Source organism: Dryas octopetala, chromosome 7, assembly GCF_963921425.1.
Source record: "Dryas octopetala chromosome 7, drDryOcto1.1, whole genome shotgun sequence".
Classification (NCBI taxonomy): domain Eukaryota; kingdom Viridiplantae; phylum Streptophyta; class Magnoliopsida; order Rosales; family Rosaceae; genus Dryas; species Dryas octopetala.
In genome coordinates, this window is record NC_141372.1 from 14194578 (window position 1) to 14266666 (window position 72089).

Here is a 72089-nt window from a genome sequence, read left to right on the forward strand (position 1 = left end):
GTCCAGCTGACGCGAAACATTTTGGTCCCTTCGGGGGGGGTTCTTCCTCTCACCACTCCGGAGAGTGGTGTGTTCGTCCCTGTCGTAGGGGTTCCTCCTCTCATCACTCCGGGGAGTGGTATGCTCTTCTCTGTCGCGGAGGAGTCGCTCATACAGCTGTGTTGTGTCCTTTTGGAGGTCGAGCTGTTCTTGGGCTCGTTGGAGTTGGGCTTCCCACCGTTGGATGTATGCCTCCTGATCAGACTCGGCAATCTTCTTGCCTCGCTTGTCACCCAGTGGGGTGTTGTCGACTTGGTCGAGGATAGGGCCTCCGTCAGACATTGTGGGGGTCGGAAGCTCGGAAGCTCGGAAGCTCGGAAGCTCGGAAGCTAGGAAGCTAGGAAGCTCGGAGGCTCGGAAGCTCGGAAGCTCGGAAGCTCGGAAGCTCGGAAGCTCGGAAGCTCGGAAGCTAGGAAGCTCGGAAGCTAGGAAGCTCGGAAGCTAGGAAGCTCGGAAGCTCGGAAGCTCGGAAGCTCGGAAGCTCGGAAGCTCGGAAGCTCGGAAGCTAGGAAGCTCGGAAGCTCGGAAGCTCGGAAGCTCGGAAGCTCGGAAGCTCGGAAGCTCGGAAGCTCGGAAGCTAGGAAGCTCGGAAGCTAGGAAGCTCGGAAGCTCGGAAGCTCGGAAGCTCGGAAGCTATGAAGCTCGGAAGCTCGGAAGCTCGGAAGCTCGGAAGCTAGGAAGCTCGGAAGCTTGGAAGCTCGGAGGCTCGGAAGCTCGGAAGCTCGGAAGCTAGGAAGCTCGGAAGCTCGGAAGCTAGGAAGCTCGGAAGCTCGGAAGCTTGGAAGCTCAGAGGCTCGGAAGGTTTTTTTTGCACCTCAACTGAGGGTAGAGAATTCAATGGGGAAAAGTTGTAACGTTTCCCACAGACGGCGCCAAACTGTTGATGCTCAAAAATGGTAGAGCAGTCAACGTCGAGTCGAACCACGTAGGCCCGTTGACCCACCACTGAGTGGATGACACGTCGAAGTGGGGCAGGAACGAGTAGCTGGGTCCGACTGGTGAGTAATGAGAGAGAATGATATCCAAAGCACCCTGCGCAAGCACACAAAAGTGAGCGGGAAGGACACCGGTGTGGTGCCGGCCAAAGCTCCTCCGACGCTCAAGTCAGTGTTCAGAGAGATCTGAGAGCAGAGTGAGTGAATAGTATAATAATGATTTCAGTTGTCCTTTCGTGACAAGAAGGTACCTCTTTTATAGTACCTTTGGAAGAGCGTCAACCAATCCGGTGACGACACGTGTCCTTTGTGGTGACTTGCACTGTAGGAGCGCCACGTGGCACCGGTCTCGAGGATCCGAGTTAGTTGACACGGGCCGGGGGCCCGGGAGGCTTGAGCTTGGGAGGCCGGAGCCTAAGAGGCCGGGGCCCAGGGGGCCGGAGCCCATGAGGCCGGAGCCTAGTGGATCACGGGCTAAGAGCCTAGGAAGGGCTTAGTCTTTTGGGTCTAGGCCCAAACGGCATGGTGTTGGGCCTTGTGTGACTTGTCGTTATGCCGAGATGATTAGTCATACGAACAATATGTTTATTATTTTGTTTATTTTTACAACTTTAGAAATTAATTAAAAATAGTTCCGAAGTCAGAAAAATACACAAAACATTTCTACGGACTCGTCTTGACTAGTACTAATTTACTATGGGGTCAAATTACAAATTTTCCCTCCGAGTGTTTCTAAAACATTTGTGGGGGTCAAAGTGTTAAGTCTTAAAATTTTAATATAGTCGGAGGAAAAATTGGTAATTTGATCCCATAGTAAATTAGTACTAGTCAAGACGAGTCTATAAGAATTTTCCATATATTTTTCTGAGTCCGGAGCTATTTTTAATTAATTTTCAAAATTTGTAAAAATAGGACAGAGATAGTGATACACGAAAATTAGTTTCAGGGGGTAAAGTGAGACGAAAAAAACATCAGGGGGTAATGTGAGAATTCGAATTACTTTCATGGGATAAACTAAATAATAAGCCTTGTATTTATGGATATTCATATATGACTTTGTATCTTTTGACAGTGTTGATGGAGTGGCAACTGTAAAGTCGTTTTTGGCTAGAGATTGACAGTTATGACTTTTGTATTTATGGATATTCATATATGACTTTGTATCTTTTGACAGTGCATGTTGATGGAGTGGCAACTGCTGAGAGTTTTGCATGTGGAATTCTTCCACAGTATTATAAAAAGTGGATTGCTAGTTACAAAGAATTCATCAATATAAACCAATTCGATTCTTACTTCAATGGAGGGGACAAAGGGATCATACCCCTCAGGTAATCTCGCCAATATGTACTATTTCACGAATAAATGTATACACTGTTTATATATCACATGAATGGTTAAGATCGATCAAATCCTTATTCCTTGCCAATTCAAAAGAATCAGAGATTTTCCTAAATACTACCCTGAAGAGGGAAATGTGGGTATTGATTGATTCTGTTTTGGATGATGAATCACTGTCATTTGCCAGATGCTTGAAGGTGAGTGAGTTAGCTAGCTGGACTTGGTGGTACAATTGAGCAGTACCTTCCGCATAGAGTAGCTATGCAATTTGGATTTGATCAAGACCTTCCTTGTTTTGTACGTTGCTCCATCACAAGCACCAAGTCATTTTGTTGTACCACTGGTTGGTGCAGCTCTTGGGTGATTATGTGGAGGATGGCTATTTGCCTGCTTAATTGCACAAGAGCTAGCTAAAGTAAATACATAATTATAATAACTACAAAAAAGTTTGGAAGAAAAAAAATAAATGCAAAAGAGGACATTGTTTCCCAAGATAATTAAGAGATATATACATTAAACATACCATATATATTGGTTTATATATAGTCCGATGATCTGGTAAATCATTGATCCGATCGATTGAATTTGAATGTCCACATGCATTCTCTATATGTATATTCATAATTTCAAATGAGACTTTTCTCATGATCATTTTCAAAAAGTCTTCCAAGCAAGATTGCAGCATTGAGAAAATAAGTAGATATGTTAGCAAGCAAAAAAAAAAAAAAAAAAAGGAAAAAATGAGTAGATCAAATGAACCTCACTTTTGACATCTTGCAAATTAATTTGTAATCTAAATTTTTAATATAATTCTTGCATCAATTGGGGACTGTTGATAACTACTATAACATATATCTACCGTAAAATTTTGCTAGTATAGATAATCATATATAAAAGCTATGTTGTGTAAGTATTTGTGAACACATATAAAACATTGTATATAAAAAAACTTAAGGGAAGCCTAGAGAGAAAAAATAGAATTAAGATTGAGTGAGCAAATGAAATAAATAAAACATACTTTGGAACGGAAACATGCATGCCAAGGATTGTCAAAACTTCACAAACACCCAAATAAATCTAATGGGGACCTCAAACCTCTCTTGTTTCAATTGGCTCCTTGTTACTATTTTCTAATGCCTGACCAAGCATACCATCCTAATTAATTTATAGTGAATTCAAAATAGAGTTTCAGAATTATTATGGTAACGTGATAATAATCGTATCCACTATTGAAATATTCCATATCTCATTGATAGATTTGATATAATTAGGTGGATACGATTTCATCATATTAAAAAATTAAGTTCCAGTAAAATTATGAAAATGCAATTACTAATCGTATCCACTATTGAGATATTTCATATCGCAATTATAAATTTTTTATAATTAGGTAGATATGATTTCATCATATTCAAATCGAAAAATTAAGTCAATCACATCAATATTTGAAAATAGGCTTATTTACTATTTTACCCCCTGAAAGTAACTTCTAGTTGTACTTCACCCCCTAAAGGTTTATTTTGTGTCACATTACTCTCTGAAATTAATTCTCGTGTATCACTTTGTTCACTTAATTCCTATTTTTACAAATTTTAGAAATTAATTAAAAATAGAAATTAGGCAAAGTGATACATAAGAATTAGTTTCAGGGGTAATGTGGTACAAAATAAACCTTAGATGATAAAATGAGACTTGAAGTTACTTTTAGGGGCAAACCAATAAATAAGACTTAAAAATATATGTGTTTCACCAACCAACCCAAGTCGATTATTGTGGGCCATTTATGGGGGCTTCTATGTACGTAACTCCAACGTTAAAGTACATTTATCCCCATATTAAGGCCAGGGTTTGATTCTTGACTCCACTCCCCATACCTTTAGGCCTTATTTGTACAAAAAAAATAAATAAATAGTAGATATATTGGATGAAACACCATAGAAGTAATTGTTTTTATATAAAAGCACCAAATTTGTGTTGGAGATGCGGGCTATGCATTTCATTCTATATGCCTTGGAGTTTTATCTATTTCGTTATTTGTTTTATAAAATGCATATTAACATATAATAAAATTTTTATGTGTATAATTATCATATTAAAGTAATTAATTATGCATGTTATTGTGCGACAAAATGCAATTTAATTTCAAAATTAAAATGAACTAGCCTGTCTAATTGTTTAGGAGTTAGACTATTTTGTGCATGAATTTTCTCATTTGAACAATTATCAACCAATACCAATGACTCCAACTTAAATCTGAAAAGGGAAAAAAATGTCATTTACGTAAATCAAAATATATTTTTTTAATTATATAATGGTCAATCATCATATTTTCCTTTGATAAAAAAGATCAAAATATTTTCCTTTATATTTTAATTTGGGAAAATTTTAGTTAAAGGACTTCAACTATATCTCATATCTCTATTTAACACATGAATTTCACTTTGTGTCAATGAAAGACCTTGTTTTTTTTTGTTTTTTTTTTTTTCAGTTTTTATCTCAATTCTGACCCAATGTTGGACCCATTAAACCTCTACCAAATTCAGAAAAAATTATATTGAGATATGCATCTCCTCTTTACAATCATATAAAGATCACCCAAATCGGACCTCTACAACTCCAGATAATCGGCCTCAAACTAGGGTACCCGAAACTATCTAATTTTCCAGATATTTTCTTAGAGGTCCGATTAGAAAATTTTAGAAACCCTACTTTAGGGCCGATTATCTGGAGTTGTAGATGTTTGATTTGAGTGATATTTATATAGTTGTAAAGAAAAGATGCATAGCTTTAAACCCAGTATAAGTTTGTTGAATTTACTAGAGATTTGATTGGTCCAACGTCGGGCCAAAATTGAGATAAAAACTGAAAAAAAACAGGGTCCTTAATTGACACAAAATGAAAGTTTCAATCCTCAATTGACACAAAGTAAATTCATGTCATGAATAGAGATATGGGTATAATTGGAGTATTTTAGCTAAAAAGTCTTTTTACCAAAAAGAGGGCCAAACCCACCATTACACATTTACACCTCCTCCCACTAGTACTATTGACCCTCCGGTCAATTACTGGTGATCCCTTCGCCCAGCCAATTTAAGTCACCCTAAAAAAGGAATATGAAAGTGACATTGGTGGAATTTGAATATACAAGTTTTAAATTCCACATGCCAGCCATTTGCACTAATTTATGTAAATTATTGCAGTTACTTATATATACTTCAAATAAAATTACAATTATTTTTAAGTTTTTTTTGGAAATTTTATTGACTTTGATTCGTGTGCAGTTTGAGTCAAAACGCTTGTGGTCATGAACTATACATAAATAGACCAATTTCAACTCATAATTTTCTTAATGGTCAACTTCAAGCTAAGTCGTTAAAATCACCAAACTCAAATGGTGACTATAAACCCCAAAGAATCTTACACACCCTCAAATAGTTACAAACAATTATAAACCCCAAAGAATACTACTAAACGTTAAACCATTATAAACCCAAATGGTGACTATTTCACAATCATTAATGTCAGTTATTCAAGAAACCCTTACAAACCCCATTGCACTATAGTATAGTATAACTGTATAACTACTATACAAAAATTGTATACAAAATCTATAACAGCTCAAATGGTAGTATGCACTTCTTTGAAGCACAAGGTCAGAGGTTAATCCCAAACCACAAATAAGCTTTTTACTTTTTAATTGTAATTTAATATGGAGAAGGCATGTGGTGCGTGGATAATATTAAAATGAGATGACACATGGCACATGGACAATAAGGAGATGACAAATGACGTGTGGACATGGAGATGAGTGCATGAGATTCGCAGCAGAAAAATTATTAGCAGAAAAATTGATGGAATCAGGGCCTAATTTGATCAGTGGAGTACGTTATCGTCTAGGGTTTATTCTTTAAAACGGTTTAGGTCATTGCTCCGAATGTTGTTCCCCCGGAGTGAAATTAGCTGGTTCTGTAGTTTTAGAATACCACATAACATAATCAATTAACGGAACCAATGTAAGACATAGGCAGTGGTTTGGCAAAATTAAGGTTTGGTGAGCGGTCAGCCCCACATGGCGATAAGGCCGGCCTTGAGCATGGGCTGGGCGACCACCCCTACCCCGCTCCAAGAAGAACCCATATGTAGATAAGACCTTTTATACTGAAAAACAACAGTCATTCCTAAAGATGCATGTAGTGGAGTTAATTGGTTTAGTATTATTAAGTGTTTGTGCCTATCCAAGTTTGAAACACATTGGCCTTAATTTCTATTCTTTTGCAAATCGAGTTTTTACTCATTGTTCTGCAGTCAAATTGAGGCCCAATTGTCTGTGGGTTCGCTGAGGGATACCCAATTCTCTTGGGTGTGCTAGGTTCTTATTGAGGAAGAAGGGAAAATGAGCAATTCCCAAACTCACAGAAAGAAAAAATAAAGAAAACTAAAAGAAATAGATAAACTATAAATGTTGATGCAAAAGTCGATGAGTCAATGCAACAACTTCAAACAGTGGATCAAGTCTTATGTTTGGTCTTCACTGTGGATGATCTTAAGGGTTTTGGATGACCTAACTTGTTGAGAGTTTCAACGGAAGCAACCTACATGAACAATAAGTCACCGGAATTAAGTAGCACCAGTGTGGTACTAGCCAACTGTACTCCGATGGTTAAGTCATGTAAAGGTTTCTTGGTATATTCTCTAAGAATTAGTGTACGTGTTTAGGTTTGTGAACCTCTGCAATGTGTTGAGAGGGTTCAATATATATATATAGGTAAAGAAGAGGCAAAAGAGATATTAATTACCTGCATGTTGATGAAAGGTGGAGATGAAGACATGTCACCAGCTCGAACTGTAACATGCACAACCACCCAGGAAAGTGGCATTTAATGTAGGCATGCTTTTGTGGGAGTTCCTGGAGCCAAATGTCCCATATGAGGCTGGATTGTCAGATGGTGTAAGGTGCTAGGTCATGGGCACTTGAGTGTATTTTAAAAAATATCCTAATGTTCCAAAATGGCAGTTTACTTGGCACGACGTCCATGATAGTTTTGAGCCGAGCCAAGTACGTGTCACTCACCGTAGAGAGCTAACATTGTAACAAAGTGAGGTCTCTATCAATCGGGTCAGGCAAGTACCTCACACAATCAGTCCCATCGAACCGAACTAGTCATGCAAGTTTCCTTGGTATGCATGTAGAATATTCTAGCTCGTGCTCGGCTCGGTGACTATTGTCCTCGATCGAGCACAATTGATTGTAGGGCGAGGCAGGGTGCTAGTGTTGGTGGAAGTGGTGTCGCCATTAGTTAGGTCACGGGTCGTGACATGGATTTGATGTGTTGACCGAGTTAAAAAGTCAACATGCCACATAGACCCTTGTTAGGCCTTGTGTAAGCATATGATTGGTCTGAATCCCCCTGGTGGATTTATCCACAAACAACAAACCAACAAACCAACAAACACAACAAGCAAACTAGCAAACTTAATTTGAAGAAAAAGAAGTGTTTGGAAGGGAAAAAGAAAGAAAATGAAGAAGAAAGAACAAACGTGAAGAAGAAGAAGGAAGTGTCAAGAAAGGGAAATGAAAGAAAAAATTGGGAGATCAGATCATTTTTTATTTTAATATTTTATAATTGATCTTTTAAGTAATTAGTAAGGAATTAAATTTTGGATTTTGAGGGTTAAAAAAATATAGAAATTTTGAAAGAATTTTCAATTTCGTTGAAAATCTAAACTGAAACAATTGAAACTTTTAACAAAATTTCGATAATTTCGTTTCAGTAATATCTTGAAGAGAAAAATGCACCGTTGGTCCACTTACTTTCACATTTTTCCCAAGTTCACGATTTTTTTTTTGTACCATTTATATCCACTTTCTTTTTGACGTTTACTTACTTGGTTCATTCCGTCAAATCTGTTATAAACTCTGTTAAAATGAAGAACAAAATTTTTAATTATATTTCTAATTTAAAAAATATTAAAACTAAAAAAAAATTTAATTAAAAAATTACCCCCTCCCCCAAGTCCCAACCCAGCCCCCGTCCCACCCCATCTCCTCACCCAACCCAGCGTCTCTCCGTCCATTTGGTGATAAAACCCTTGCACAGTCACTGGCCACAGTGAGAAAAGAACTTACAACCCACACCACCCCGTGGGAGATTACATGAGCCTTTTGGTTATAACTCATAACAGTTGCCGTTGAATTTAAATGGTCACAGATCTTTGGGAAACAGTTTTTATTGGAAACCAAATCCTCATTTTTCATCGAATTATTAACTCTTCCTTACCGTCTCTCTCTTTCTCTCTCTGAGGTAGCAGATCTCAGGCCTATGATCAAGAATTTTCTTTTTGACTACTCAATCTTCACCTTCACCAGGTTGAGGAGACTCCACCAAGTTTCTATTTCATTATGTAATTCTTTAATCGTTCTACAGTCTACCACTGTAATCCAATTCAACTTATTCTTCTGATTTTAACAACACCTTTCACGACCCTTTGATCTCCCGGTAATCAAAGTTTTGTTTTGATCTTGTGCAATTTGATAAAATTAAATTTCCACTGCTGTTTTTTCTTTTTTAATTTTTCGATATCTGTATCTATTTCTCATTATAATGTACACTATCAGAACTGAGTTGTTTATTTTGTTAACTTTTTATTAAAATATCTGATTGATACCCTGATATTGGTTTATGGATTTAATGGGTTTTTATTTTTATTTTTATATTTAAATTTTGTATTATTTGTTGGTTAGTATATTTCTACTGTTGTGCACATTAATCTCTTCAAGAAAAATCTGGACATGTATTAATCCGGACATTTATGGTTGGGGGTGTGTTGCAGAAGATCGAAGAAAGAAAGAAGAAGAAAAAAAAAAAGGAAGAGGAAGAGGAAGAAGAAAAAAAAAATGAAAAGTCTATTATGCCCTCCAATTTGACGAAATTTTTTTTAAAATTGACGGAATGGACCAAGTAATTTGAAACCTCAAAAAAATGGAAATTTCGAGAAAATTTTTGAAATTTAATTCCATAGTAATTAGTAAAAAAAATAAGAGATAATTAGGAACTAATCACTACCATTTGGATTCAAGCCTAATGAAATGGAAGCTGGACTTCCGCAAAAAAAAAAAAAATATATATATATATAGTGGAAGTTGGACTTGTAAAACTAAAAGTAAAGAGGCCCACTATGATTAATGAAATGGAGGAAAAAAGCCCAAAATAGAACAATCATGTTTGCATTTACAGCTTAAACTATGGGCTTAAATATTGGTAGAAGGCCCTTTAATGTGCGCCCTGTTTAGGGGCACAGACCTCGTGCCCCCATAACCAGCCAAGTCGGCCTTGGTTGGTTGGTGAAATAGATGGATTTTAAAATATCTAATATAATGAAATCGTATCCACAAAATTTATAAACGAGATATGAAATTATCTTGGTGGATACAATTATTAATTGCATTTCCATAATGTTCCTGGGACTTTCTTTTGAATTCACTATAAATGAATTCGTATGTGTGGTCAAGCATTAGAAATAATCAATTCATGATTCGAAACAAGAGAGTTTTGAGACCACCATTAAATTTTCTTTGGGGTTTGTGAAATTTCTACGATCCCATTCCGTTGTAAGATAATTTCTATAAAGTATATTTATTTATTTTATTTGTTCTCTCTCGAATCTTATTTATTTACTTATTTTTTTTCTAGTTTCATAAGGTTTATGCTTCCTCTAATTTTTATATACAATGTTTTATATATGTCCTCAAGTATATTCTTCCAAATAATGTCAAATATAGGTTTCATGATCATCTTTTGTTGGACTATTAGGGAAATTGTTTTTATGGCAATTATATGTTATTGTAGTTAATTATCAAGAATCCTTCAATTGATGCAAGAATATATTGGAAATGCTTTTTTACAAATCACTCACTCGGACTATACTCCGATTTACAAGTCACCACCTAAATAAAAGATTGTAATAAATTCACCTGAATTAAAAAAAATTGCAATCTACCCACCTTTGTCCAAGTCCGTCAATTTTTCTTTTAAAAATAAGGGTATTTTAGTCATTTTTTATAATTAAATATATAAATAATTAATAATTAAATTTTTTTTAAAAAGGGAAAAATTTACAAACATTACACATACTTTGATGGTTGTTTCATTTCAGGACATTAATTTTGATTTGTGTTAATAAATGATACATACTTTTATTTTGTGTCAATTAAGGACCATATTTTATCTCAACTTTGGCCTGACATTGGACCCATCAAAACTCCACCAATTTAGCAAACTTATACTTGGTTTAAAGATATGCATCTCCATTTTACAACCATATAAAGATCACTCAAATCGGACATCTACAACTCCAGATAATTGACCCAAAAGTCGGGTACCCGAAAATGTCCAATTGGATCTCTGGGAAAAAATTTGGAAAATCGGACAGTTTCGGGTACCCTACTTTGGAGCCGATTATCTGAAGTTGTAGAGATCCGATTTAGGTGATCTTTATTTGGTTGTAAAAAGGAGATGCATATCTTTAAACCCAGTATAATTTTCTGAATTTGGTGAAGTTTTGATGGGTCCAACGTCGGACCAAAGTTGAAATAAAAATTGAAAAAAACATGGTCCTTAATTGACACAAATTGAAAGTATGTGTCCTTCATTAACAAAAATCAAAATTACTATCCTAAAATGAAACAACCATCAAAGTATGTATCCTGTTTGTAAATTTTTCCCAAAAAAAAAAAAATGAAAAAACAATAAAAAAATAAAATAAAAAATAGAAAAAAAGAAAGACCACCACCCCTCTCTCCCCCCAGCACCCAACAACCCACCTCCCTCCCCCCAGCTCCGACCCACCCCTCCCACCCTTCTAGCCCCAACTCCGACCCACTTCATCCCACCCCCTCCCACCCATCCAACTCAATCTTCGAGCCACTCCCTTCCCCCCCCCCCCCCCCGCGCCAATCCGACCCACCCTTCCACCCATCCAACCCCACTTGAGCACCCCCTCCACCCATCCAGCCCCATCTCTGGGATTGGAGATGGAGATGCCGAGAGAGAGAGAGAGAGAGAAATAGAATGGAGGGGGAAGAAGGGGTGATGGCCGGGGGTGGAGGAGGTGGCTGTGGGGTTGGAGGAACGGAGGGAGTTGCACTTTTTTTTTTTTTTTTTTTTTGAAAAAAATTTATTTGTAGGTATACTAAGTAAAGTTTTGGGTATATAAAAAATATTTTAGGGTATGAATAGTATAACTCTTAAACATATCTAATGTGGATTCAAAAAGGCCAAAATATCCCTTGAAATTTATTTGAAAAAACAAAAATACCTTTGGTTTTAATAGAAAAATTGACGGACTTGGATGGAGGTGGGTAGATTGCAAATTTTTTTTTTAATTAAGGTGGCAATTTGTTACAATCTTTTATTTATGTGGTGACTTGCAAATCGGGATATAGTACGGGTGGGTGATTTGTAAAAATGCCTATTGGAAATTTAGATTAAAAACTAACTTGTCGGGATGTTAGAGGTATGGTTCATTTGATCTACTCAATTTCGTTTTTTTCTTTTTTTAATTTTCTGCTAATATATCTACTTATTTTATCATTTCAGTAATCTTGGAACAATGCGCTTCACGGGCAAACGTCCGCACCTAAATAAATTCCATCTTGGAAGGCTTATTGAAAACAATCATGATAAAGTCTTATTTGAAAATATGAGTATATACGTATTGAGAAATATGACATTTAGGTCGTTATCGAATCAATGATATACCATATTATCAAACTATATATAAAACAAATATATGGTAAGTTCAATATATTTCTTAATTATATGAGGAAATAACTGAAGAAATAACGTTTTTTCTTTTGCTTCCAAAATTTTTTATTGTTATTTAATCAGTGTTTTGCAAAACCATTACAAGTAGAGAAAGGCATTGTTCAGAGTTGTATATGGATATTCATAGATAAAAATATTAATTCATATGGAGTGCCGAGAGAGAGTTCAGGATGAAAAGGGAAGAGAGACACATAAAAGATCAAATTGACATTTAGTATTTTCCAGAAAATTCAGGGAATTAGTTTGGGAATTCCAAATTTTCTGGAAAATCAATTTGATAATTTCACACCATATAAAAATAGTAGTAGTTAACACGAGTCCTTAGAAATTTTTCAGGAAATTTTTTTCGTATCTAGAGCTATTTTTGGCAAATTTTCAAAGTGTATATAGGGACTAAATTGATGTTTGATGGCAAAGATGAAGGATGAAATTGATTGAAAATTCACTTTAGGGATTAATTTGATGTTTGAGTGAAAGTATAAGGACTATTGGTGACAAGAATCTTTCTTATTAATTATACCTTTCCAATTACAATATTGCCTCTGTGTACACTATTTCTTTATTCATTTCCTTATTTCAAATCATATTCTTATCCAAAACAAAAGGCTTTTGGCCCTTTTGGGTTTTTTTTTCACGAGAATTTATCAAATCCTATTTGCTTTTTTAAAAAAATAAAAATAAAAATTCCAATGGTTGGGGGTAGGGGTCACTAAAAAGCCCAAGGCTCGAAGCCCACCCGAAGCCCGCCTGGCCCATTGGGCCCAAAGCTCGATTTGGCCCGAAATTTGGGCCGGCCCGGCCCGAAATTTGGGCTGGGCTTGGGCCATCCCCTTGAAGCCCACGGGCCGCCGAAGCCCGGCCCGCTTAGGCCCGCCCGAAGCCCGCACGCTTAGGCCCGGCCCAAAGCCCATTTACACACAATATATTTTCAATAAAAAAAATATAGGATTTTCGCTATGTTGTGAATCGAACATGAAACTTTAGGGAACAAACTTTAACTCTCAACCAACTGAACTGACTAATTTATTTGTCTAATTGGTGAATCATAACATATTTAATAAGTTTTTTGTTTGTATACTCTAATAAATTATTAATATGTTTATTAAGTTATTATATAATACTATAATCATATAATGTTAGTAAATAGTAATAGTGTAAACTGTGTAATACCATAAATAATAAACTTTTAAACTTATATACAACATTACAAATTTACAACTATAGTTATTAAAGTTATTAAAGTTATTATAATAAACTTTTATAATACATCTATAATTAAAGTTATTAAACCACGATTGTTCATTAATTCAACGATCTGAACCGTTCATTTTATATGTTGATAGTCAAAGATTATCCTTACAAAAAATCGGCCAAATAGGAATTCATTTACCCGTTCGCATGTTCGATTATCATTAGAAAAACCACGATCATTCATTAATTCGACTACCGTTACGTCACTCTTACATCTCCGATTGAGCTAATTGTTTGTAAGGATTTTCTTTGAGTGGGGAACTAAAGTTTGAACGGTTTGAATCGTTGAAAACACGATCAATATGTAAGCTTCTATATATAAATACACTTGAAGAGTACAATTCTAATAACTTTCTAGTTGAAACCTTATTGTTTCCATAATTATGAAGACCACAACGGGATTTCAACAATCTGACCCGTTCATTTTCTATGTTCATAGTTAAAGATCATCCTTACAAAAAATCGGCTAAATCAAAATTCATCTACCCATTCGATCATCGTTAGAAAAACCACGATCGTTCATTAATTCGATCACCGTTATGTCACTTTTACATCTCCAATTGAGCTCATTTTTTGCACGAATTATCTTTGAGTAAGGAACTAAAATTTGAATAGTTCGGATCATTAAAAACACAATTGCATCGTTTATTTATAAAAATATGTGATAAAATATATAATAAAACATATGTACATTTATGTTTTACTATAGTTGTAATGTTGTATATAATTTTAAAAGTTTATTATTTATGGTATTAAACTATTACTAACATAATAGTATTATATAATAACTTAATAAGTATATTAATAATTTATTGAAGTAAATAAACGAAAGAGCTATTAAATATGTTATGATTCACAAACTTGACAAATAAACAAGTCAGCTCAGTTGGTTAAGAGTTGAAGCTTGTTACGTGAGATCTCATGCAAATCACAACATAGCCAAAATCCTATATTTTTTTATTAAAGATATATATGTGTTTAAACAGGCTTTGGGCCCATTCTGGGCCTAGCCCGGCCCGGCCCTCCAAGCCAGCAAGCCAGAACCCGATGGGTGTGGGCTTGTTTATTAAAGCCCAAGCTCAGCCCGGTCCGTCCCGAAAGCCCTATTGGGCTCCTATAATTCAAGCTCGAGCCCGGCCCGAACCCGAAAAATTTGGGCAGGGCATGGCCGACCTCTAGTTGGGGGAGCCGAATTTGTAGTGTGAATGTATTTCTAATATTATTTACTGATTTTTGGCATTTGGAAACAAATCAGGGCTTTTCTATTGTGTGACCCATCTTGAAGTAACGGCACGTACATATGTACATGAGATTTCATTTTTATTTTCTTGTTAATTTCCGTAAAGCCAAATTAATGTCCAAGACAGAATTGGAGGATTCGAACTGAGGACCTCCTGCAAACAAGGTTCTGATATCATGTTAAACAGCCAGCCACTATATATTCTTGGTTTCAGGTGAAGAGATTGAATTCTAATTAAAGGATATTAACATGCAGCTGCTGAGCTCATATTTTAAACATCATTAATCTGGTGTGAAAATATCAGTGCTATGTATGTGGTATCAGATCCAATTTTTCATGCTTGAACAAGGCATGAAGAGACAAAGGAAGAGTAATAGAGTGTTAATGTCCTTTATGTCCTTAGTATTATGTTTTTGCTGTTATTTTCATTTAGGACAATCTAGTCATTTTGTATAGAACTTGATGTAAGGCTGTGATGAATCCATATCACCCTTGCTGTAATGTATCAGGTTCTCTAGGTCATCTTTTGTTTTCTTTTAAAGTGATGTAAGATGTATGTATCTGAGTTAGTGAGGTAAGCTTACAGCTGCACTCTCAACCAGATTTCAACCTTTCTTCCATTAATCCAAATCTACTTGTTTTAGCTGCATAATCTTATGTGAATACTCTAAAATTCCAAGTTGGTATCAGAGCTTGGTCGATTTGTGAGTGGGTGTGAGTGAAATCGAACCCATTTTCAGAAAATCTAGATCTGGAGGTTGGGTATTTCTTCAATGGCTAACATGAACAACAAGAGGCTCTCATCTTCGGTCTTCGATGGAGACAACTACGACTACTGGCGAGTCAAGATGAGAACACTCTTTATTTCTCACGAGCTCTAGAAGTATGTTAGTGTAGGCTTCGAAGAACCAGAAGAAGGAAAAATGCAGACAAATGCAAAGAAGAACCAGCTTGAAGACAACATTAAGAAGGATGCTAACGCACTCCATCTGATTCAGATAGGTCTCTCTAGTGAGATTTTTCCTCGAATCTGCAATGAAACCAAAGCCAAAGACACATGGGAATTGCTTGAGAAAGAATACAGAGGTGCAAAAAAGGCAAGAACAGTTAAGCTTCAGTCTTTAAGGAGGGATTTTGAATATGCTAGGATGAGGGATGATGAATTATTTAAGGACTATCTTACTAGACTCACAGACTTGATTAATCAGATGAAGGCATATGGAGAAACCATAACTAATAGGAGAATAGTTGAGAAAATTTTGATAAGTTTGCCTCAGAAATATGATTCAATTGTGAACATTATTGAGGAGACTAAGAATCTCGATACTCTGACCATTCAAGAAGTGAAAGGGTCAATAAAAGCTTTTGATCAGAGACTCGATAGACACGCTGAGTGCTCTGTTGAAAGTGCATTTCAATCTTTAAATATGAGTCCTAGAACTAGTTCATCTCAGTCTCCCAATCTGCAGAATAAAATGAATTCTCCTAAGGCTAGTAGCAACTGGAAACAAAAGGGAAAGAAACCGAATGCATTTGACAAGAAGAACAATCATAACTCTTATGTCAAAGGTGGTAACAATAATCAATCTGGTTCAAGTAATTCTCAAGGGAAATGCAGTATATGTGGGAGGAAAAGTCACACTGAAGACACTTGTTGGTTCAAAGGAAAGCCTAAGTGCTACGGATGTGGTAAATTTGGTCATCTACAAAAGGATTGTAGATTGAAAAACAATCAACAAGCAAACTTTACTGAAGAAGTGCAAAGTGAGGGCAGTTTGTTCTTTGCTTGTCTAGCAGCTACAACAGAGAAGAAGACACTTGATGTATGGTTTTTAGACAGTGGTTGCAGTAATCACACGACGGGAAATCAGAAATTTTTTCTTAACATTGACAGCTCACATGTCTCTTAAGTTAAAATGGGAAATGGTGAGTTAGTAAAGTCATTGGGAAAATGAACTATTGCGGTTGAAACCAAGAAGGGAAGAAAAACCATAAGTGATGTGATGTTGGTACTTGATTTACAGCAAAACCTGCTGAATGTTGGTCAGCTAATGGAGAATGGCTACTTGATTCATTTTGAAGGGAATGTATGTGTTATATATGAGAAGAGTGATAGAAATCAGCCAGTTGCAAAAGTAAAAATGGAAAGAAACAGAAGCTTTCCAATCATCTTCAAGTATCCTAATTCAATTGCCTTAAAGATGGATGTACTTAAATCCTCATGGTTATGGCATAGAAGGATGGGTCATCCACATTTTCTAGGTTTGAATTTTATGGAACAACAAAAGCTAGTGATTGGACTTCCTGTTATTCAAGAAGCATCTGAGCCTTGTGAAGGATGTGCAATTGGTAAACAACACAGAGATTCTTTTCCTAAGAGTCAAGCATGGAGAGCAACACAGCCTCTCGAGCTCATTCACACATATGTGTATGGACCAATGAAAACTGAGACACATGCAGGTAACAAGTTTTTTCTCTTGTTTGTTGATGAGTACTCACGCATGATTTGGCTTTATTTCTTAAGAAGGAAGTCAGAGGTGCTAACTATGTTCAAGAAATTTAAGGCTATGGTAGAGACACAGAGTGGTCTTCAACTTAATAAATTGAGAAGTGACAGGGGAGGTGAGTACACTTCAAGTGAGTTTGACAAATTTTGTGAAGAGATGGGATTTAAAAGAGAACTCATTGCATCCTACACTCCACAACAAAATGGAGTGGCAGAAAGGAAGAACAGGACAATTGTTGAGATGGCTAGAACAATGATGCATGACAAAAATCTGCCCTATGAATCTTGGGGAAAAGCAGTGCACACAGCAGCTTATATACTCAATAGATGTCCCACAAAAGCAGTGAAAGATCTCACACCTATTGAAGCTTGGAGTGGAAGAAAGCCCTCTATAAACACTTTAGGATCTTTGGTTCAATCTGTTATGTTCATGTTCCTAAACAGAAAAGACATAAATTAAAAGAGAAAAGTACAAAGTGTATCTTTGTGGGGTACAATAGCCATACAAAAGGATATAGACTATATGATTTGAAGACCAATAAATTAATCATCAGTAGGGATGTCATATTCAATGAAAATGCAATTTGGGATTGGAAAAACAACTCTGTCAAAGGGTATGAAATTCAGCCTGAAGAGTTTGAAGAAGGAGAAACATAAATTGAAGTTAAACCAGCAACTCCAGTACGAACACCATAAATTGCTAGTCCTCAGTCAACACAGAGTCCTCAGTCTACTCAATCTCAAACTTCAACACTAAGTTCAACTCCAATCAAAATGAGAAACCTTGCCGATGTCTATGCTCATTATAATTTCTGTGTCTTGGAACCAGAATCTTTTGAAGAAGCGGTCAAGGATAATTCATGGAGGAAAGCAATGAAGGAGGAGATTACAGTAATTAAGAAGAACTCAACCTGGGAATTGGTGAATAGACCCAGTGACAAGGAAGTAATTGGGGTCAAGTGGGTGAACAAAGTCAAATTAAAGGTGGATGGGTCAGTGGAAAGAAAGAAAGCCAGATTAGTTGTCAAGGGTTATGCTCAGCAGCCTGACATTGACTTTCACGAGACTTTTGCACCAATAGCAAGACTGGACACTGTCAAAGTCCTAATAGCTTTGGCAGCACAGAAAGGTTGGTTTCTGCATCAACTGGATGTCAAATCGGCCTTCTTAAATGGGCTTTTGAATGAAGATGTATATGTAGAACAGCCACCAGGTTTTGTTGTCAAAGGTGAGGAACTCAAAGTATATAAACTTAAAAAGGCCTTGTATAGACTGAAACAGGCACCAAGGGCTTGGTATGGAGAAATTGACTCTTACTTCTTGCAAAAATGGTTTTTAAAGAAGTAAAAATGAAGCAACTCTATACATCAAAGTTCAAGGTAAAACTGATATTCTCATAGTCTCAATTTATGTGGATGATGTGATTTTTACTGGAAGTTGTGAGAAAGTGATATCTGATTTCAAGACAGAAATGATGAAAAAATATGAGATGAGTGATTTAGGCTTCATGCATCATTTTCTAAGAATAGGTATATTTCAAACGAATGACAGCATCTTTATATGCCAAGAAAAGTATTCCAAGTCAATACTTAGGAAGTTTGGCATGACAGGTTGTAAACCGGTCACTACTCCTTTAGTAGCAAGTGAAAAAATTGAAAAAGATAATGGACGTGATGAAATTGATGCTGCACATTATAGAAGCATTGTGGGCAGCTTGATGTACTTAACTGCAACAAGATCAGACATAATGTTTGCGACTTCCCTGCTGTCCAGATTCATGCAAAAGCCAACTCAAATTCATCTTGGAACAGCCAAGAGAGTTTTGAGGTACATAAGTGGAACTCTAACTTTTGGAATTGAATACAAAAGGGGAACAGAACCTAGGTTGTGTGGTTTCTATGATAGTGATTGGGGTGGCAGTAAAGATGATATGAAGAGTACATCAGCGTATGCATTCACTGTTGGAACAAATGTGTTCACTTGGAGCTCAAAGAAGCAACAAACTGTTGCACAGTCAACGACAGAAGCAGAATATGTAGCAGCAGCCTTGGCTACTTCTCAAGCTATGTGGCTTAGAAGAATTCTTATTGATGTTGGTGAGTTGCAAGGGGAGCCAACTCCTATCAAGTGTGATAGCAAATCTACTATTGCAATGGCCAAGAATCCTGTATTTCACAACAGGACCAAGCACATTGCACTAAAGCACCATTTCATTCGAGATGCAGTTGAAGATGGAGAGATTGACTTGATTTACTGTCAAACAGGGGTCCAGCTTGCAGACATCTTCACCAAGGCTTTGCCAAAGGACAAATTTCAATATCTTCGTGGTCTCTTGGGAGTTAAGCAACATGACATTAAAGGGGAGTAATAGAGTGTTAATGTCCTTTATGTCCTTAGTATTATGTTTTTGCTGTTATTTTCATTTAGGACAATCTAGTCATTTTGTATAGAACTTGATGTAAGGCTGTGATGAATCCACATCACCCTTGCTGTAATGTATCAGGTTCTCTAGGTCATCTTTTGTTTTCTTTTAAGGTGATGTAAGATGTATGTATCTGAGTTAGTGAGGTGAGCTTACAACCGCACTCTCAACCAGATTTCAACCTTTCTCTCATTAATCCAAATCTACTTGTTTTAGCTGCATGATCTTGTGTGAATACTCTAAAATTCCAAGTAAGAGGAAGATGGAGATCGAGACAAAGGAACAACGTCAACGTCAATTGTTAAAAGCTTGGGATGTCAGCCTTCAATCGAAAATCATCAAAATTCTGATAGTGATGATTCTGATGACGTTGACGTTGATTGTTAGGCTGAACGGGTTCATCCAAGTCCTCCTCTGAATCGAAGTCACTCTCATGCGGCTGCTTCTTATCACGTACGTCCTCCTCCTCTGCCTTGTTGTCTATTTTGAGGTGGCTGCCCGTCACGACCCTTAACTAATAACCCTCGACTCTTAGCCAAACTAGCAGTAATCGCATCAATCTTCTATTCTGAGGGTCCAAGTCCGCTCGTGTAATCTTTGGAACTTCAAGTTCTTGATCACCCATGGAATACAAGTCAGAAATAACAAGACAGGGAAAACCTGGCTCTGATACCACTTGACGCATCGATAATAACGAAAAGGGATAACAAACGTTAACCTTAGAACATATATTCTAGAATCCACCACGAAATTGAGAAAACCTCAAGAGTTATTTTATAAAATATGACATAATCACCAAAACAGCCGAAAGTTGGCTTATAGTTTCCAAACCCTAGTTGGCAATAAAATAAAATAGAAATTAAATTAACAAAAATTCGGAAAAACTTTAAATGCACTTTTAAGCTAGTAAACGGCCTTATTTGGCCTAAAAAGCCCATAGGTCATAATAAAGTAGTGAGTTTGACTCGTCTCTTGATTCCCTTCGATTTGATATGCAATAGTGCCATATTCTGAGCCAAACCCTTCGACTAGTACTAGAAATCATTTCTTGGATTTGTGATGATCAAGCTGCTGCATGAACCTCTCCGCCATCTGTTCTACATCACAGGGAAGCAAGACCTCTACGGTCTACATTCTATGTATGAAGTACAAACCAATTGTATGTATGTTATTACGTACATTTCAGACAATACTTAGGTCATGACCAATAATAAATAACACTGCATCCTCACCATCTGAATACCGAACAATGAGCCATTCAAAACAAGAGAGTTCTACTACCACCATGAGATCTCTTTGGGTGTTGTGAAGTTTCTACAATCCCATGACATGTTTAATTTCATTGTAAGATCATTTATAGAAATGTATTTTATGTATTTTATTTGCTCTCTCATATTTTTTTTTCTCTCTAGTTCCATATAAGTTTTATGCTTCCTCGATCTAATTTTCATATACCATATTATATATATAGAAAAAATTTCTCGAACAGACGTCTGAACTTAATTTTTGTGCGAATGTGTATTGGATATATAACTGGATTCTTGTATAGAACTTACACATGAATCTAGTTCTATACAGAAATCAAGTCATTCTATACGCATCCACACATTTTAAACTTGTAGACTATCCTCTCTAGAGAAGGACCGGTGCTTTGTTCCTGTCAATTATAGCTTTTGTGATCATCTTTTGATGAACTATTTAGCCAAATGGTTTTTATGGCCGATAAATGCAAAACCATTACAAGTAAAGAAAGGCACTGTTCAGAATTGTACATGGATATTCATAGCCACGAATATTCATATGTAGTGCAGTGAGAGAGTTTTTCATATGAGAGCCAATTCTCTCTAATTTTTCCTATTGGTTATGAAAGTGATCATGATCTCTTTTATGTACAAAAATGAGCTCTCTTTCTTATTACAATGCATGACTAAACCTGCCCTGTGTCCATCATTTCTATCTCCATATTTCAAGATTTCATATTATTACCCAAAACAAAAGGGTTTTGGCCCTATTGGATATTTTTCATGAGAATTTATCAAATCCTATTAGTTTTTTTTTTCTTTTTTTTTTTTCCTTCTTTTTTTTTTTTTTTAATTGGGGATGGTTGGTGGGAGGCGAATATATTCTTACATGTGGATGTATTTTGTTACATGTTATTTACTGATTTTTGGCTCATTTTGGCATTTGGAAATAAAACTGGTCTTTTCTATTGTGGTGAGTGGTGACCCATCTCGAAGAAACGACAACCATGTCAAATTTTAATTTTAATTTTTTTTTTTCTAGTTTAATTTCCTTAAAGCCAAATTAATGTTGAAGACAGAATTTAGTTATGCTGTACATATTCAAATTAGAGACTTAATTCCTACAAAAAAGACTCATATCATGTTAGACAATACTGTGCTAGTTCTCATTATTTCTAAAGGATATTCACTTGCACTAACAGCTGCGGAGCATTGACCTGGGTGGTAATTGAGTGCTATGTATTTGGCAGCAAATCCAATTTAATTTTCATGCTAGAACAAAGCATGTGAAGATTGACTAGCACTTTATTAGAGTTGTTACTAGTCATGCTCTTGAAACCAGATTTGTATGCTCACAAGACCAATTAATTATCTAATATTTTCACCAGATTTGAGTTCCTAGCTAGGGATCGACGAGCTTTAGTCCAAGAACCTCCATTCATCTTGACAGGGTGTGAAGAGAATTCTAAGGCGTCTACTCATGCTTTGCAACCTAAGTAAATTGCAGCCTAGCTAGTAGTATGAGCTAGCAGAGTTAATGAAAATCTGAGATTTTCCACATCACGAACATCAACAACTAGCAACCTATTGGTATTTAAAGAATTTTTTAAATTTAAATTTGAACATTTTAATTTATTTTGATTTTTTAATTCCTTTTATTTATTTAGGGGTTATGGGAGTTATATTTTCATGTTTAATTTTTAAGGTCCATTGAGTTTAGGTACCAAATTATAATGTTTTTTCATTTCAACTACTAAAACATTTATGTCATTTCACTTTAGGTACTAAATTTCAGTTTAAGTACCAACTTTAAAAAACATGGTATATCAAACTGTGACTGTTTAACAGTCATAACTTTTTTATTGATTTGTTATTTTTTCAATATTTGTAAGACTTAAACTTTAATATTAGTCTTTGGGTTATAGGACTTCATCCCCCAAACCTAAATAAAAAATATAAAACCCTTAAAAATTTGAATTTTTTATAAATTTTAAATAGTCACAACTGTGACTGTTCGACAATTACAATTATAATTGTTCGACAGTCACAATTGTATAACAAACTGATTTGTGACCTAATCCAAAATGTTTTACTCTTGGTTAGTACCTAAACTAAAAAAAATTAGTGTCTTGCTGCTTTATTAAAAAACTATTGATATTTGGTATTTAATCCTAATTTTCTATAATTTTTAATTAGTTTTAAGTTTTAAATTGAGTGCTGCTATTTGCACACCATTTTTTTTCTTTTTGCATACCCCATAAATTTAAATTGTCAAATAACAAAAAACACCTAAAATAAAATTACCCAAAACCCCATTACAACACCCACCCCCGTGAGGAACCAACCGCCGACCAGGAACCACTCGCCGACCACCCCATCCCCATCCCCTCATTTTTCTCTCTCCCCGAAACCCAACCCTAGCCCTCACTCTCTCTACAACTCTCAGTTCGGCACGTTCGCTGGCGAACCAGGTGGCCAGAACCCCGCCAAAAGCTCCCTCTCTCTTCCCCGACTCTCCAACCCAGCCTCCACCGCTAGCTAGTACGCGACTCCATGCGCACACAGCCATCCCGACACCACCACTCCCTCCTCCGGCCACCACCAGTCACCCCACCGGTCTGAAAATACTCCCCATAGGCCGGCCATCACTCCCCAGAACTGCCCTTACCGGCCAACCATTCACACTCGCCGGAAAGCTCAAGCCCAGCCAACCTGCAAATTTTTTTTTTTAAATGGATGTTCGGAGGGGAGAGGGAAGGAGAGAGAGAGAGAGAGGGAAAGAGAGAGATAAAGAGAGAGAGAGAGAGAGAGAGAGAAAGAGAGAGGATAGGAGAGGAGAGGAGAGGAAAGGAGAGGAGAGGGGAGGGGAGGGGAAGGGCTAGGTGGGTCGGGTGGAGTGGGGAGGTGGTCGGTGGCCAGGGGAGGGAGGGGCTGGTTGTGTGTTTTTTTTTTTTTTTTTTTTTTGAAATAGATAAAAATAGGGATATTATGGTAATTAAGAAAGGTGTGTGTATGAGAAAATTTAATTGTGGAAGGAGTGTGAGGGTGTGAAGTAAGAAAAAGTGAAAAAAGGGAGTGCAAAAAGAGAAAAATGGATGTGCAAATAGCAACACTCTTTTAATTTTGTGATTAAGATGTTACATGTGATTTGTGAGCCTATAAAAGGCCATATATTCCTACTTCACATTGAGAATCATCATTAGACATTCTCTACATTTCTATTGTGTCTACTATGTACTTCCATATTGTCCACTACTATTTTTGGGAAACGGTTTTGTGACTTGAAGACTTATATCCAACTGTGGACATGCTATAGCGAACCTTTAGCTTTGTGTATGGGGGTCGTATCTTGGAGTCTTGTAGACTATCAGTACCTGCACGTAGGGAGGTACAAAGGCTTTAGGTCAAAAAGCGCGCCTTTTGACATGCTTCACTATATCAGGCTAAGGAATTAAATTTCGGATTTCGAGAAAATTTCGATGAAAATTTTGAAGATTTTTAAATTTCGACAAAAGTTAGACGGAAATGACGGAAATTATTATCAAAATACGGAAATTTTTAATGAAACTTTATCATATGTTTATTTAACATATTATCTACTAAATTGATAAAAAACATTGAAGAAACCAAATTATATAGTAGGTTTCATGTAATATAAGGTGAATATAATGTGCGCTGGAGCAGATACTGTTAAATAAAATTAGTATAATGAATAAATAAAATTAGTATATTCTTTATACTCTATAATTTAATTATACACTAAAATCTAAACCCTAATACTCTATATACTCTATATACCCTAATATTCTTTATATTCTATAATTTATACATTAAATCCTATATATTCTATATTCTTTAGGATATTAAGTTTTAGGCCCTTTATGATATTTTTAATTATTTTTTATACAAAAATATAATATAATTTAAGATTTAAAATAACTAAATGAAATCCCAAACCTTTTTTTTCTTTCCAATTGCCCAAAGGCCCCAAACCACCCCTCCCTTTTTCTTTTTTCTTTCCTTACTTTTTTTCACCGTGCCTCTCTCTTCAGTCTTTTTTTTTTTTTTTTTCTTTCCTTCCTTTTTTCCTGTGCCTCTAACCTAGTCAAGCTTTGTCTTCACTGAGTGTAACAACCCAAATTTTTGCTTATGGTAATTTTGTTACTTAAATTTTTCAAACTTGTTTTAAGGTTTGTTTAAAGGAATTAGAAATTTCCTTAAGTTTATTTTAACTAACTTAGACCTTTGGTTGTGGTTCTAGAGTTTAGTTGTGTGGAAATGAATTTTAGAAAAGGAAAATTCAAGAATTTGACAATTATTATTTTTTTCAGAATTAAATTATGAGACTAGGATTTTTCATAATTTTTCTGAAAACAATTTGACTATTTTGAGGTCATAGAAAATTAGTACTTATTAATACAAATCCGTAGAATTTTTCGATGAATTATTTGGAGTCTCGAGCTATTTTTGGTGAATTTTCGAAGTTGGAGAAAATAAAAAATAGGAAAATTTCGATAATTTTGATAAATTTCAGTAATTTCGCCGAAATTTTTGAAATTTCGGCGAAAACTTCACGAAAAATTGTTGAATATGTCTTTTGATTTCGGAATCCTAAAAAAACGAAATTTCGCCAAAAATTTCGAAAATTAATACCTTGTACCAAGCTAGCTTTTCTTACTATTTTCTTTATATATTTTTTATTTCTATTTGTTTATTTAATTGTTAAATCTTTAGATATTGTTAGCTTTTCAAATGAGACTTTGTATAATTGTATCTTTTAATTTACATGTGAATAGTTTTATATATTATCTTCTGTTTCTGTTTTTGGCCATGATATTTTCTTCAGTTAGTTTGTCCTTATCCTTGACATTTCATTTTTTTATTGTTCTTACATGTATATTGTGTTATCCATTGTACTGCCATAGTATAAAACTATAGTCCGTAATTTTAAACCCTCTAACTACCTTAAAAGTTTTCCTAAACCTCCACACATCTAGAAACTCTCTTAAAACCCCCTAAAACTTATTATACCTTTTTTACCCCTCTGACGCGCGCTGACGCACACATTGATGCGATCTAACACGCTCTGACGCACGCTGAATTAAGGATATTCCGTCAATTTCGTCAAATTTTTCGTTAAAAACTGATCACATGACCCGCATGTGACCAGTTTGTAGGGGCATTTATGTCTTTTTTGTGCATTTTAAAAATGATTATAAAAATAAAAATAATTAAATAAATAATATTTATTTATTTAAAGTGGCTGGATCTAATCTAGCTAACCCAGCCACCACCATCCTCAAGCCCAGCCACTAATACCACCGACCTCACCCCCAACTACCACCAACCTCACCCTCAGCCACCACCGGTGACTCCCCCTTACACCTCCGGCGCTGCCCCATCTCTCCTTTTTTCTCCTTCTTTCTTTCTTTCTTCTCTCTCTCTTTCTCTCTCTCTCTCTTCTGGGCATGAAAGCCTCTGGACCCAAGGGGTGTTGGCGGCTTCACCAACCTTCATATCGGAGGTCGACGAAGCCGCCGACACCCCTTGGGTCCGGCGGCATTTGTGCCCAATAAATAGAGAGAGAGAGAGAGAAAGAGAGAGAGAGAGAGAGAGAGAGAGAGAGAGAGAGAGAGAGAGAGAGAGAGATGGGACAGCGCTGGTAGAGGGGGGAGTCGCCGGTAGTGGAGGAGGGAATCGCCGGTGGTGGCTGGGGGGTGAGGTCGGTGGTGGCTAGGTTAGATGCAGCCATTTTTTTTTTATAATTTAATTATTTTTAGTTTTATTTTTTATAATTAGTTTAGTTTAGTTTTTTAATAATTATTAGTTTTATTATTTTTTTTGTTGAAATGACAATTTTACCCTTAAAAATTGGTCATGTGCAAAACACATGACCAATTTTTGGCAGAAATTGTAACATAATTGACAGAAATCCTTGATTGAAACACTTGAAAAATAATAGTTTTTAATTGAAGCAAAGTGAAAATAAGATCCTCAACTAAAAATAGTGCTATAGTTGGAGTCCTTTTACTAAAATATTCCTTTGAATAACTAGATAAATATGTTATTGCAATATGTTAACAATTAATATGTTATTAATATTGGATCTATGTAAATTATGAGCATATTTACTAAAAGAAACAGAGATAAATAATACACAAATTATCTTCATATGTTATTAATGTTTACTATTAATAAATTGGGGTACTTTATTACTAATATTATGACTTAATATTAGTACTTTATTACTTATATGATAATTATGACTTAATGTATTTTTTATTAATATTCAATTATTAATATTAACATAATACCAATTTATTAATATTTTTCATATTAATATTATTACTAAACGTTATTAATATTGGACCTATGGAAAATAATTGTAACCTATTATTTGGTCATATGTTATCATTGGAGTTGAAGTTAAAACTCAAGAAATAGAGAGAGAAAAGCTGATAAAAAGTTACTAGATATTATTTCTGAAAGCTTGAATGTACACGGAGAGATGGTTTACAAGTGAGAAAGAAAGAGAGAGCAGTAAGCAGGAGAGATTTTTGCTTCTCAAGATTGATTTTCGTGCTTTTTATGTTACAAAGATAGCATATACATATATACACACATGTAGTCTGCTAAGATACAAAATAGGTGCAATTGCATGAGAAGACAGTTGCAAATGTCTCTTCATGATGGTGGATGTGCATGAATAAGTGGGAGACAAAGGTGATGATGGTTTTTGCTTTTTCACTTTGTTTACTAAGCATAATACTGATTTGGGAAAATGACCTATGCCTAGTTTGGGTATTTTGAAAAATAAAATAGTCAGCAACTTATATTGCTACTGTTTGGAACCCTTGATGCTAATTCTCCAAAATTTTAATCCACTCAAAAATTTGCTCGATCGTACGGTTTGTACATTTTAAACCAATTTTGCCCTCTACATTTTTGACCCAAACGCCCCCTCTCTTTCCTCTCGACCCAAATGTCCTGCTCTTTCTCTTTCTTGATGCAAACTGAGGCCACCCTCCTGACCGGACCTATATATATATATAGGTCCTTTTGTTTTATGAGATCAACATTATTAATGTATTAAAAAAATCCTTAAAAACATATCACAAGGTATCCGAGGACTAGTATGAACTGTATGATTATATTATTGTAAGTTTTTTTTTTTTTTTGAAGACCGGGACATATATATTATTGTAATCTGAATAAATTATTCAACTTCGATCCAGATTCCCAGCCTATTGGTATTCAGAAAAATATGGAGTCTTTCATCAAATTCCACCACCAGATTCAGCTTCCATTCGACACATGGCAACAACTCTTTACCCAAACCCCATCAGCCCCGCTCAAACCCGCGTTGGGTGGATTGGCATCGGCCTAATGGGTGCTGCCATGGCCTCTCGCCTCCTCTCCGCCGGCTACTCCCTCACCATCTACGCCCGTACTCCATCCAAAGCCCTCTCACTGCAATCCCAAGGCGCCATCCTCGCCAACTCCCCCTCCGAAGTTGCCCGGTGCAGTGACGTTGTTTTCACCATAGTGGGACACCCACCAGATGTTCGACAAGTTGTCTTAGAGACAGACGGCGTCCTTTCGGGCCTAAACCCGAATGGGGTCACAGTCGATATGACCACTAACCTACCAGCCCTGGCACGCGCGATATCCTCCGCCGCGCGTGCCAAGGATTGTTGGGCTGTTGACGCCCCGGTTTCCGGGGCGGATGTAGGTGCTAGAGAAGGGAAACTTGGTATATTCGCCGGCGGGGATGCCGGAGTTGTCAAGTGGTTGACACCATTGTTTGACATTATGGGAAAGGTTACGTACATGGGGGAAGCAGGGTGTGGACAGAGTTGCAAGATAGGAAATAACATTGTGGGTGGGGTGAGCCTTGTTGGGTTGAGTGAAGGACTGGTGTTTGCGGAGCGAGCTGGATTGGATTTGAAGCAATTTATGGGAGCGGTTAGGGGCGGAGCGGCGGGGTCGAAGTTGATGGAGTTGTTTGGGGAGAAAATGATTGAAGGGGACTTCAGGCCAGGTGGGTTTGCAGAGTATATAGTGAAGGATTTGGGGATGGGGGTGAATGTTGTGGAGGAAGGTGAGGATGAGAGGGTGGTGGTGTTGCCTGGTGCTGCGTTGTGCAAGCAACTGTTTTCTGGGATGGTGGCTAATGGGGATGGGAAGCTTGGCATTCATGGCCTTATCACTGTTATTGAGAGGCTCAATGGCATTGCCAGGTAATCACCTAAAATCTCTCATTCTTTTTCACACACTACTCTCACTTTTCGCAAAAAGACACTTTTGATATTTCTACTTGTTCAATCAATAAGCTGTTGTGTTGTTGAAAGAGATGGGAACTAATGGCATCCGGTCAAGTTTCGCGCATGTGTTTGGTTGTTTGTTTGTTTGTTTTTTTTTTTTTTTTTTTCTATTGATTTTGGGTAGAATGGATTGAACTTTAGTGTTTAGTGCATTGTGACTAAATCTACAACCCTTCCAATTGGGCTATTCAACAACTATGCGTGTTGTTTTGTTCAGTTTCCATCAATTATCACTTAGAAGTTCGAACACACGTGTGTTTCATATTGTTGGAGTCTTTGTACCCTCTAATAATGAACTTGTTCAATAAAAATCAACATTAACCAAGGAACGTGTGTAACTATTTGAGACTTTGAGCCAAAATTTTACACCTATAGCCTAAATTGATTTTAGGACGCGATTCAATGGCCAATAAGAGTACAAGTTAAGTCCAACATAATTAAAATAATTATCTTTATTCTTAAGTGAGGTCCGTGAGGATATGATTTAATTTGCAAATAATTTGAATGTCAATTATTATGATTATTTAATATTCTAAAGAAAATAAGCTTTTCGGGTTAGCTCAAGTGGTAATTGTGGGTGATGTAAATATTAGAATTAAGTTATCTCCTGAGTTCAATTCTCTCCAATGTAACCAAAGAAAAAAAATTCTAAATAATATTATGAGATAATTAAGAATGATGGGAATTTAAATCTTCATTTGAATTTGAACTTCTTTTTGGCAAGCTTTGAATTTGAAATTCAAATGAAGACATATAATGAAATAATCATCATTGTCTCCAATTTAGCCAATCCATGGCTTATCTTTCTTGGGTTATTGGAGCCCTAAAAATGCGCGCATTAGGCATTTTCAAAAGTAGTATTACTTATATTAATTCAAGACAGGTTGCATTTTGAGAGCTTTGAGCAAGACATGAAAGACAAATTAGATTTGCAAGAGCAAAACTAATGCATATGTTAAAATAACAGTAAAGCACCAAAATTCAAAATGGGGAGCAAAAGATACATAAAATCCAAATTGGTGAGTTTTTTTCGACTTTTATCATCTTCCTAGGTACAGGTAGATTGAAGATATTCAAACATTTATATTAGAATTAGAGATTTTCAATTTACTTTTTTACCCTGAAACAAAAATGGATATAAAAAAAAAAAGGGCTGTTATATGCACACCCTTGTTTTTCCCACCTCACACCCTTTACTCACTACACACCCATGTTACTTTAATTTTTAAACAATCTCTCTCTCTTGGCCAACAAAAAAAAAAAAACAATCTCTTTCTACACACCCTCACATTTCTGAAAATGCCCCACTCAAAAAAAAAAAAAAAAAAAAGAGAATTTTTAAGTAAAAAAAACAAAGAAAATAAGAGCAAATAAAAAAGCTAAAACCTAGATCGGATCCCAACAAGGGTTGGCCTCCACCCACCCCGCCGCCACCCACATTGCCAGCGGTTGGATCCACACCATCGACTCATCTCCTGCCACTCTTTTTCCCTCCCTCCTCTCTCTCTTTCCCTCTTCTCTTTCTCTCTCTTTATGTCCTCCCTTCCTCCTCTCCCTCTTCGACCACCTCTATTAAATGGAAAGGGAGGCCGACCTCCAGATCAGTGGTTGCTCACTTTAGATCTAGAGGTCAGCAAGGTTGTCGGCCTTCCTTTTTGTCTTGCAAAAGGAGTGCGAAGAGAAAAGAGGAAGTACATAGAGATGAGGAGGATAAGCGTCGTAGTTCGTGGGAGTGTCAGGTCTGATCTCCGGCGACGAGGTGACTTTTGAAATTTCACAAATTAGTTGAAGGTATGTAATGAGAGGGAAATAGTGTGCATATAGCAACTCTCTATAAAAAAATAAAGTTTTTTCTTCTTCTTATACAAGTCCAAAATAAAAAATAGCATGACAAGCTAGCCCACTTACAAAAACACAGTGATAGGCTGCTACACTTTAATGAGCTAAACATGCAGCGTTTTTTTTTTTTTTTTTTTTTTTCCGTGTTTTAGAAAATAATTAGTGTTAAACATTAACAATCATTGTCACTGTACAATAGTAACTATATAAATCACATAATACAGCTTCTTGAAATAAATTCCCATTAACTAGTCCTAGATTGTACACGAAGTCAGAAATGGAACAATTGAAAGGGACCTAATCGATATGGAAACTACATAAAAGAGAAAAAAGTCAAGGTGTGAAGTGTTATCAAGTATTTATCAAATGTTTTTTTTTTTTTTGATAAAAGGATAGTGCTTATCAAGTGTTAAAGCTTAAATAAAATTCCTGGCCAAATAACAAATTAACAACTTTCACAAGGACTTGAGTTGTGATCAGCATGCTCTTTGATGCCAATAAAGGACCAACTGCAGTGAGAAATAAGGTGATATATAGATTCCGAATTAGCCAAAAATAATAGAAATCGGATTAATTTTGTCTTAACTGGAAAATGATTATGCTTAGAAAATGATTATTGTAAATGTAAATTGATGTAATGTTCTGGATGGGTATCCCATTTGAAATGACTTCATTTCTGGAAAGACACACAACTTGTGAAATCCAATGAATTTATCGAAAGACTTACAACTTGGGAAACCCAAGATTTTGTGGAAATTAAAGTAAACAATAATGTGTTAGATTTATTTGAAATAATGAGAAGAGGAAGATATAATTTATAAGAGATTCACAGTTGATCATATAAATTATCATTTAAAAAAAAAAAACTAATGAACTGAAAATGTAAAAAGAAAAGTAATAATATGTAAACAAAAGTAATTTTTTTTTTTTTTTTTTTTTTTTTTCAGTTTAATTTGGAATTTGCTAATAATTCTATACAAATAGCAGCTAGATGTACTCTTTTACCATTCTTGATGCAATTCTGGTGCTTTCCAAGCTGTATCAGCAAGTTTCTTTCAGTCACATTCGCAGAGATCATATTTGAGCAGCATAGCATAGGAGCTTTCACTTTAGGGATTCAGTTCCTTCACACAGCAAGTTTGTCCTGCAGATTGGCTGCTTAGAGTTATGGAGCAGGATCAGAGGGGGGTTGTGAAAAGAGACGCCAAACCACTCCGTTATCTTCTTCCATAGAGAATAGAGAAAATTGTCTTTGGCTTCAGCAAGAACCTTCCTAGTACCTTTCTTCCTCCTATATCTCTTGTGGCATATATCATTAAGCCATTCACCATGACTGACCAAGTACCACCACCCCCCACCAATTCCCAAATGAGGACCTAAAATTAAACCCAAATGAGGAAACTAAAATGAAATTGCTTTCAAATACATTAGCCAATAACTTCGATTTACATGCATCACAGAAGGACTTACAAGTAAGCTTATTAGGATGATATATTTTGCCTCATCTTGAGCCTTTGGGTATGTTTACAACCCTTCACTCCTTCAGGGGCTTTTTCTTAATCTGACAGCAATTATTAGCAACTGTAAAGTTGAGAAAAGAATTAGCAAATTGCTAGTGTCATGGATAACATGTCAGAGAAAATTCAAAACACAGATCACCACCTTAAGTAAAGCATTTTGGTGATTGTGGGAGGCCAAGAACACAAGCAAGCAGTTCAAAAAATGATGTTAATAGAGTGCCAAAATCAAATATTAATAGCATGTTACCTTTTTAGTATAAGAGCCTGAAATTGTAAGCTACTCGGGGCCAATGTTTCCACATGTATTCTTTTTTGCTGCTATAGGGAATTCGAAAACATAACTAGTCTGGTAGAAAATATCACTCCACCAAGTAACTTTGAGATAATCACAATCAATAATGTGGTTGAAGCCCCATTTTAAGAGAATTGGAATCCTGTCATATTAGACATTAAATCTCATAATCATCATTAATATTGCATCTGATACTCAAATGAAAGAATAAATAACCAATACCATGGATCTGCATAAAGCACTTACTAGACAAACTTGCATACCTAAAGAGAAACTCTTCTTTAGCAAAACTCGTTGAGCTCAGGTGAACCCTGCAACACCGGAGTACGTTTAGCAAAAAAATTGAAGAAGAAAAAAAAAATTAAAAGAATAAATAGTCGAAGAGGTACCAATACTGAAAATAAGTTTCCACCAATGCCAATGCCGGGGATGTGAGCAATACTGGGCCAATCCTTTACTTTCACCATTCCTTCTGCCATATTATAGATAAGAAATAGTTAAAGACATGGCAGCCTGAAACACTAAATAAATAATATCGTGCTTCTCACTCAGTATGTGTTAATTTATATATATACATATTTAATTTCTTGAAAGGTACAGTAGGTGTTAATTTAAACAAGATATAAGCTATGCATTAAATTCTCTCTTCAAACACTTTACAGGGGGAAAAAATTCTTGGAAAAGCAGCAAAATATATTTTAGTGAAATGAAAACAAGCTCATATTGTTACCTGATTCTGATTTGGGAGTTGAGAGGGAAATGAAAACTGAAACTTTTTGTGAGAGCTCATATGATCACTTGGTCATCTATTTTTATGCAAGGAATGCTAGCTATCTTGGCCCAATCTTCTCCTGTCTTATTTTCACAGTATCTTTTCGTCAGGGAAGAACAATCCTTGATGCTCAGAAAAGATAGAGATGCCGGCAAACCCTCTACAGCCAGGAATTTGAGACTCGGACAGTCATAAATTTGTAGCCTTTGAAGAGAAGTGAGGTGTTGAAGTGCTTCTCCTGGCAAAAGTTCGAGACTGGGACAGCTCTCAATTACTAGACTTTGAAGAGAAGTGAGGTGTTGAAGTCCCTTTCCGTTCAAAGATTTCAGACTCTGTTTATAGATCTTGAGAGTGTTAAGAGTGGTAGGGAGCAGCTGTTCCTTGAGCAACGTCTCCAACAGATGGTCATTTCCTTGAATGTCAAGTATTCGAAGGGAGACAAGTCCATGCAAACCCCACTCCGCTGAAGGCCTCAGTCTGTCACAATTAGTGACTTCAAATGAACGTAGGTTGGGAGGCAAACCCCCTTCAGCAATTAACACAAGATTTGGGAGATTCTCTATGTACAATACTTGAAGGGCGGTGAGGGTGTGAATTCTTTCGGGAAATGACTTCAAATTCTGGCATCGCTTGACTGAAAATCTAATCAAGTTGGGAGTGAGCAATCCTCTGTGGGGAAAAGAGACCAGATTTGGACAGTCCCAGATCCTCAAGTAGTTGAGATGGCTGAGATTTTCATCAACTCCTTCAATGGAAAGGGATTCCAGATTCACACTACCCTCAATCCTCAGAGTGGTAAGTTTGGGAAAAATGCCCAACGGGAAGGACCTCAGTGAATCACAGCTATTCACTATCAACAAAGACTGAAGCGACGTCAATTTGGCCATCATCTCATGAGATAGAAATTCTAATCTCCTACAAGTTCTTATAGAAAGTGATTTCAACGTAGTAGGTAGACCATCTCTAGGGAACAACAACAGGGATGGACAATCATAGAGCCACAAATATTGAAGACAATTGCTGCTATGCACCATTTGCTTGGGCAACCACTCTATATCAACAAAATTTCCAATCTCAAATCTCTGAAGCAAGGGCATTATATCTATTCTCTGACCTATTAATGATAACAGACCTGGGCATCCATGAACTCTCAAATCTTCGAGAGATTGTTGAAAGTAGTCCACATTAAGGGTAGTAGTGGCCCTTTCGTATACACCCACACAATCCTTCACTGAAAGTAGTTTCAAGCAAGGAAGATGATTAGGCAAGTTTCCTCTCAGTTTCGGACAATTCTGTAAAATCAGCTCTTGCAGACGAGGAAAGTCCGGGCATTGACCTCCACTTGGCAGCCATTCCTCCCATTCTGGCATATCTTGAAACTCGAGCTTCTCCAGAGATTGAAATGGTTGAATTAGTGAAGATCCATTGCCATAGAACTCAGGACCTATCTTCCTAACAAATTTCATTGCAATGATTTTGAGCTCTCTAAGAGCAGGTAGCTGCCCAAGTGGTGGCAAAGACAAACAATAGTTGAAACCATTGAGATACATGAATTTTATGTCAGAGAAGGAAGAGTCACCCATCCAATTTGGGAAGCTGGTTCCACCATAAAATTTGATGGTCAGTTTCTCCAAATTTATGGGAGGACGTAGCTTCTCAAGTACATATCTCTCCTTTTCAGAATCATCTGTCTCTTTATCCCATTCCAATGCTAACTCCTTCAGATCTTTCTTTTCCTTCAAATCGGCATGCGAGGCATCCATAGCATCAACTACATTTTGCAGCTTTCGTATAGAAAGGTTTCCCTGAAGATGCCGTAACTCCCTCAATTCTGTAAGGCTTGACCCAGTTGAATTGCCAACAACAAATGCAGTCAATGTTCTCAAACTTTTCAGTCTACCCATTTGCAATGGCATCTCTTCTATGTTAGTTCCACGAAGATCAAGATGACGCAAATTCATCAATTTTCTCATATCTGCAGGCAATTCGATGAGAGAGAAACAATTTGACAACAACAATGTCTGTAAATTGTAGAAAGAACACACTGTGTCTGGTAACCTTTTGATTGCAGTAGAGGAAAGATCCAAGTAGCGCAAGTGAATGAGATTACCAATAGAATTAGGTAATTCACTGATATTTTTGTATTTTGATAAAGATAAGACTCGCAAACATCTTAGTGCTGGCAGCAAATCTTGTGGAACCTTTTTACTTATATAATGCAGTTTGGAAATGAAATATGGTCTTAATGACATAGGTAGGAAGGTCCGCAAACAATTAAACCCATATATTTGCTCAAATTTTGGAGTGGTATCAAATTCTGCTTGCATATATGATAAATGACGAACTCTTTTAGGAGCCTCTTGTGATTTGCTCCCTTCCAGTCTGATACAAAATTCCCTAGCCATGAACACAGCCAAGTCATTAATGAGATCGTGCATTGTGAAACATGATTTACTTGATTTTTGAAATAGTGATCGTGCAAATAATTCATCAAAGTATTTTGTAGCCACCTCTTCCATCCCACTCCCATTCCCATCTTGTGGAACTAAACCTTCAGCCATCCAAAGTAAAATTACATCTTCTTTTTTGAATTCATAGTCCTTTGGAAAGATGGAACAATAAACAAAACATCGTTTCAATTGAGCTGGGAGATAATGATAACTCAATCCTAGAGCTGGAAGAATATTACTTTTACTGTATGGTACCTCCCAAATATTGCTATTTAATATGTTACTCCATTCCTCTAAATCTTTCTTCTTGGAACGTAACAAACCTCCAAGTGTTTCTGCAGCCAAAGGCAAACCATTGCACTTACCTGCAATTTGCTTGCCAATTTCTTCCAAGTTTGGATGTGCACTAGGGGTTTCATCTCCAAATGCATGTTTTGCAAGTAACAACCAACAATCTTCATGTGACAACGGTTTCAAGTACTGAATAGGAACATTGTTCATGGTAGATGCAACATTTTCGATCCGTGTTGTTACAAGGACCTTGCTTCCTCTTGCCCCAAAAGCAAAAGGAGCCTGGAGGCATTTCAAATCAATATAATTCTCATTCCAAAGGTCATCCAATACAAATAAAAATTTCTTTCCTCTTACTTGTTCTCTTAGTTCACCTTGAAGAAAATTCAAGTCCATAATATCCCAAGACTTTGAAGTGACTTCCTGAAGAAGGGTTTTAGTTACCCTAACCACATCAAAATCTTCTGAAACACAAGCCCAAGATTTAAGAGTAAAATACTCTTTCACTTTGTCATCATTGTAAAGGGATCGAACAAGGGTTGTCTTACCAACTCCGCCCATTCCAACTATGGTGATGACGGATACATCATTGCTGCTTGCATCATCTGAAAACAACAGTTTTGCTAACTTTTCTTTTTCTCCATCCCTACCATATACAAAAGGTTCATGAACCAAGGAAGTTGTTGGAGTTCTCTGTGAAACCTTCCCTCCAACAACTTCTCTCAGACCAAGGACACCTTTCTGTTTTGCAAGGTGTTCTAATCTTTCAAACAACTCTCTTATCTTAGCATTCATGCTTTGATAAAAAGGATTAAAAGAAGTAGAGAGGAAGTTCCACACCTTGGTGCATTTGTGGGTTTCATCATATTCAGCTTCCACCTTGCATCTCAAAGCTTCAGTGTTGATCTCATCCAGCAAGTCCTCTGCATCTAAGACAGCATGTTTGAGCTCATCAAGCCACTCTCTCACAGCAGGGTTCACAATGTGCTTCTCCTCTGCATCATTGAGCACTGCAGAAAGGGACAGCAGTGTGATCTTCAGCTTCTTCAGGAGTGAATCGTCGAGCTTCTTCCTCTGAAATAAGTCGATGAAGTCCCGTGAAGCAATCCTGTCACATAACACCTGGATGGAAGCAGTGAGCAGAGCCTCTCCAACCAAAGCCATTTTTCTCTTCGATTCCTTGCAAAGGGTCAATGGGATTTCAATGAAGTGGGTGAACAACTTAGAAAAACAAAAGTGTCTTAATGAATTTCAGTAGGACGACAATAATTGCTTTTGCCTAAGCATATCACGTTCAAAGTCTAAAAGTGATAAAAAAAGCAGTACTATAGTCTATAGATGTACGATGAAAATTGGAAAGTGGACAACAATTCGATGAAACTTTTGGTCCATCCACTATTCTGTGGCCACCTATCTTTTTTTCTTCTTTTTCCTTTTTTAATAGTATATGCAAAGTACACCTACATTAACTAGATATGATAATAATGGTAATATGGTATATAGTTGCTTTCGTGCTTTTATTTTTGGCCGGTAATGCTTTCGTGCTAATCATTCATAATTCATTCTTTTTTTTTTTTTTTTACAACAAACATAAGTTATAATATTAGACTATATTTAGTAAAAAAGAAAGAGTTTGTTGACTTTAGTCATCCAATTTCAATCCTTTTTTTATTTTAATTAAAAAAATATTTTGTCATTTCACTCGATTCTAAATTTAAGTTTAGTTACCATATTTATAAATGTGGTTCTACTGAGTGTTCGATATTGTTCACTGAGTGCTCGGCAAAATCATTCAATTGTGACTGTATAACAGTCACAACTTTTATTATGACACAATCATAGCTTTATTTATTTGTTGAACCGCCGACATCCCTTTCTCTCTCCTCTCTCTTTCCTCTCTCCATTTCTTTGTTTGGCTTCTTTCTCCTCTCTGTCTCTCTCCGGTCGGTTGCAGGGGCCGGCAACCTTGCTGACCTCAAGATTGGTGGTCAAGAGAGAAAGGGAGAGAGGAGAGAGAGGAGAGAGAGAGAGGGGGGGGAAGAGAGAAAGAGGGAAAGAGAGAGACATCGAGGTCGGAGGGTTGAACCCTGGTGAGTCGGCGACAGGGATGGGTCGGCGTCAAGGGTGGGCTGGTTGGGTTTTAGTTTTGTGTGTGTGTGTGTGTGTAAATAAGGGTATTTTAAATATTTTAGGGTTGTGTTTTGAGAAATTAGAAAAAAAGAAAAAAGAAAAAGGGATGTGAAGTGAGAAAGGAGTATGTAGTGAGAGGAAAATTGGTGTGTAAATAGCAGTCATCTTTCATAATTGGAAAGAGTAATTTCATTTACGTCAGTTAAGGTTGTCAATATTGGTCAATATATGCTAGAAATAACATAAATCCTAAAGAAAAATATGTAAAAAATAAAGGCTTTTTTACTCAAATACCACCTGAACTATAAAGGGCGTGCTCCCGTACCACTCAAATTTTTTTTCTTGTCAATTTAGAACCTAAATTTATCAATATATGTCAATGTGGCACCTGCCATCCATATTTCTGTTAAACCATCAACTTTTTTCTCAAACTTCCTAGTTTGCCCTTAAGTATAATTAAATATTACTTTTGTAAAATTCGTTAAAAATAGCTCGGGTCTTGAAAAAAATCACCGAAAAATCATACAGACTCATCTCAGTGAGTACTAATTATCTAAGGGGTCAAAATATTATTTTTGATTTCCAAACTATTTTTGAAAATCCCAACTTCTTTAAATAAATTATCAAAATCTCATAATAAATCTCAAATAAAATTTAAAAAATTTATGGGGTCTCAGGGTGAGGGTAGATTAGCTGGATTTTTTTTTTTTTTTTTAAGTTTAGAGTTTTATTTGGATTTTAGCTTTATTTTTTCAGATATTGTATAACATGAATTGACAAAAGTACCCTTTAAGTTAACATAAAAGTTGACAGAAATGGATGTAGGTGCCACATTGGCACATATTGATAACTTCAGGTGATAAATTGGCAAGAAAAAAAATTTAGGTGGTATGGGAGCACGCCCCCTATAGTCCATGTGGTATTTGGGTTAAAAAGCCAAAAATAAATTGCTAACTTGGAATTGTTTCCAGTTTATTGGAGGCTTTGATGCACTGTCTTGATTTTGGTGCTCACGTGGATGATGAACTACTTGGATGCTTCCACTGCTTGTACAGTTATTTAATCCAAATCTTAATGGTGGGTGAACTTAATAATCTTGCATGAGAAATGGATCTCATGACTATCAATCATTGCTTCAAAAATTTCGATAAGTAGTAATGCCATAATCTTTGGCTTCTCTGCATCACATAGTGCTTGTTTTCTTTTCTTCTTTTTCTCTTTATCCCTGATTGATAGGTGGTTGAATAATCTATAAGATGGCTAGGTGCAGGTTTAACAAATTATACTGTCATTCAGTTGCATGGGCATTAGAATGATGTTGGTATTAGGTGCAAGTATAACTTACATTTGTTCTAAAACTAACAGCATTAGCTATTGCTGCAACATTTATGTGTGCTATGATTGAGTGTAGGTATAAAGTCTATCCAAAGAGGCTGTGAGCTCTCACTGAGTTGTATCTGGAAGTGGGGAAATAAAACATATCGAGATATATGATAATCAGCCTGTGCTTTACCATCACTCTTGCAGTTAAGGGTAAGTCCCTTTTTCAATCATTAGAGTTTTTTTTTTTGTCTGGTTATGACCGGCATTTGGCCAAGACTTAAGGGAAAGTGTGAATTCATTGGTTGAAGCAATGGGATAATTTTCTTATAGCAACTAGAATTCGACTCGAAGAGTTCAGATAACTATACCGGTAACTCCACTCGAAGAAGAGCGTTAGCTGCCAGGCTGAGGCGAGAAGAACATCAAAGAAGTTCTGTGTTCCGACATTCTTGCATGGCAAACGCTACAAAACCTAACTAAATGGACTAGCTGCCTAATTTTAATGTATGCACTTCTTCTCCATAGAAAGGGAGATCATCTGCCCACTATTGTCAAGAAGTTTTGTCTATTTACTGGCTACTGCTGCTTATTTTATTTGGAAAGAGAGGAATGATAAGATCTTCAATAACTTCTAACAAGCCTTGCTTGAATCTTCTTTACTCTATTGTCAAGGAATCTACTCCTTCAAACTTTGTTGTGGCTGCTGAGTGGAGATTACCATAGCTATGGGTCTGGCTTCCTTGGTTACTGGTCTTATATGGCCTGTTGGTTATGACTGTATCTCTTGTATGGGGCTTTCCCTCTTGTTTCCATTGGGCTTCTATAAATTCATTTACCCCAAAAAAAAAAATGAAAAATATGAACCAATATACAAATCAATGGCTAAAGTATACACATAATAAATATAAGAAAAAATGATCATTCCAACACATGTGGTAGAAGGTGATTTACCTTTAACTAAATGTAAGAGTTCTTATCACCAATATCCATGGAGTTATCTTCATATTAGCACCACAATTATGACACACATGATTTTAAATTACATCTCAATGTGTCTTTTTAAAACTAATTATGCCAACACAGCATGACATACAACTAAGTTTGTGGTGAAACATACAACATAATTTAACCTAATTGGCATTTGACCCAGCTCAGTATCCATAACCATAAGCCGAGCGGAAGGCCTAGATGTATCACATGAAGTACAGCTGACTCCTAGATCTGGGGCTCTATCAGTTTCATAAAAAGCCTAACCTTCTTTGTCAAAGATAAGATTCTGGGAATCAAAACCAAGGGTAAAACGATAGCGTAACAAAAAACACAGGAATGAGAGGACTTAACATGGACCAAAAATGGCAAAAACACAAAGAAGAATGAAACAAGCTGTGGGGCAGTTGCTATGCGCACTATAAAACTAAAACTACCAAGAAAAATGAAACAAGTTGACACAAATGTGATTGACCTAGCATATTAAGATTAGACAGAAGTAAGGGGACACTATTTGTGCCCCTAAATTAAGAAAATAAGCAGGATAGTTGTAAAATGTGTAAAATTAAAATACCTGATCCCTAGCACCTCTACAAATAGCCAAAGAAGACCTATAGTTAGATAATGACAAGTCTAGGCTACAAATACTCTTTGGGAACTTCTCTAATGTTTTATGAAATAAACGTCGGAGGACTTTTGGAAAATAACACATCGGTATCATTCCAATAGCTTCCAGAATGCATGATGGAATTGATGTACCAACAAGCTCATTTAGAAGAAACATAAGTTCATTAACCTCAAAAGAATGTTCAGAGTAGAGAAAGTGGACAACAACTGAGGCACTTACAACTGCATTGAAGTCACCAATTTAGCAACAAGTCTCCTTGTAGTTGATCTCTAACCATACATAACTTTTGCAATAATCCTTCTCATAAATTAGCCCAGGTGAAAAGCATATACAAAAGACCAGTTCCATGATAACATATTAGCATTTTCAGTAATACGAGGATCGAAAGCTTGTCTTGATGACAAGGAACTTCAATCTTGACAAAGAGATGTATCCCAAAATCATAAATCTCTCGAGAGGTCATTAGCATGTTCAAATTTTTTTTTTTTCCATCAAAAGGCAGGTTTTTTAACTAGTCTACTGCTTATGTCTATACAAAATCTAGTTTCCAATAGAGCTATTAAAAGGCGTCACAAACCATCAACACATTTGATAATTATGTCTATGACAAATACTATTGTACAACAAAATATTTTATACACATAATATGCAGACCAACATAAGTCAATATTTCATAGCAAACACCTTAGTTCTAATTGACAACAGTAGTTATACCAAAAGCACAAATTAACACACTAAAACCAGTTACCACACCTTTCGAATTGAGAGAATCATTTCATCTCACCTTCCATTGAGCCTCTCTATGGCAGTGATAAGACCTTGAGTGCCAAGCTTCCCATCTCCATTAGCCACCATGCCAGAAAACAACTGCTTGCCCAATGCAGCACCAGGCAACACCACAACCCTCCCATCCTCACTCTCCTCCACAACATCCACACCCATCCCCAAATCCTTCACCATATACTCAGCAAACCCACCAGGCCTGAAGTCCCTCCCTATCATCCTCTCCCCAAACAACTCCATCACCATTGACCCCGCCGCCCCGCCTCTTACAGCCTCCATAAACTGCCTCACATCCAATCCCGCCCGCTCCGCAAACACCAACCCTTCACTCAATCCAAGCAAATTCCCCCCAACCGTAATCTGGTTCGCTATCTTGCAACTTTGGCCGCAGCCTGCCGGACCCACATACGTAACCTTCCCCATAATATCAAACAACGGGGACAACCACTTGACCACCGAAGCATCACCAATTCACCACCGGCAAGTATAGCAAGTTTGCCTTCTCTGGCGCCAATGTCACCTCCGGACACTGGCGCGCAAGCGCTGGATGACTGCTTGTCATGTCGACCGAGACAGAGTTCGGATTAAGGCCCGAAAGAAGGCCATTTGGGCCGAGGACATTTGATCGAACATCTGATGGGTGACCCACCATTGTGAAGACAATGTCAGTGCGTTGGGCGAGTTGAAATGGGGAATCGGCGAGTTGGGCACCTTGGGATTGTAGGGGAAGAGCCTTTGAAGGAGTACGAGCGTAGATGGTGAGGGAGTAGCCAGCGGAGAGAAGGCGAGAGGCCATGGCAGCACCCATTACGCCTATGCCAATCCAGCCTATGCGGGTTTGGGTAGGAGAGATGGGGTTTGGGTAAGGACTCCCCATGAGTTCTAGTCTTCTAGAGAAGGTGGCAGAGAAATTAAGCAGAGGAAGCTGAACCTGGAGGTGAATGAATTCGATAAAGGAGAAATTGAGGAAAGACTCCTTGGATACCTTGTTAAACAACAGTAACTCTTTCAGTTTTTGCGGTCGGGACATCAGAAGCTAAGGCCTCGTTTGGTATCCTATTCAAATTTTTTCTTTTGTTTGTCAAGATATTCTTTTGTCATTATAGAAAACTAAAATTTTTTTTTGCTGACAAACAATTGAAAAATAGAGTAAATTATTACAATGGTTCTTGAACTTTGCCTTGAGTGTCAATTTGGTCCATGAATTTATTTTTTAAATTATAGAATACACGAACTTAATAAAAAATTAATGGACCAATATGAAACTAAGTGAAAAAATAATTGACCAATATAGAACTAGGTGAATAATTATTAGACCACAACAATGTCTCGTGTGCACAACATATTACTAAATTGGGGTGGTGGTGGTGATGGTGGTGGCAGCGGTGGCGGTGATGGTAATGGTGGTGGTGTTGGCGGTGAAAATTGGGGTATTGGCGGTGGCGGTGGTGGTGGTAGTGGTGATGGTGGTGGCGATGGCAGCGGTAGTAGTGATGGTGATGATGATGGGGATAGCGGCGGCAGTGTTGGTGATGGTGTTGGTGGTGGTAGTGGGAGAAATAATGGTAGCGAAAATTAGGGTGTTGGTAGTGGCGGCGACGATGGTGGTGGCAGCAGCGGCAGTGATGGTGATGGTGGCAATGGCGGCAATGGTGGTGATGATGGTGCTGGCGGCAGTGGTGGTGATGATGGTGCTGGCATGGCGGCAGTGGTGGTGGTGGTGGTGGCGACGGTGGTGGCATCAAAGGTGGTGGCGGTGTCAGTGGTGGTGATGATGGTGATGGTGGTGATAGCGGTGGCATGGTGGTAGTGGTGGTGATATTGTAATTAATTGGAAATGTGATGGGTAGACATGCTTTAGTTTTCTTTTGTAAAAATAGGAATTTTCAAAATAACAACAATTTAGGTGGAATTTACAGCCCTCAAGTCCCAAGGTTTTTTTTCACATAGAATTTACAAAACTCTGTATTTATGGACCCAAACAAAGAAATTAGAGGATGTAATTTCTTAAATGTTGAGTTTTGTTTAATTTTTAAGTTTTTTTTTCTCCATCCAAACACACAGATTTATTCGCATCAAATAATACTTTTACTATCTACGCATTTGTTCAACACAAAATTGTAACCGTTAGAAACAAGATTAATTTTTTTTTTAATAAAATAACGGTTAGATATTCTCTAGGCTAGTAAGCCAAATATATATTTTACACATTAATACTATTGGTATTTTTATTTGAAATGATGTTATTTGCTTTGATTCGATTCTCAGGGGTTGAAATTGCTCAAGGCATCTCTACAGTCAAATTATGTTCTTACCTATGTCTTATTGGGCAAGAAAACAACATAAAGATCGATCTAAAGTTTGCGCCTCAGTGGGATCGATCTACATTTTGGAGCTTTTATATAGAGTTATTTACACTTACACCCCCTGAGGTTTATCATCTTTTCACATACACCCCTGAAGTTTCAAAAATTATACATAAACCCTTTGAGATTTCAAAACTGTTGCATATAACCTCCTGCAAGAGAAAACAATAAATAAACAAAGAATAAGATATTTGTATTGAGGTTGGACCTTACACCTTGAATAATCTTATTAGGCCATTCCACCCCCTTAGCATGCATTTTTGTATACTTTCTCATCATTTTTTGTCTCATTGTAGGGGGTTATGTGCAACAGTTTTGAAACTTCAAGGGGTGTATGTGAAAATTTTTGAAACCCCAGAGAGTGTATGTGAAAAGATGATAAACCTCAGGGGAGTTTAAGTATAAATAACTCCTTTTATATATGCATGAGATTTTCGTTTTTTGTGTCATTGTATGTTTGTATGTAAATGACATGCTTATAATGGGGACTAACAAGAATATAATAAATTCCACCAACAAATTGTTGAGTTCCAATTTTGACATGAAAGACTTAGGTCCAGCCGATGTTATTTTAGGAATTCAAATGAAGAAAAATTCGGATGGATATATTCTTACTCAATCTCTTTATGTAGAAAAGGTGCTTAAGAAGTTTGGTCAATATGACTGCAAACATGTTGTAACTCCTTTTGATGCCAATTGCAAATTAAAGAAAAATGATGGTGAAAGTGTATCACATGCAGTTAAAATAATCTCAAATAATCGAAAGTCTAATGTATATCATGAATTGCACTAGACCCGATATTGCTTATTCAGTAAGCAGACTTAGTAGATACACAAGCAACTCAGAAAATGATCATTGGAATGCATTAGTCAGGATACTAAAGTACTTAAGGTACACCATTGATTATGGATTACATTATACAAGGTATTGACCTGTACTTGAAGGATTCAGTGATGCTAATTGGATCTCTAATAGTATGGAGTCAAATCCACAAGTGGATATGTGTTTAGATTAGGAGGTGATGCTGTAACTTGGAAATCCTCCAAACAAATGCATTGCTCGATCCACAATGGAGTCTGAATTCATAGTCTTAGATAAGGTCAATGAGGAAGCAGAGTGACTTCGGAATTTTTTGGAGGATATTCCTTTATGGCCTAAGCCTGTTACAACCATATGTATACATTGTGATAGTTTAGCTGCACAAGTAAGGGCAAAAAATAATGACTATAATGGAAAATCAAGACATATTAGACATTGGCATAACATTATCAAGCAGTTGCTCTCTAATGGAATAATTTTCATTGATTATATTAAATCAAAAGAAAATCTAGGGGATTCGCTAACAAAAGGTTTACCGAGAGAGTAAGCTAGTAAAATTTACATTGAGGGGAATAGGGCTAAAGCCAATTCAATGAATCAACCTAGCAGAAACCTAACCTAGTTGATTGGAGATCCCATGGTCTAGGTTCAATTGGCAAACTGGTTGGGTATGATTCACAAGTTTTTAACACATTATCTCATTTCTATGATGAAAAGTGTGTTGTCTGCATGTTGTTGATGAGGGTATATATTTATATTTAATGACGCTAATATCTTGTATCAAGAGGAATATAGCAGAGTATTCTTAATTAGTGTCACCTATGTAAGAGTAGAAGTGGGTCGCTTCTATGAGAATGATATATATGGCTAAATTCTCTATAGCTTTCATGCATGAATCCGGGAACTGTTCAGGACCAAAACGAACACAATCGTATGAACCATAATATTAGGATAAGAGATGTGTGAGTCTTATTGTCTTGGTTTACACTAACGGTGGACAATTTAAGACTTAGGTTCACTGATTCTCCAAGTAAATCCAATAGGTCCTCACTATGAAAGGTTCAAGTTCAAAAGACACCCCTTTAAATGCATCTCTTGTCTGCAAGTATTGTCTACTTCCTGTCAATTTTTCATTCATGTGGGGGATTGTTGGAAAGTATATGTTATAAAATTCATTTTGTATTATAATATTTAATTTCTAATATTGAATGAAAAATGTAAAGTGTTATTGTCAATCCAACGATTGCAATATTCAAAATGATGCAGTTACTTTTGAATTAAAATCAATCAAGTTTGGACAAATACCGATAGTTGCATCTGTGCAATATTGTTTGTCTCTTTTCAAGTAGTGCAGCCACTTTCTTTTTGCCAAGCAGTCCCACATATTGTAGTGATTAGTTGTGCCTCTTCACAAAAACGTGATTCTGGATGAGAGTGGGAGAGAAAGTTTTGTTTCTGAATTAGCTCTGGGTTGTTTTGATGTTTGTTTTTGCGGGGGATCAAGGTTGATTTTCTTGATAGCTTTGGGATGATTTGTTTGATCGTGGATGAGAGGGAGAGAATGGCAGTTTGTTGCTTGAATAGCTCTGGTGTTACACCCCGAACCCCGGGTATGCAATAGTGGCACCTACCTTGAATGCCCCAAGGTGTTAATACCACTAAATCAAGTATTAATCCCCCAAGATACCCAAGGCGGGTTAAGCCATTTGAATAGATAGTATGGGTTGGACCATAGATAATAAATAGCGAAAAACATATGAAGTAAAAATAAAACTTCATTATAAAACCAAACCCCAAGATTATGGTATTACATTGCAACCTTGAAGAATTAAATAAATTCGAAATACATAGCAAACACAAAATAAATGTTTCAAAACTACGCAAACGTAAAGTCAAAGTAAATTGGTTAAAACAATCTCTAAAAAATTAAGGAGAAATCAATAAAACAAACTCGACATGAGAAAAACATTTAAATGAAATCACCATTTGAATCCAAGAAGTTGACAAGTCTCAAGATGTTGCTCTTCTCGACCTTCGTCCAAGTTTGTCTCTTTATCATGCCTCGTACCTATAAAACATTCAATGAATAAGGAACAACAAGACAAATGTAGGGGGTAAGCATCTCATACGATCATAGCTTCTTCTTAGGGGACCCTGGCTAGTTTGAAAACCACCAAATCTTTTCAGTGTAAATCATAGTAGAAATCACTTTCGGTGGGTCAATGGGTGGGTCAAACCAGGTCAACGTGCGGGTCAAAGGGGGTCGATATTGGCTAAGTAGGTTGCTCCAAAATGAAGGGCCAAGATTAAAACATGGTTTAATAAACTCTAATGGTCAAGATTAAAATATGGAGATTGATCTAATACAACTAAGCTTACACTATCCATGTGCTCCTACTTAAACCAACGCCCAGTCAGCCTCCGCCCAGCTACTCTCCGCCTATCACGTGGTTGCGTGTCAATCCACGTTAGTGCCACGTCATTTTTATATTTTCTAATTTCTCAAAACTTCAAAAATTCATCAAAAATAGTTCACAACTCCAAATAATTTCTCGAAAAATCCTACCGACTCGTATTGATGAGTACTAATTTTTCTAATCTCAAAATAGTCAAATCACTTTCAGAAAAATTATAAAAAATCGTCCTATCATAATTTAATTTCAAAAAATGAAAATAAATTAATAAATTAATCACCAAACTCTTGGATTCCTTTTCCAAAATTCATTTCCAAGTAATTAAACTCTAGAACCACAATCGAAGGTCTTGATTAATTAAAACAAAGTTAAGGAAAATTCTAATTCCTTTAAACAAACCTTAAGAAAAAGGTTAAAAAACTTAAGTAACAAAATTAACATAAGTCAAAAATTCAGGGTGTTACATACATCTGGCTGTTTGTTTATGATTGATTTTGCTTCTGAATTAGCTCTGGTTTGTTTTGATGTTTGTTTATGTGAATGCCTCTTAAATAGGAAGGTTGTTGCTTGAATCGTGTCAGCGAAGAGGATCACTGTACTGAATATTTTATGTTCTGCACCAATAAGAGAAGAAAAGAAGGAATCCTAAGTCAGAAGAATAGGAGTGCCGAGCACTCGTCGGAACCGCCGAGCCCTCGCCATAGCCCACTAACCGTTTGGCAGAGCCGTCGATCCCTCGTCGAGCTCCACCAAGTGCTTGGTGCTGGACTGCTTGTCTCTGATTGGCTGGTTTTCACGCATTTTCTGCTGCTTTTCACTGCGACCTAATCATTTCGGTGAAAGACAAAGTCAGTCAATCGAAATGAGTATGTTTGCTTTTGTCATGGCATACGTCACTGCCATATGAAGAAATGAATGGTGTCTCACGGTGAAATTGTGTTGGGTTCCTTTTGTATGGTTACTCGAGTACTACTCAAGTACTACTCTAGGGGCCTCGAGTAAAATAGCTGAAACAAATCTCCTGGAAGAAGAGACCTCCAAAGATGAGGAATTGTATGTCATTGACCCAATGCTAATTTGTGGTGTCAACAACCATGTAGGCACTATTAATATTCAGTCAAATCCACTAAAATCATGATAAAATGCCAAGAATAATTAATGATAATTATCCCAATTTTCTGCTATTTTTCACAATATATTCCCTCCAACGACAGGTGCCAAATTTGGGTGTAAACAATATGTTTATTGTTGGGCTAAAATTCACTCACATTTTTCAAATAAAGCACAAGATTTTGGTAAGGCTTCATTTAGCTTATAATTAAGATTGATGGTAAAGAAATCGAAGATGAACCTTTCTTTTTTAAGTTCCGGAGAATAGGAAAATAAATAATGTAAATAATTATAAACCCCAAATCATAATCTAATAAATTGATAGCCTCCACCAATTATTATGATTATTTCATAACCCCTTCTTTTGCTTAAATGTTTCCCTAAACCCCCTAAGTCAACACATGTTGACTGGTATTTGATTTTATTTTTTGGTAAATACCGGTTGTGCCCTTTTTTTGGTTTTGCCCATACACAGTAACCATTCTCTCTCTCTCTCTCTCTCTCTCTCTTCCTGGAAATGACGAATAGCAAAACCCATCAATACCAAACAGTCACTAGCAGCATGAGCTCTTCCTCCTCCGATCTTCCTCCTCCACTGTCACCAAACCATACCCGAGATCGACGAATATCTCGCCGAGGCCGATTACAAAGTCCGATGATCGCAATGGTGTGCTCGCATAGATCTACTTTATGCTATCTAAGTGCTAGTTATATGCTGGAAATTTGGTATTCAAAATTACACCTTATCATTTTTAATTTCACATGCCATATTACGTTCTTTGATGCATCACTAGAAAGATAAGAATTGGCTTACCGATGCGATGTTTTTCATGCATTATCATAAAGACCATTTGAAAGGTGTGCATGTATCGGACATTTTGGATCTCATTCTTATTCTTACTGGTTGGTTTGTGATTATGACTTCAATTAGTGTTGGCTTGCTGTGTTGTTTTTATTTGTTTTTTATAGGGTTGCTTAATGATTTTGGCTAAAAAGTGTGACTTCAAATTGCAGGTAATCCATTTGAGTAATCAGTAAGAGAACATGAAGTAGTTGTTTGATAGGCTCACATCGATGGCTTGCTGGTTGGCTACTCCTCTCATCTCAATGGCTTGTTGTGTTGGTTTTTTTTTTTTTTTTTTTTTAATAAGGTTGCTGTGTTCTTTTTAGTGAAACTGAATTCAGTGAAGGTGTAACTATTTCAGTGAAGGTGTAATTGCGTTTTAGTCAATCTGTAATTGCTTTTTAGTCAATGTGTAATTGTTTCATCACTTAATACAGTTTCAGTAAGTGAATACATAAATGAATTTTTCAATTTAGTGTAACTGAATTTATGAAATTCAATTTCAGTGTAACTGAATTCTTGAAATTCAATTTATGTGTTTGATTTTAGTTTTAGTGAAATATTGAGTTTCAGCAGAAAATTCAATTTCAGAAAAATTCAGTTTTATCAAAATTTAGTTATAGTGACGTCAGCGCGCGTTAGTGTGCGTTTGAAGAGTAATTTAGGATTATAAGTTTTGGGGGTTTTGAGAGAGTTTCTAGATAGGTGGGGGTTTAGGCAAATTTTTTGGGTGGTTAGAGGGTTTAAAATTACTGATTAGAGGAGAGGAATTTCTTGATGAACACCCAAGGTAACAATTCAATTCTTTCCCCCTCCCCTTATATTATTCTTAATTAGCCTTCTCGCCATTATATAAGAGCATCTGTACGTATAACAACAATAACCAATATCCATGGGGACGTGTAATAAGCCATGTAGAGAACAGAACAAATATATCTATCTAGCTTGCATCAAGTTATGGCAATTAAGGGCCCCGTTTGCTGTCCTACTCAATTATTTTTTTTTTTAGTTTTCAAAATCAATTTTTAAAATTTGAAAACTTATTTGGTATGAAATTTAAAAACAATTTTTAAATTTTATAAATGATGTCAGCTAAGAAAGAAAGAAGTGTAAAAAAAAAAAAAAAAAAGAGAAAAATGATGTTTTATTGTTTTTTAAAAAATGCATGTTTTTTTTAATTTTTTTTCTAAAATCTGTTTTTGAAAATGATCTACCAAACATGTTTTTTTTGACTAAAACATAATTTTTGTTTTTGAAAAAAAAAAAGTTTTTGAATAGGATATTAAACAGACCCAAGTTTTTCCTACACATAAATTATACATAGCACTACAGCATGTTAGAATTAACTTACTTCTCTGTCCTTTTTTTATTATGTTATTTTATATCGTTCTCCATTGCTATAATGTTTGCATACCCATTTTCTTGAAACTTTAAGTTAATTATGTTCCATGGTAGTTGGAAATTAGAATTAATTAAGCAAAGGTTATCAGAATATTGTTCTAATTTTCTTCTTTCTTTTAATGGAATTTAATTTGGTTGGCCATTTCTATGTTTTGATTGGATGTTAACTGCTGTTTGAACAGGGGATATATTAGACTTACCTTCCTTTAAGAAAATAGTGTTTAGAACAAAAGTTTGCAGTGATTCCAATAGGTGCCGCTATTCAGACTTAAAGTTTTTATCATTAACTGCAACACACTTTTTAAACCCACATTTATTTAAAAAATTGTTAATTAAAAACATATTAGTACACCCAATATATTTTTCTAAAATATTTTTACTGAAACCCAACATAACACCCATCAATTCTACTTACTATACCCAACAAACATACCAAACCCCAACATCTTCACACCACCTCCCAAACCCAACACCATCACCACCACCCAAAGAGCTTGACTATGTCTTTGCATTTGTATTTAAGTCATTTTTTAAATATTAATTACATGTCAGTATTTTTAATTTTTTTTAAAATGTAATTATTCAATTTTTTCAATGTTCAAATTGCCTTTCCTTAAGTTTAAACTAATAATTATCAATTATTGTGTAGATTTTGCTCAATATGACGTTCTTAATTTGCACCACATTAGTGCTAGTCGCTAGATACACTTTTATTTGTATAAAAGAAAATACATATGTCAAAAAAGAATAAAGAGATCGAATATAATTTTGTTTCATAAAATTAACATAAATTCTCTTCCAAACAGTACTGCCACAACATGACAACTGGCAGGACCTTTAGTGGGTGTTTTGTTTCACTCTTAAGGATCGTTTGGTACATCGAACTATACTGACTAATTTATATCGGATACTATTTTTTTTTTCTTTTTCTAAAAAAAAACGAGACTCAATTACAAAAAACTCTCATGAACTTAAAAAATCACGTTAACCTAGACATGTTGGCACTTAATAGCACCAATGACGAAACCCTTAACGATATGCATTTTTTCATGGTTTTTGTTAATTGGAGGACGTACTTGAAATATTTTGTAGTTTGTGGACCCGTTTGAAATAGTCCACATAGTTCATAGAAGTTTTTTGTAATTGAGCAAAAAAAAAAAAAGTATCATTCAAGAGTGAAATACAAGTTATGTAGAGAATGCACTTTTAGCCTTTAGCTCAACTTATTTGGCTGAGTGTCCTTTAGACCAACTTTTTTAATTGTCGGACCCTACAATTCAACGGACAGAAGACAAAAGCAGAAATTGTACTCTCAACTTATAGAGCTATTTCAGGATTGTCCTAAAAAAAAAATAAAATAAAAAAAGAGCTATTTCACGACCGGGTTTAAATATTTGCCAAAATAAACCCGGCTAAAACTTAAACACACTACAAGAAAAACATATTTGGGCGACCATACTTTGGGCGACGAACATATATTCGTCGCCCAAAGCAATTTCGGGCGATGAACAAGAAAATTTGTCGCTCAATGTCATAAAGGTTTGGGCGACGAACAGGTTCGTCGCCCAAAGGAGGCTTGGGCGACGAATAACACGTTCCTCGCCCAAAGCTACTTTGGGCGACGAAGTCATCTCGTCGCCTAAACATACGCAACAAACAATTAATTGAGAAATACATTGGACTAGGAATATACATGTTCGTCGCCCAAACTGTCTTTGGGCGAGGAAAACGTAAATTAGTCGCCCAAACATACTTTGGGTGACAAAATATTTCGTCGCCCAAAGCCTTTTTGGGTGACGAAATTATGTTCGTCGCCCAAACTATGTTTGGGCGAGGAATCTGTTCGTCGCCCAAAGGGTCATCCTGTTTTGTAATAATGGTTTGAGCGAGGAACCTCACAATTCGTCGCCCAAAGTCACTTTGGGCGACGAATTGTGAGGTTCCTCGCCCAAGATCACTTTGGGCGACGAAATTTGTTGTTCCTCGCCCAAAGTAAGAATACTTTTTTGTTTATAATTTTATATATGTAATAGCATACGATACGATTGTATTTCCAAAGATCATAACCATTCATTTTTTAATTCCCCACTCAAGGATCATCCATGCAAAAAATTAGCTCAATCAGAGATGTAGAAGTTAGGTAACGGTGGTTGAACTTATGAACGATTGTAAATTTTCTAATACGAATCGAAGTATGAGAGGAATTCCGATTTAGCTGATTTTTTGTAGGGATGATCTTCCAGTATAAACGAATAGAATGAACGGTTCCGATCGTTGAAATCACATTGTAGTCTTCACAAATTGTTGAATCGCCAAAATTTCTACCAAAAAGTTAATATAATTATACTCTTCAAGTGTATTTGTATGTAGAAGATCACTTTTGTATTGTGTTTTTAACGATCTGAACCGATCATTCCTTAGTGCCTCACTCAAAGATCATCCATGCAAAAAATTAACTCAATTGGAGATGTAGAAGTTAGGTTTAGCATTTAGGATGTATGAACGATCTTGATTCTTATAATAATAATCGAACGGGTAGATGAACTCCGATTGAGCCGATTTTTTCCAGGGTTGATCTTTGAGTATGAACATATATGAAGAATGGCTCTGATTGTGATAATCACGTTGTGGTTTTCACAATTATTGAAGCTACAAGGTTTTAACGAAAGAGTTGATATAATTTTATTCTTCAAATGCAAAAACCACTGATTTATATGTAGAACCTTATATGTCGATTGTGTTTTTAACGATCTGAACCGTTCATTTATTAGTTTGTCACTCAAAGATCATTCCTCTAAAATATTAGGTCAATTGGAGATCTAGAAGTTTGGTATTTGAGCTCGAACGTATGAACGATCATGGTTCATAAAAAAATTCAACTTTGGGCGACGAAATGTAGCTTTAGGCGACGAACAGTGCGTCGCCCAAAGTCTGAAATTATGGCAGGATAAAACGGTGCCCTAAAGTCAACAGCTTTAGGCGACGAACATGAATTCGTCGCCCAAAGTCTTTAAGTTTATACCCATTTCTGGGTTCACTTCAGTCACTCTCGCTTACTCACTCACTTCAGTCACCCTCGCAGCGCCGCACCCTCCTCCTTCCCTCAGCTCTCACTCGAACCTCCTCCTCCTCCCTCCTCCTCCTCCCTCCTTCCCCAAAACCCAAAACCCCCCCCCCCCATCGGCAACCCACCCCCCCCGAGAACCCACCCCCCCCATCGGAGACCCACCCCCCCTCCCCTGAAAATCCACCCTCGCCGAAACCCACCCCCCCGAAAACCCACCCCCGCCGAAACCCACCCCCCACCCGAATACCCACCCCCGCCGAAACCCACCCCCCACCCGAAACCCACCCTCCCCCGAAAACCCACCCCCACCGAAACCCATCCCCCCCCCCAGCCGAAACCAGCTCGATCAACACCCCCCCGAAACAGGTTTTTTTTTTTTTTTTTTTTTGAATTTATGGTATTTTCTGGGTATTTTTTGTATTTTTTGTTTTTTATGGTATTTTCTGTTTTTTTTTTGTATTTTCTGTTTTTTATGGTATTTTCTGTTTTTTATGTTTTCTAATATTGTGGATTTTGTACTTGTTGTGGATTTTGCATAAATTGGTTGTGAAATTTCTGATTTTAGTGGTAATTAGTTAATGTTGTGGGTTTTTTAATTTAGTGGTTTGGTTGTGAAATCTGAATTTAGATTGATGTTGGGCTCATATTTGACAATGATTTCTTTTTTTGGTGAAGGAAAGATAGTGTTGCATTTGTTGTGAAGGATAATTACATTTTTGGTGAGGTATGTGTTTAATCTATCTTTTAGTTAAGTTTTTGTATGATTTAGTATTTAATGTTTCATATATAATTGTATTAAATTTTTGAGTGAATTAGTTTGTATGTTAAAATTAATTACAAAATTGATTAATTAATTTGTATGTTTTTATATGCTAAAATTTAATAGTTTGTTTGTATGCTTATATGTATATTGTTAGATTAATTATAGTTTAGTTTGTATGTTACATTTAGTTTAGTTGTAATTGCAAAATTTCCGATGACGTAGTCCAGCACTCCTTGAGTACTGGGTGAGGTCATGTGGCACGAAGCGCTTGTGCGAAGTTATCAATCGATAACTTTGTACATTTAACTAGTCGTGCGAAGTTATCAGTGGATAACTTTGTACACTAAATTTAAATTCACCTTAGACCCGTTCGAGAGTCTATTGGACGCGCGCATGGGCGCTGGGCGTGACTACGCTCCAATATGATTCTTGAATTGTCCAAATTACCCATGGACAGTTTGGGAGTGCACAATTATGTGTTGTGGTTAGCGGTTCATGTGATGTGGTTTTGATCTGAGAAAATTTCGGCAACATCTCCTTATGTGTTCTTCGAGTGCATACTAGATATTTGTTTTAAATATCTACGTCGTGCACTTGGAGAACCATAGGGAGATGCTGCCGAAATTTTCCCAGATCGAAACTACGTCGTGTGAGCCAACAACCACGACACATATATGCATTCTCGAATGGGATAGGGCCCTTACCGGAGGCATAAGGAGACGAAGAATGGTGACGCATCGTTTTCTAATTGTCGTGTAATATGGAAACAGGCATCATGGACCGACAGTGGATACGTAATACGAATCGTGTTAGTGATGAATATTTGTATGGGATCGAGTCATTTATCCAAGTTGCACAGGAACATGTCAATGCTCAGAATAATATAAGGTGTCCGTGCCGGAATTGTAACAACTCTTTATGGAAGACAGTGCGTGAAGTCAGAATTCATTTGGTGAAATATGGGATGACACACAACTATACGACATGGTATTATCATGGTGACCGAGAGTTTATGCTTCGACTTCCTCGGAGACCCGAACAATTCTGCAGCCTACTGAATCTGTTGCTGATGATAATGACCAAGTGATGGGCATAATAAACGATGCTTATCCATATGCATCGCTAGATCACAAAGTCAGTCAGGATGATACAGAGAGCGATAATATGGATTAAGATGATGGGTTGCCCGAAGTCCAAAGAGAAGAGTTTGATAAGTATGAGAGATTGTTGAAACAAGCTCAGCGGGAATTGTACTCTGGTTGTGAAGAGTTCTCAGTGCTAACTGCTGTTGTGGAGTTAATGCATTGGAAAGTACTTAATCAACATTCGAATCGAAGTTATGATCAGTTGATGGGGATTTTGAAACGAATGCTTCCAAAGAACAATCATATACCTGAAACCCATTATCTTGCGAATAAGGTGTTGAAAGATCTCGGTTTGGGATATGAAAAGATTCATGCATGCAAGAATGATTGTGTATTGTTTTACAAAGAACACCAAGGGAAGGATAAATGCCCTGTGTGCAATGAACCGAGATATAAGAACAAGTCTGTAGAGAGAAAGAAACAGATTCCGCAAAAGGTGTTGCGTTATTTCCCACTTAAGCCAAGGTTGCAACGATTGTACATGTCGACACATACTGCAAGTGACATGAGGTGGCACAAAGATAAGCGGGTTGAGGATGATGTGATGAGACATCCTGCAGACGGAAGCGCATGGAAAGAATTTGACAAGATATATCCGGATTTTGCAGCAGATCCACGAAATGTCAGATTAGGACTTGCTACTGATGGATTTAATCCATTCGGAAATATGAGCACATCTCATAACACTTGGCCAGTGGTCGTGGTTCCTTATAATTTGCCTCCCTGGAAATGCATGAAAAAAGAATTCACAATTATGACGCTATTAATTCCAGGACCGCAATCCCCTGGCAAGGAGATCGATGTATATTTGCGGCCGTTGATTGATGAGCTGAAAGAATTGTGGCAAAATGGTGTGCCGACATATGATAAGTCCACCGAAACAATGTTTTCCTTGCGTGCGGCAGTCATGTGGACAATAAATGATTTAATATCTGTGAATACAAACACTCGATGGTATGAGAATGATCCATTTATTCTTGCCACAATGGCAAAACCAGTATGTTATCTGGATGACCCTAAGGCGGGTGTGGGTTGGAAAGTAGCTCAGATGATTCAGAATCGAAATATATGGGATATTCCGGAAAAAGAAAATCAGGATGACGTGGCCTATCAAGAGGATTCATCTTTGACCATACCTAATCCATACAACAATGATGTTATCATACAACAAGTCGAGATACATGACGTTCCTCCAATTGAGATCGATGCCTTATCAATTGATCTTGGGCCACTTCCCCGAATTGATGTTAATGATTTCATCGATGATGATGATGATGAAGATGATGAAGATGAAGAAGATGAAGATGAAGATGAGGATGAAGATGAATATGAAGATGATGATGTTGATGTTGATGGTATCGATGATGATGATGATGAAATGAGTATTTCTAGTGGTGATTCAGATTAGTAATTGATAATGGTGATTCATATTAGTAAGTGATAATGATGATTCAGATTAGTAAGTTATTACTTTAGTTTTCTTTTTTACTAACATAAATATTTATTGAATTGTGCAGATGAGTTTGATCTCGAACAGGGGTGGATCTCGGAGGTCCACTTCAGCATCTATGTCCGCCCCTTCAGCCCAGCCCGCCCCTACAGCCCAGCCCGCCCCTGCAGCCCAGCCCGACCTCATAGCCCAGGGCGACTCGACCCCGGCGATATCCCCAGATCTCTCATCTAGTACTGGGTCTGGGATTCAGTCGGCACGGAGGGCCCGACGGGGTCACCGTTATGGTACATATGATAATGTTGCATCATCCACTCGTACTGCCTCATCATCAGAGAGTAAGAAAAATGTTTTCACATCACTTGTGTTTATGTTTAATTTTATTTAGATGTTATAAGATTACTGTGAAATTAATATGTTATATTTGCTTTTCTAGGTACCAAAACCACGAGGGGGATAAGTAGAGGGTTGAAGGCGTCGCGAATCACTCGCACGACGAACGAGAGGATTCGAATCGTTCTTGAGCAAGGTCACCTACGACCGAGCAAGGAGGTCCATAGTACTTTCGCTTCCTTTGTCGGATCGATTATCCGTGGTGAATGCCCCATGCTTTTCCCCAGTTGGGAAAAGGTTGATGACGCTATCAAAAGGAGCATTATGGGCTCCATTTCTGTGAGTATATTTCGATTAATATAAAATGATTAATTTGATCATTCCTAACAATTTGATAATTGCATTTTTTCAGGTAAACTATGACATTCGGATGGAGGATCCGGATGTAGCTAGGTATATGGAGAAGTTATTGAGAAAAGTGTACACACAATGGAAGCACGAGCTGCACAGAGAATATAACATGTTTGGATCGGCAGATGAGGCATTGGCCAGCCCTCCTCCGGAGATGGCAGCTCGGCTTGATCAGTGGCAGTGGTTGTGCACTCATTTTCAGAGTCCGGAATTTTTGGTATGTTATATCATTTTAGGACTTCAAAATTATTTTTTCTTATGTTATTCCTTTATTGTGTATACACTAATATGTGCATTTCCAATTTGCTTAATATTTAACAGAGGAAGTCGAATGCCAATCTTCAGAACCGGAAAGCGCCCGCAAGGATTGATCATCATGGTGGTTCCATGCCCTTCTCATACCGGGTGGAGTCGTATCGTCAGGTGCGCTATTATTTAATTTAATATATATATTCCTTAGTATTGTTTGAGTTTTTGTCAACATTACATTCTTTTTCAGGCTGGTTCGCAATTTCCGGAGGTCGACAACTACGGGGATGTTTATGCCCGACCCGACAACGACAAGGGCAAGACGAAGCACGTTAGTTTTTTATATTTTAGTTTTATTTCACAAATTTAAATTTTTGTATTTGATTTCTTAATTCCTAACTTGTGTATAATATTTTGAAGGCTGAGATGCTCGCCAAGAAGGCGAGTTATTTGGAGGAGGTGGCTAGCCAGTACCCTCCGGACACTCCGTTGGAGTCGATCTCAGTCCCCGATCCCGATGCCGGTCTTCGTATTATGACGGAGACACTGGGTGTTAGGCGTGGTAGGGAGATATGCGGAATGGGAGCGGGTCGGGTTCGTGATCTCAGCGCCGGGTCTTCATCTCAGCCATCTGCAGAATTAGTCAACCTGACCACTGAAGTGCAGTTGTTGAAGGGTCAGTTAGAAGAATCGAGAGCGGCATATGCGGAGCAGACGAGTAAGGTGCAGCAGATGTTTGGCCAGTTGGCCAGGATTGTACCTGGGTTTGTGCTGCCGCCCAACATTGACCAGTGCATGCCAGACTCCTCCACCGGTGTCGATGATGCTACTGACCTAGGGGGCCATTAGTTATTTGTATGTATGTATTAATTAAATTGTTTCTACTTTGTATGGATATTTTGGATATATAAATTTATTAATTTTGTTTTATATAGTTTTTGAATAAAGATTTTTTTTTAAATATTAAATTCATATATATAATTTAAATAAAATTTTTTTTTAAATAAAATACGTTTAGGCGACGGACAAGTTTCGTCGCCCAAAGATGGTTTGGGCGACGAACACCCTTATTCGTCGCCCAAAGCATGTTTGGGCGACGGAAAAATGTCGTCGCCCAAACATGATTTGGGCGACGAATAAGGGTGTTCGTCGCCTAAACCATCTTTGGGCGACGAAATTTGTCCGTCGCCCAAAGCACGTTCCAGCGAGGAAATTAGTTATTCCTCTCCCAAATCTTGTTTAGGCGACGGATAATTTCGTCGCCCAAACATGCTTTGGGCGACGAATTTTATGTGTTGGGAGACAAAAAAAATTCGTCGCTCCAGGTGTCTTTGGGCGACGAAATTTATGGGTTCGTCGCCCAAACTCTTGGGCGTCACATTTTGGGCGTCCAATTGCTCAACGAACCAATTTCGTCGCCCAAACGTTTGGGCGACGAAACTCTATTTTGGGCGACGAATTCCGTTCCTCTCCCAAACCCTTTTTTCTTGTAGTGACATGATATTTGAAAAAAAGAACATACGTACACACAATTTATAAATAAAAAATGCCGTCCTTCCTTTAGCTAGGCTTCGCTTGATAGTAAAGAATTGAAGACTAACCCTTTCTCTTTTAAAGGTTCAGAAGAATAAAGTAATTAAACTCGCTTTTCTCCATATTTGTATGCAACCAAACAGGCTTAGGGATTGATTACATGCTTCAAAGATGGTTTAAGAATAGAACAATGAGCTTTTCACCAATATATAATAGTATAACAAATTGCTATCATTAATGCATGCAATTTTTTATATCATCTACCAGCTAGAAGAGGAGCAAGCCATGCATCGGCATTGAGCTGTTCTACCAAAGGAAAACCAAGCTTGGCTTCTTTTTTTTATTTTTTTATTTTATCTGACCAAACAAAAAGAACTTCGCTTTTTATACATAGCAGGTGCGCAAACTCACTTCCTAGCTCTTCTCTGTTTTTTTTTCTTTTTTTAATTGTTTTTCCAATTAATCCATAAACTTTATTCTGGGTTTTATCCTTCTCCATTAATGGCATCAATTTTATTGCAGTTTAAGTTTGTTCTGTTACAACTTACATTATAGTCGGAAATTGGAATTGAGCAAAGGTTATATGGGAGAGTGGTCTAATTTTCTTCTTTCTTTTAATGGAAGATTGGTTTGTCTCTGTGTGCTTTGATCGGAAGCATATATATATAAGATCTAAAAGAAATATAGTAGAGTTTTTGATTTGGCATTTTGTGATATATGTTTTTATTTTAAAATTTTTGGAAGTTTAATTATGAAATAATTAATATTTGATGATTGTGGTTCTATTAATCTGTAATCATCATCATTATCATCGTCATCTATTACAATAATCACAATTAATAACCACACATGCATGAACAGGAAGATGGAGAACCCGGACATTCCATTAGAAATTTCAATGAGCAAGGAGCTAGAGAGCTTGTCTCCCGTGTCCTCTTTGCGTTGTATCTACAGAGTTCCTCCACAACTACGATGTGTACGTGAAAATGCATACACACCTCGGGCAGTCTCAATAGGCCCGCTTCATCATGGCAAGAAAGAATTAAAAGTCATGGAAGAACACAAAAAGAGGTACCTACGAAATTTTACACTTCGGACTGACGTAAGCTTGAAGGATTATATAGTGAAAATAAAAAATCAAGAAGCAAAATTGCGCAGTTGTTATACAGAAACCATTGAGTTTACAAGTGATGAATTTGTAAGAATCATTCTGGTGGATGCTGCCTTCACCGTTGAATTCTTATTGAGGTGCTCGTACGAGGATTTTCAAAACGAAAATGATTGCATATTTGGAAGACCAAATATGAAATTTGATCTAAGCCCTGACATGCTGTTGCTTGAAAATCAGTTGCCATTCTTCATTCTTGAGGATCTTCTTAACTCTAATTCTGAGAGACTTTCAATACTTCGTCTTTCTTACCATTTCTTGAAAATTTCGAATGTAATTAGGGATATCCGGGGAACGGAAGACAATTTTCAGAGAATATGTTCTTCTGGAGTAAAAGTAGAGCATCTTGTTGATCTTTCAAGAATGTTATATGCAGCATCATTATGGAAATCACCAGCTATCCAGCCATTCGAAGTTGTAAACACAGCCAGCGTGACAGAGCTACATCGAGCAGGAGTTAAGTTTAAGGTGATGTCAAATGAAAGCTTATTAAACATACATTTCAATGATGGGATTCTGGAAATCCCAAAATGGCTAATAGATGATTCAACAGAGTCTATAATGAGAAATATGGTTGCCTTCGAACAATGCCATGGGCGGTACAGGGATAATTACTTAAGTGATTATCTTATCCTTATGAATCAGTTTGTGAACACCCCAAAAGATGTGGAGTTGCTTGTTAAGTGTGGCAGTGTTCAAAATATGCTAGGTGACAGTAGTGAGGCGTCTACTATGATTAACAGCTTTTGCAATGGGGTTGTTTATTCCGCTAACTTCCATTATAGTACTATTTGTGAAGACCTGAACAAGTACAGCAGTTCAACGTGGCACAAATGGAGGGCAAATTTGAGACAAATTGTTTCAACACACCCTGGGCAACTATCTCTGTCATTGCAGCTGGTTTTCTGGTCATTCTCACTCTCATACAAACAGTATGCTCCATCATCTCTGTCAGTACTTAATTAATCATCAACCAAAGGAAGTTTGTCTTTCTTCGTATGCGCCATCCATCATGCATTTTCCATCACCTTGGAGGTAAAAGTAGGATACTCTGCAGGTTTCCTTAAAAGTGAGTGTACGAGAGATTTAATTGGGTTAATTTCAGTTCAGTATCTGAAGTTTGCTTCAAATTTTAATTTAGTACCTCATGTTTAAAATTTTGCAATGTCATACCTAATTTTTCCAATTTGTTGCAATGTCATATATTCGTCAGTATAACTGTTAAGCGATTTGTTAAATGCTAATATATATGGCACTTACGTGACACTCTCACAATGCTGATTGGATGCCACGTTTAAAATCTAAAAATTGAAAAATAATTACATGGCATGACGTGCCATGTTTCTAGATTTTTTAATTATTTTTATGCCACGTGGCATGACTTGGCCTGTTATCAGACCATGTGGCATCCAGTCATCATTGTGGGAGTGTCACATAAGTGTCACATTAGTTTTGACACAAATTTTCAATGGGGCCCATTTCATATAGGATTTCAACGATCCGAACCTTCTATTTTTAATGTCTCAATTAAAAGATCATCCTTGTAAAAAATTAGGTATATTGGAAATCATTTACCTACAAAGATGAAATGGTCAACATTTCATGTGTTTATTTTGTTGACCAATATTGACCATTGATTTTTGAAGGTAAATAGTTTTCGATTTACCTAATTTTTTGCAAGCATGATCTTTTAATGGAGACCAACAAAATAAACGATGTGGATCGTTAAAACTCTATATAAAATGGGCTCCATTAAAAACTTATGTAAAAAATTGTGTTAAAAATATAGTGTCACGGATCCGCTCCCATTATATATAGACCGGCAATATTAATATCTGAGCCCATGTGAACGGGAGTGAGCCCAGAACTTGGACGTGCGCCCCCCAAACATTGTTAGTTGACCTCAAATCTAAACAACTTGTTTCTTCTTTAATTTATTTGGGGGTAAATAGAGCAACTTGTTCTTAAATTGATGATATATATAGCTCATGATCATTCATCATCGTGCTATTATTAAGGATTATAAAAAATCTAATCTCACTATAATGGATTATTAATTCAAAGTGGCGAAAGACCCGCGTAGTCAGTATATAAAATTAAAAGCGATTTGTTCGTACACAACATTGTGCTATTAATAAGAAAAAATTTCTACTGGTTTTCTAATGACATTACTGGAAAGTACGTTATGTAACTTGGACTTTTCTTAATTAGTGATGAGCTCAAGCATTTGCTTAGCACTTGACATAAGAGTTTCCAAAGCTGGAAATTGCATTTTTAAGATGATTATTATTAGTTAAGGCAAAATTTTAGCAAAATAACTTTAAATATGCACCCTGTTTCACACTTGAAGATTTCGATTTCATTTTGTCCTAATGAAGAACTATAATTTATTGTCAATTGATTTTGGGATAGATGCTTAAATTCTTTTAATTAATTGATCTTTCTTTTAAAGAAACTTGTTCCTTTTTTTGGGTGTAAATAAAGCAACTTATTCCGAAATATGATATAGCTCATGATCAGTGTGCTATTACTAATGGAAATTTCAAAATCTAGTCTAAGCTGTAATTAATGGATTATTAATTTAATTTAAACTAGCGAAAGACACACATCGTGAACATATAAAATTGAAAGCAAGGAACCCCAGGGATTTTCGACAGGAGTTGTTGTTATATATCAGAGCCCTATGAAGTCAACAAAAAAAAAAAAAAAAACTCGATCACCCGTTGACTTCTAAAGCAACTTGTTATGTTTAAGTTTATTATGTTTCATTATAGTTAGAAATTGGAATTGAGCAAAGGTTGTATGGGAGTGGTCTAATTTTCTTCTTTCTTTTAATGGAAGATTGGTTTGTCTCTGTGTGCTTTGATCGGAAGCATATATAAGCTAGATCTAAAAGAGGATAACATCTAGTATCTGCTGTCATATATTATACAAGAATTTGTAGTTTTATTAGAAGCTGCAATAATGTAGAATTAACTAAACTGTACCCATCCATGTTCAGCTTCATTGGACAGTCTGGACCCCTTTTATTTTTGGCAAGTAAGATATATGTTGCGGTAAAAAGCCCAAGTGGCACTTACATGAAGCCAAAGGCAACAACCCGTCCAAAAAAAAAAAAAAAAAAGACTAAAAACTTGTAATAATTCATCCAAGATTTTGAAAATGGAAAGTGTGGAAAAATCTGGGGGGAAAATAAAGAAAGAAATATAGTAAAGTTTTTGATTTGACATTTTGTGATATTTTTATTTTTAAATTTTTATCTTAGAATTTTAATTATGAAATAAAGAGAAGGATCTGTGACATCATATTTTTGATATAAGTTTTCAATAGGGCACACTCTATATAGGATTTCAATGATCCGAATCGTCTATTTTCTAAAAAAAATTTATGTAATAACCCTTTTAAATACCCCTTCAACTTTTTTGACTCTCTAGCCCCTTTTAACTTAAAAAATATTCATAATACCTTTCATATAAAACCTTTTTTTTTTTTTTCTTTTTCTTCCCAACCAACCACTGCCTCTCCCTCCCTCCCTCCCTCCCTACCTAGCCAACCACTGCACCCCTCGCCGTCGGCGCCCCCATCCCCCACCGCTGTAGTAAACTCAGCAGATGTAGCAACAAATCCAGCAAAATCCAATGAAAAAAAATACTCACGTCGACCTGCAAAACCCAAAAAAAAAACCCTCTCGCCTCCCCCCTTGTCGCTCATCAAACCCACAAAAAAAAAAAAAAACTCATAAAATGGTTGATTTTTTGAGAGATCAGACCCATAAAAACCGAGCAATGGAGAAGAAGAAGATGCAAAATTTTCAGATATGTTCGACACATGGTCGAATTTGTGGTTGCCATATGGCCACATAGCGACCACAAATTACTATTTTTTTCTGTATCAATTGACAAAAGAGGGAAGAACTAAACAAAGGATTGTGACTAGATTGTATAGGAGTTTGATGTCAACTAATGAAAGTGTGTAGAGATTGAAAATTGAGTGAGAAAGAGAGAGGAGTGAGATAAAGAGAGAGCTAGAGTACGTAACTAGCAGAAGACGAAGCGATTAGTTAATAAACAAAAAAAATTTCCTGTAGTAATATATTTTTTTATACTTTTAAATTTTATTATATATTATAATATTAAATATATAAGTGGGCCCAAAATTTTTGGGGCCCCTCTCAAGGTGGGGTCCTGAGCGAGCGCTCAGCTCGCTCCCCCTCAGATCCGGCCCAGCTGAGAGGCTCGAGATATTATATATTTATTAGAGTCCATTAATTATAAGCTACTAACAAAGCAAAATATTAATCAAAAACACTCAATTCATTTTTATTAACTTGCAGACACTTTTCACTAACCCAAAACATAACATGCAGACACCTTCCAAAATACCAACATCAACGCATCACAACCAAACCAACTACACAAATAGCCCAAAACTGATCTCCTTCTTTTCTTGGCCAAATCGATCTCTTTCTTCAACTTTACCAAACCGACAACTGTTCAACTTCACTCTTAAGCATCTTTCTGCAACTGCCATAGCAACAACGAATAAAAGAGGTTCAATTCTATAGTTCCATCTATTGTAACTGCAACTGCAAGTCTGCAACTCCAATAAACTGCAGTTTCACTTGTAATTAGTAACTGCAATTGCAAGTCTGCAACTCCAATAAACTGCAGTTTCACTTGCAGTTAGTAACTGTGCAAGTTTGCAACTCCAATAAACTGCAGTTTAAGTTCACTTGCATTTTTAGAAACTGCAGTTTCACTTGCAGTTAGTTATTGCAACTCCAATAAACTGCAGTTTCAGTTCACTTGCAGTTCTAGAAATTGCAGTTTCACATTTTTACTTGCAGTTTCAGAAATTGAGCTTAAAAAAAAATACATCAAGATCATGCTATTGATAATAAATCAACGTAGGAGTCTACCTCGAGCTGTGATCATGCCCAATCTCCATCCAACCGCAGATCCCTTGCCCATAAGCTCTCGGAGGTGGAGAGCCAGGGCAACCAGGTTCGGGCTCCCAAAGATGCCTGCACGGCCAAGCCAGAAATTGACGCTGCCATTGAAACGCGATGAAGCTCCAAAAGGAGAAGATCGAATGAACCTCACCATCTGTTGGATCTGCTTGCAGCTAGACATCATAGGCCGAGGAAGGGAGAGGGAAGAGAGAGGAAGGGGATGAGACCCACATTGCCAGCTACTCTCACCGGACGGCAAGAGTCCGATCTTCAGAGACATCGCAGGAAGAGAGAGAACAGAGGAAAGAGAAGAGAGAGACTCGAGGAGAAAGAGAGAAGAAAGAGAAATACCAAAAATAAGAAATAAATGGTAATTGCAGCCCACTCAGGTGGAGTTAACGGAATAACACGCAGTCAAACTAACCTGATTGTTAATAAAATTAACCTGATTGTTATATATTAATAATTATGGTATTAGAAGTTAAAAGCCATAACAAAGATGTTGTATAGAGTAATTATTTCTATTTATTATTATGCAATACTATAATTAAATTAGTGAGGTGAGACTATATTCTCGATAGAAAAAAAAGAAGGAAGGATAGAACTACAGAAGAACAGTGGCTCCTGTATTGAATTATTGATGGCATGTGTAAGCTAGTGTGGTTAATTTTCTTTTTTCGTGATGTGCAACTTGATCTAAAATCTACATTATTACGTATCAGAGGTCCCTCTTGTACAAGTCAATCACGGAGAGCAAGATCTCCCAGGTCCATATGTTCTGCCACTGGTGCATTTCTGTCCTGCACCGACTTCTCTCCACCATGTGTTTTATCATTAATAATGTTAACCACATCACATTCATTCTCTAAATTTGGTCACACTTGGTGTGCTTGTATATATGGTAGATATTTATTTATAATAAATGAGTTCGAATGGACCCTAATTTTAATAAATGAAATCTGTTACATCATTAGCAGTACCCAATGGTTATAGTCAAGGAGAAGAAAACCTTTACTATGTATATATATTTTTTTGAAAGGAAAAATCTTTACTATATTAGTTGTGGCCAGTGGGTGCAATGGGTACGTGATTCATTTTGTCAAAAGACGCGCATAAATATCCAAAAAAGAAAATGCGAGACAACTACTTACTCTGAGTTGACTTGACTTGTAAAGCAACTTGTCCTTACATATATATACCCCATCATATATTTCTATCATAAGGAAATTTTTTATGTTATCTACCAGAGAGGTGCAAGCAATCGATCTGCATTGAGCTTTTCTAGTCATACACCAAAGCAAATAAAAGAACAAAAGTATTCTTTTGATACATAGCAGGTGCGAATTCACTTCCTAGTTCCTTTCTCCGTCTCTTTTTTTTTTTTTACCGAACTGGATTATTTATATATATTTATAGATTTTATTATATATTTTATATTATATAAAAGTTATATATATTGAACAAAAAAGGTGTAAGTTTTTTTTTTGCATATGCTGGGGTTTGAACCCATGACTAAAATATGAATTCCCACTACACCACTTAACCACTTGTGAAATTCAAGTACATGCAATATATTTATAGGCATACAAAAACTTGAAATATAATAATTTATAAAATTAAATATATTTTATATATCATTCTTTTTTTTTAAGATATTATTTTAGGTCTCTTTTTAAATATTATCATTGTAAAAGTCTAAAAATATTACTAGTTTATATTTTATATAATTTATAGTTTATATACTAAAATTATTAGAGTATAGAGTTAATTTTTAAGGTATAAGGTTTCAGACTTTATGGTTTAGGGTATAAGGTTATGGTGTAGAATATCAATTATAATTTTATAAATTATTATATTTCAAGTATCAGTATGCCTATAAATATATTGCATGTACTTAAATATCATAAGTGGCTTAGTGGTGTAGTGGGAATTTTCACTTTCACTCTCCTTAAGTGGTCAAGGGTTCAAGCTAAGCATGTGCAAAAAAACACTTTATACCTTTTTCATTCAAAATATATACCTTTTATATAATAAATAAAAAATATAAAAATATATATAAATAATCCGGTTCGGTCTGGTTTTTTTGTTAACCCGGTTTTGTCTACTATTTTGTATGTTTTTTGTTAGTTCGTGGACCAACTTGAAATGAACCCTATAGTTAATGGAGAAATTTGAAATGTTTTATAATTCGTAGACCAACTTAAAATGAACCCTATAGTTAATGGATGTAAATGTACTTGAGCCTTGAAAAAACCTTATTGAATAGAAACTAAACAGAGTTACAATCATTGAAGCTGCTGTTGAAGCCATACAAGAGCTTCGCACACCAAACTAATAAGATATACAAAATGTAAACCAAAATAGGCAAGAACATGTGTCGTCCCACAATTATAGACACATAACTACAACAAACCTCAAACAATTGAAACTAAAACTCTCTTATCGTCCTTCAAAAGGTGCTCGTCATGGGCTAAATCCTCCTTGATCTTCTGAAATTGATTAAACTCCAAGAGAATAGAAGAAAACCATCACCCAAGACAAACTGAATCTCGTACAAAAATACCAATCTCTAGTACTTGTTGGGAGGAAGCAATTCGACCAAGAATGAGGGCCATAACCACCACAACCTCTCTGTGCGATCACGAACAAACGCACCCCCAAAATGGGATCGAAAGCACCATTGATTTTAAAAAACAACTGAAAATACACCAACAAAAAAATGGTTAGAGTTCATTGCTATTGACGAAAAGTCAGAGAAAAATCCTAGACAAACCTTCTCTAAAAAGAAGAACGGACTCGATAAAACAAAACTAAAAACTAACCCTCGATCAAGAGAGGGACAATGTAAAATCACCATTAGATTGAATTTGTAAGTGCAAAAATTAACAACCCATTAAATCATTGTATAAAATTCACTGTTGAGTGTAATAAGTGCTCGCTGGTGATCAAAATTCGTCTATTAGATAAACGTACATCACCTACTTATAACATTTTTTATTTTGTAGAGAAAATAAAATACACTCTATTATAATATATATATATTATTATACTTTTCTTATTCTTTAATGGATTTTTGGTTTGTCTTGCTATGTTTTCATTGGATGTTAATAGGTAAGTTTTTACTGAGGATTACCTATAATTGGTAGATTGCATACAATGAGCAATTCACATTTACATTTGTCATGTGCTAGTCAACACATGAATATATTTACTATCTACTATAGTAGAATCTGCTCTAATATCATGAAAAAATCTAGGCATTCGCTCCAAAACTAATTGGTAATGGGAGGAGTAGCCTAAGACCATTATAAGCCACAAAACAAGGTTATACTTTTCAAATGTGGGACAGTAGTACTCCACATTCTCACACACTTACATGAAGCCAAAGGCAACAACCAGCCCAAAAAAGAAAAAAGACCAAAAAACTTGTAAGATTTTGAAATGGAAAATGTGGAAAATTCTGGGAGGGAAATAAAGAAAGTAATATAGTAAAGTTTTTGATTTGGCATTTTGTGATGTACGTTTTTATTTTTTAATATTTGGCCGGAGCATCTTGGAAAGTTTAATTATGAAATAATTAATATTTGATGATTGTGGTTCTATTAATCTATAATCATCATTATTGTCATCGTCATCTCTATTACAATCACAATTAATAACCACACATCAACAGGAAAATGCAAGGAAGCAATCAAGCGGCTCCTAATGGCATAGAAAACCCAGACATTCCATTAGAAATTTCGATGAGCAAGGAGCTAGATAGCTTGTTTCCCGTGTCCTCTTTGCGTTGTATCTACAGAGTTCCTCCGCAACTACGATGTGTACATGAAAATGCATACACACCTCGGGCAGTCTCAATAGGCCCACTTCATCATGGCAAGAAAGAATTAAAAGCCATGGAAGAACACAAAAAGAGGTATCTACAAGATTTTACACGTCGGACTGGGGTAAGCTTGAAGGATTATATAGTGAAAATAAAAAATCAAGAAGCAAAAATTGCGCAGTTGTTATACAGAAACCATTGAGTTTACAAGTGATGAATTTGTAAGAATCATTATGGTGGATGCTGCCTTCACCGTTGAATTCTTATTGAGGTGCTGGTACAAAGATTTTCCAGATAAAAATGATTGCATATTCAGAAGACCAAATATGATATTTGATCTAAGGCCTGACATGTTGTTGCTTGAAAATCAGTTGCCATTCTTCATTCTTGAGGATCTTCTTAACTCTAATTCTGAGACACTTTCAATACTTCGTCTTTCTTACCATTTCTTGAAAGTTTATAATCTAATTAGGGATATAGAGGGAATGGAAGACAATTTTCAGAGAATATGTTCTTCTGGAGTAAAAGTAGAGCATCTTGTTGATCTTTTAAGAATGTTAATTATATGCAGCACCATTATGGAAATCACCAACTATCCGGCCATGCGAAGTTGTAAACAAAGCCAGCGTGACAGAGCTACATCGAGCAGGAGTTAAGTTTAAGGTGATGTCAAATGAAAGCTTATTAAACATACATTTCAATGATGGGATTCTGGAAATCCCAAAATGGGAAATAGATGATTCAACAGAGTCTATAATCAGAAATATGGTTGCCTTCGAACAATGCCATGGGCGGTACATGGATAATTACTTAAGTGATTATCTTATCCTTATGGATCAGTTTGTGAACACCCCAAGAGATGTGGAGTTGCTTGTTAAGTGTGGCATTTTTGAAAATATGCTAGGTGACAGTAGTGTGGTATCTACTATGATTAACAGCATTGGCAATGGGGTCGTTATTCATTGCCATAACTTCCATTATAGTACTCTTCGTGAAGACCTGAACAAGTACAGCAGTTTGACGTGGCACAAATGGAGGGCAAATTTGAGACAAAATTATTTCAACACACCTTGGGCAACTATCTCTGTCATTGCAGCTGGTTTTCTCGTCATATTCACTTTCATACAAACAGTATTCTCCATCATCTCTGCCACTTAAGCATCAACACCAAAGGAAGTCTGTCTTTCGTCGTATGCTCCCCGATTCCACCCATCATGCATTTTCCATCACCTTGGAGGTAAAAGTAGCATACTCAGGTTTCCTTAAAGTGAGTGTACGAGAGATTTGAACCAAAAGAAAACTAAAGAGTTTGTGTTTAGAATAGCATATATGAGCTTTGTAGGTGGATGCATGTGCTTGTTTTATTAGTTTCATTCTGTGTGATGTAGTGAGATTCATATTTGTGTAGTTGAAATCAGTTGTTAATAATAAAACTATTATTATTTTGCATTTTCCAAAAGGATTGAGCCTGCTCTCATACCTTGAAGAAATCTAGGCGTCATCTCAAAACCAATTAACAATGGGCGAAATAGCCCAAATTAATCTTTATAAGTCACTATATATGCAAAGCCTCACCTATATTTCCAATATGGGATTTGTTTTCTCAATTAACCATTTACATGGAGCAAATTAAGTAGATTGGCTAATGGTCTTGCTAAGTTGCTAGTGATCATAACATTCTCAGCAGAAATTCATTATATTGAAGAAAAATATAAGAAAGGAAGAGAAAGAGAGTAAGAGCTAGACTACATTGTATTGCTAGTGAAATTCTAGGCCGACATCGGTACCGGGTCATCTTCAGAGCGCCTCCCTCCCCAGGGCGTCCCCCAGGTGTAGGCCTCCAAGACTCCCTTACAACGAAGCCCTAGATCCCTAGGCTTGGGCCTCCTATTAGTGCTGAGACTAAACTATCCTTAGCCTTGCACATTCAATGCACCAAGGCCCACTCAGGCCTTGCGCCACTCAGGCCTCGCCCCATCCACTAGACTTTTTCAGGCCTATGGACGCGTTTCTAGTCTTTTGGGCCTTTTTTTGTAACCCACGCCTAGGCAAACAATGATCCAAATATCACACGAGACTCGTCGTTTCCATTTTTATGACGCATAG

General features: G+C 36.5%; 3 protein-coding genes and 3 pseudogenes across 9 annotated transcripts; 4 read left to right on the forward strand and 2 right to left on the reverse strand.

Moving 5' to 3' along the window:
- The first annotated feature begins 15550 nt into the window (after positions 1-15550).
- LOC147279919 (uncharacterized) lies at positions 15551-17593 on the forward strand. Its single transcript, XM_086252094.1, has 2 exons — positions 15551-16450; positions 16652-17593. Exons 1-2 carry the CDS (start codon positions 15551-15553, stop codon positions 17591-17593), a joined length of 1842 nt encoding a protein of 613 aa, XP_086108220.1.
- A 10422-nt stretch (positions 17594-28015) lies between these two features.
- LOC147279920 (putative 3-hydroxyisobutyrate dehydrogenase-like 3, mitochondrial) lies at positions 28016-29175 on the forward strand. Its single transcript, XM_086249877.1, has one exon. It carries the CDS (start codon positions 28111-28113, stop codon positions 29038-29040), a length of 930 nt encoding a protein of 309 aa, XP_086106003.1. The 5' UTR covers positions 28016-28110; the 3' UTR covers positions 29041-29175.
- A 4382-nt stretch (positions 29176-33557) lies between these two features.
- Positions 33558-37448, reverse strand: LOC147279921 (putative disease resistance RPP13-like protein 1). Of its 7 annotated transcripts, none has more exons than XM_086249875.1 (3): positions 34760-37448; positions 33777-34657; positions 33558-33701 (listed from the first exon to the last, which is right to left on the reverse strand). In XM_086249875.1, the coding sequence occupies exons 1-3, from the start codon at positions 37446-37448 to the stop codon at positions 33558-33560; spliced, it is 3714 nt and encodes a 1237-aa protein (XP_086106001.1). The 7 variants fall into 7 exon arrangements, with proteins under 7 accessions (XP_086106001.1, XP_086106000.1, XP_086106002.1 ...); XM_086249874.1 differs by having other exon boundaries at positions 33777-34594; positions 34658-37448; XM_086249876.1 differs by having other exon boundaries at positions 33558-35940; positions 37123-37448.
- Positions 37449-41917: 4469 nt separating this feature from the next.
- Positions 41918-43147, reverse strand: LOC147279922 (putative 3-hydroxyisobutyrate dehydrogenase-like 3, mitochondrial pseudogene; annotated as a pseudogene).
- Positions 43148-60906: 17759 nt separating this feature from the next.
- Positions 60907-62212, forward strand: LOC147279923 (UPF0481 protein At3g47200-like; annotated as a pseudogene).
- A 7395-nt stretch (positions 62213-69607) lies between these two features.
- On the forward strand, positions 69608-71421 carry LOC147279924 (UPF0481 protein At3g47200-like; annotated as a pseudogene).
- The last annotated feature ends 668 nt before the right edge of the window (positions 71422-72089 follow it).

What these genes read in the sequence shown, in the direction of transcription:
- LOC147279919 (XM_086252094.1), top strand. Translation starts at nt 15,551, where the DNA reads ATGCAGACAAATGCAAAGAAGAACCAGCTTGAAGACAACATTAAGAAG. An exon ending in CAGAGAAGAAGACACTTGAT is followed by an intron (nt 16,451 to 16,651) that starts GTATGGTTTTTA and finishes CTTGATTTACAG; the next exon opens with CAAAACCTGCTGAATGTTGG.
- LOC147279921 (XM_086249869.1), bottom strand. Translation starts at nt 37,448, where the DNA reads ATGGCTTTGGTTGGAGAGGCTCTGCTCACTGCTTCCATCCAGGTGTTA. An exon ending in ACACCTCACTTCTCTTCAAA is followed by an intron (nt 33,779 to 33,823) that starts GTCTAGTAATTG and finishes TTTTGCCAGGAG; the next exon opens with AAGCACTTCAACACCTCACT.
- LOC147279920 (XM_086249877.1), top strand. Translation starts at nt 28,111, where the DNA reads ATGGCAACAACTCTTTACCCAAACCCCATCAGCCCCGCTCAAACCCGC.